Below are 72,089 nucleotides of genomic sequence, written 5' to 3' on the forward strand. Positions count from 1 at the left end.
TAGGGTTTCATTTATCTTGTTGGTAGCTCATCCCTTAAAAAGTTATTAGTAATTAAGTTATTAGGCTTTTTTTATATCAACAAAGATTTGTTATCAACATGAATTGACGGAATTTATTTAAAAAGTGGGCTTATTAACACATGAATACTACTGTCTAATATATGTGTACATATATATTTAAGAATTACAATAGGAGAAAAGCACAAGTTTCATTTGTGGGACATATTTCATTATACTTTTTGAATTAGCTGAGGGCCGATTCAAAATGGCCAGGGGCATTTGTCCCCCGGACCGTAGTTTGGACAACCCTGGTTTAAAGTGTTAATTAAGAGTAAAGGGCACATACCTGCTCTGTGTATCCGAAGCTGAGGCTGTAAAACAGCGTCCAGTAGTTTCTGGAGTCTCTTGTTCTCCTCTTTTGAACGAGACAGCTCCTCCTCGTACTCTGCCATCGTTTTTTCAAACAGAGCAAATATCTCTTCACCAGCAGGAGTGAGTAGCAGCTTCTTCAACGAAAGCAGCATTTGGACTGTACTCATGTTTACTAGATCACCTTTTCCTGCAAACTCCGTTAAACACACTGTTTTTCTCCATCAAATTCACAATCTGATTAGTGTTGCCAACGTGTTTCCAGCTAGCATGCTAAACTAGCTTCTATAGTCCGAGGTAAACGCTCCAGAAAAAAGAGCACACAGTCCATTCGGAGGATTATCCAAACGCACAGATTATGGATCAGTAGTGCTGGAGCTCACACAATGTCTCAGGAACACACAGAGAGAGAGAACCGTTGCGACCTAGTGACGAGAAGCCACCTAGGTTCTTCTTCTTTTCTTTAATGGCGAATCGCTTCCACTTGAAGCATATATCGCCACCTACTGTTGATTTATTAAATGTTCATATTAAATCCTTGTCCTCAGACCAGTGTTTTTGAGGAACTTGAAGATCAGCTTATTTACTTCATTTCTTGATTTACTTTTGTATATTGACTTGAAATCCATGTCCTTGGTGTTATGTTGTTCCAGTGCAGTTTTCAGAATGAGTCTTTGTCTGTTATATTCCGGGCAGCTAACAAATACATGATATATTGTCTCTGGTTGTTGGCAACCATCACAATTGCCATTTGGATGTTTTCCAATCAGATGCATTGTTGAGTTTAATCCAGAGTGACCCAATTGTATCCTGCTGTTAATGCTCTGTTCTCTTCTACTACTCCCCCAAGTGCTTTCCGTTCCTACTTCCCTTTGTATCTGGTATAAATATCTTCCTTTAGTGTTACTGTCCCATAATCTTTGCCATTGTTGCTTGATAACAACTTTTGTAACAGATTTGACTTCTGTTCTACTGATGGGTACCATTATATCAATCTGGTTTGCTGTCAAACCACATGATGCCAGTTGATCCACTACCTCATTCCCTCTAATACCCACATGCGCTGGAACCCACACAAATTGAACAACAATTCCCAAATGAACTAACCTAAACATGATGTGTAAAATGTCATGTAAAATATCCTGACGACATTCTGAAGAGAATCTGTTTATACTCTCCAGAGCTGCGCTGAAGTCAGAGCAAATGACCACTTGCATAGGCTGTATTTCCTCTACCCACGGAAGTGCTAGTGAGATAGCCATCATCTCTACTGTGTATACTGCGATGTGATCACTCGTTCGCTTTCCCACTTTGACCTTTAATTCAGGAACATAAAATGCACAACAAGTTTGACCATTTTCTGGATTTTTGGATCCATCAGTAAATATTTGTATAAACTGCACATATTGTTCATGTAGAACAGTGTTCACATAAGCCTGCACATTGATTTTATTTTTCATTGAATGTAACCGTTTCAATAAGGATAAATCTACTATAGGTTGAGGTAGCAACCATGGTGGAACAGCTGATAACAACACCGCCGGACTAATATTCCATTCTTTAACTTTGAAATCCTTACATAATTCCGAAAACACAATTGTGTTACTTTCCCAACTTGTTTTTACAGTTTGTTTAGTAGGGTGAGTATCTTTATGGCCCCGTAGATTTGCCCAGTAATTAACAATGAACTGTTTTCTCCTCAAAGAAATTGGTATTTCTCCGACCTCTGAAGTGCCGACACTGGTGTAGATCTGACTGCCCCACAGCATATCCTTAGTGCTTGTGCCTGGACTCTATCTAATTTTTGTAGAGAAGAGTATGCAGCTGAACCATACACTATTAGTCCGTATTCTATGACTGATCTAATTAAGGCTGTGTATACATTCCTCAAAGCAGCTTTATCAGCCCCCCACTTACAGTAGTGCCTGCCAAGCACCTCATAACATTTAAAACCTTTTTACATGTATCTACTACTTTATCAATGTGAGTACTCCATGTGACTCTCTCATCCAACCATATTCCCAGAAACTTAAATGTCTTCACTTTCTTTAGTTCTTGTCCATAAAGTTTCCTTTTTTTGATTTAACATTTATTGAACTAATTGATATTTCAGGCTGAGAGGACAATGGCCTGTTAAATATGGCCTAACCTCCTCACCTATCCTTTTCCTCGTAAAAAACCGACAATCTAAACCCCCATGTCAGAGACCAGCTTTCAATTTCCGTAATGGCTTCCTGAATCTTACCTACAATATCATTTACATTTCTGCCCCTTTTGACTATCCGATCTGCATATCTGCCCAATTTAAATTGCGTATGTAGGAGATGGTCCGCCATATTGGACAACTACATACGGCAAATCAAATAGGACACTTGACACAGTGGCATTTGGTAAAGCAGAAAAAGAAAAGTAAAAAAACCAGACAATATTAATCTGAACGAGAGAGATGAGCTATTGTTATTACAACGTGACTTCACTATTATTTAACAACTCCTTTTATTGGGTTAAGTACATTCTCAGAATAAATGAGAAATGGATTGAACTTCTGTTAGACATACTTCATACTGAAGAAATATTTACTGTGAATGTATGCAAAAAGGTATGGCATTAATAATGTATATCTAATTATATAAACTGTGAATGTCTTTCATTTTATTAATTAAATACAATTACATAAAAACATTTCCATAAAAAAAAGTTGATTCAAGAACAAATCTCTGTTATTAGATTAATACTTTTCTTATATGACTATTATTGCTAATTTGAAAGGTCTTTACCAGCTTTGGAATGATATATATCAATGCACATCGGGAAACCGTTTAAGTTTAAAACTTGTGAATGCGCAATGCATATTGGGCAGCCGTCTAGACGTCAAGTGTCCTATTTGGGTTGCCCTACACTGAAAAAAACGGGGAGTACGATTTTTTTTTTTTTATTATCAAGTATCATCAAATGCAATTCTTATTCAATAAAACTCTTTTACACTAAGGCGGCTACTACAAAACATGAAACAGTAGACACTTTTAAACATCACATTTTTTTTTCTGTTGTCTGATACATGCCATGATTAATCTACAGTTTACAATGATTTTAACAATACTGCACATACAGTACATCAGTTAAACTTAACAAAGCAGGTCGAAGAATTATCAGTATTATTAACCCTTATGATGTGTTTTGGTATCAGTTTCAAGTAAAAATTATATAATAACTACTCTAGTTTTTTTTATCGCTTCATGATATCCTCCACAACAGCTACATGTATATAAACACTACAAAACTGATTTTGACAATTTTAGCCAAGTCTGAAGGTCTCTAAAAAAAAAGTGTATAATTTGGTGTTCGGGTCTGTGAAGACCCAGCAGAATTGTTGTGGGTGACTCGGGGTCAAATTTGGCCCAATCAAGATTCATCTTTGACTTTAGACACCTCACCCCCACCCCCTTCATCCACTGTAACACTACCTTTTTCCCAACATGCACCTTGTCTCCCATCCCTCTGGTCCCCCTCCCCCACGAGAACTCCACCTTTCACAAAGAATATGTACACTAACACTTGAACCTAAACACACACGTGGGCAATATGTGGTATAATGTGTTGTGGAACCATACAATTAAATTACAACAGGATTGTACAGTTATGAATGCATAATAAGTTAGTTATGATGTAGTTAAAACAATATTGGATGATAGTCATTATTTTTCAGTGTTTGAACTGAAATAAATCATGGGTCAAAATTGACCCGCGAACACCATGAACGGTAACAGCTTTCGAATACAACACAAGGGTTAAGTAAAAAATATTCATACCACACTGTAAGAATACTCTATTACAAGTGAAAGTCTGGTAATGAAAATGTTAGTAAAACTATAATTAGCTAAATTCTGTTTGATTATTACATGCAAAGAGTACCCTCCCTGTAGTAAAAAATCCAATATTAACAAACAAAAATGTAATAGCTCAAGGATTTCTAAAAATATTTACATTTTTTGGTAAATTAAAAAACAGAACCTTATACTGTACTTTATACACTCTATATATTTTATTATCTTTTCTTTTAAATGCCATTTTCTTAATGTCTTTCGTTTTTTGTAAAGCACTTTGAATTACCTTGTGTTGAAAAGTGCTATATAAATAAACTTGCCTTGCCTTGCCTTGCCTATATAAGATAGTGAAGCACAAAGTACAATATTTCCCTTTGATTTGTAGTGGAGTATAGAGTGCAACGGAAATGAAATTCTCAAGTACCTCAAAATTCCACCACTGCTTCTGCAAACATGTGGACTTTCAAGATAAATCTTGAGGAAATTAAGTTCAAGATGGATTTTTGAAAACGACAGAAGCGTATTTCAACTTTGATGTGTTACTTAAGTTCATTGCATGGATAATGCCCGTGAGCAGAAGGCAGGCGTTCACCAAACATTTACACTCATCAAGCACCTCCGATCCCTCAATGGATATGGACACGTTGGGAGGTGTGGCATCTTCTTTTGCTGAACTTCATGGGGGACATGGATCTTCACGACACTCAGCATAATCCTTTTTCTACGATATCTTTGCCTCCATTCTGTTAAAACATGTAAATCAGTGTTAACATACAATACTGTAAACTTTTCTGTGAATTTACTAAGACTGATTGGGTTGAGCTAGCTATTTAATTTAGTATTTAAGTAGCCATTGATTTTACATGTTCTTTTTAAGCAAAGGGGATGGGGTAAGCTTCAAAAGGTTCAAAGGGCTTTATTATCATATGCACATTAGCTACTGTGTGGATATGGGAATTTATATTAACTAACAAGTAAGCTCAGTTTATTAAATGTTTGCTTTGTTCCAAACAGGAAGTAAACCTGATTAAATAATTGGGTTCTAGGCTCAAACTACCAATTCTCCTGAAAAACCCATTTTGAATCAGAATATTAAACATTGAAATTGAGTAAGTTTGAAAATATAAATAAATATTATACAGTAAAATGTATGTAAAAAAATGTACTTCATCTAAATGTTAACTTAAAAACTGGAGACTGAAGAGGTTTTTCACATAATGTCAAGATGAACTTAGAGATATCCATGTACAAACAGAACAGCAGACACATTTTAACACAAATCAAGCAGAACATTTACCTGGTACTCTTTAATCAGCTCCTCTGCAGACGGCTTCCACTTCAACGTGGTGCTGTTGAACAGACATGTCAATTATTGTAGCGAACACATATAACTGTAACTACAGAAAGATATTGGAGACAAAGATTATGCCTAAACTACAATTTAACGCACTACACCATATCCTACATTTTCCCCAATCCGCTTTAGTAAAGCAACACCTGGTTATTACACCTCCTTCCTGTATATATACATTAGTATTCATTTTAGTAAGCACTGGATAATGTTCAAAATGTTTTCACTCGTAGAAAATCATCATCCTCTTTACTCTTGGTGGCGCTGTGGGGTTGGATTTGAAGATTACTGTATTGTAATTCTCTGCTCCATTCCACTAGGGGTCTTATTGATTGTTACTGTTCCCCTTACTTTCTTTATTGCTTCTGATCTGCGTATAAAACATTGTTTGTAATCTTGACTCTCTGCAACTCTCTGGCCTCTCTCTGTACTTCACAACCTTCCAAACGCAGCACTGTGATCTCCTCCGCAGTTACAACATTTAAGCTTTTCATACATTTCACATTTTCCATACTCATGTTGTCCTCCGCATCTCGCACACCTTAGCTGTCCTTTACACTGCTGCACTATGTGCCCCAATCGTTGACATGCGTTAGCACCTGAGAGGTTTGGGGATGTAATCCCGAACAATGAAGTTCAAATATCCCATTTGTAATGCATTAGGTAAGGTTCTCTCAAACTGAATGAAAACTGATAATGTTTCTTTGAGTGTGCCATCCGGTTTGCTTTTAAGCCTTGTGGCTTCCACTACTTTGCCTCCTTTTATTTCATTTTTAACATCTTCCATTGATATGTTCAATGGTACTCCTCTCAGTTTTGCCATTGCTCCTGGGACATGCGCCTTAATTTTCTCCCCATTCAGTGAGTTCATTCCGAGAATCTTTTCCTGCTGCTGTTTGTTACCTATGTATCAATACCCGCTTGTTGTTCATGAACTTAGCAAATTACATTTTTCCAATCTCTTTTTCAATTGCTTTGGTAAGTTTAATCGGGTGGTAATAATATATAATATTATAATATTGGGAGGGATGAATCCCTCCATGGTCACACATGCAGAGCACACAGCACACACAGTGCAATTTGTTCTCTGCGTTTAACCCATCCTAGTACCAGGAGTCTAGTACTAGGAGCAGTGGGCAGCTATTGCACATTGCCCGGGGAGCAATGGGAGTGAAGGGTGTTGTCCGGTGCCTTGCTCAAGGGCACCACGGCAGGGCAGGAGGTGAACTGGGACGTCTCCAAGTAGCAGTCCACACTCCATTTTTAGGTCTGGTCGGGGACTTGAACCGGCAACCCTACGGCTCACAGTCCAATCTCCTACTGACTGAGCCACTGCCCACCATCCTGATTGAATTATATTGTAAATTTCCACTCGTGTTCTAGTTCTTTATTCAAAGTTGCTTGGCTGTAATTTTGACTGACTTTTGATTTTTTGTTTTGGCTAGCCTTGTCTGGTTCACCCGACTAATCCGACCAATCGGATTGGATATCATCCATTCCATATCGGTTCTTTGGCTACCATCTGAGCTGGTTGACATGATGATACATTCAAGGTACAGTGTATGCAAATCCGCCAAAATAACAGTCCAATGCTACCCTTTCTGTATGTTTCCGAGTTTTCCGATTCTCTCTGAGCTATCTGCAACGCGTCTCCGACTTCACTTCCTTCTTCCGGTCTGCAATCCACGTCCCACCAGCCCGACTCGCTCAATCCAGCCCGGACGTTGCATTACCGCCTACTACTGGATAAATAATAAAAACCACCCTTTAAAAAAATGTATTCTAAAGTTAGTAAAATTAGAACTAACGGACAGAGGTGGGAAGTAGTGGAGTACCAATACTTTGTTACTGTAATGTACATCTTTCTCGTATGAGTTGGAGGACTTGTTGGTACTTCACTTCGTACTCCACTACTTATTGTTCTGAGGACATTTTACTTTTACTTCTTACATTTTTAACACAAATAACTGTACTTTCTTACATTATCAAAACGGTTTGTTACTTTAGTTTTAATCTGTATTTGGTGGCATGATCATTATTATTTAAAGTCATCAGCATTAACAGTTTCTAATATTAGGAAAAACAATAATATGCAACCAACCTTGATGAGAGGGGTGCGGTTGAAGAAGAAACAAAACATGTAGGCCATAATGCCGTTACAGATCACACAGGAAATCGGCACAAGGAACCTGCGAGAAGAGACAAGTTAACATGAGACTCATAAATAAGAGACTTAGAGAAAACAAGTTTTGTAACAAGGCATGTAGGAATGTATTTGGATTTGTCTTGCCAATAAACACGGTAAACATAAAAGGTAAAGTTATTTTATTTAAATGCAATGAGGTACATTTTTAGTATAATATGAAAAGTGTTCAAGTTTATTGAAATGATAAAACACAATGGAATATTTTCTTTTTAAAGACAGAAACTTAAGAAACTATTAAGGTGAAGCTTTATCTATGTGAAGACAATAAAGGACTGTTTATTTACCAGATCATCCCCTCAAAGAGGTTGTGAATGATGAGGTGAGACTGAGTCACCACGATCAGCAGAGTCACATGAGTAAAACGAAACTGTGGAGACAAAACATCATTAGGAAAATATGTTTACAATAATTTGCCTGACAATCAACCCAATTATATTCATGACTAAGGGTCCTTGTTCCAAATATGTATTGATATATTTGATGGTGGTACAACACCTAAGGGATTACTGTCAGCTGTGACTACACTGAGATGGGATTTAGCTGAAAAGGATATTAGCTTGATTCAATTCAAAATGTGTTTGAAGGCAGAGTATCCTATTTAACATTAAGAGCTGTGTTGTTGTAAACCTCATGGGCTCCATATTTAATATATATTCATTCATGCATTCCACTGACACACGACTAAGGTTTTCCAGTATCGGCAGTGTTTTAGGGCCATTGTAGATTTTTGAATCAAATTCAATAGAAAGGGAGGAGGGTAATATTCCAAGAAAATAAGCAAGATTAAATCGTAAATGTTTTATATTCTTTGAGATTTGTAAGGTTAATTTACCAGAAAAATCAAACTTTAACAAGGACAAAAGTATATTAAAATCCGACATTTGGGGGGGAATAATAAAAATAATTATGTTGTAAGTATTTATTTTTCTTTTTTTTAATACTCCACTTGCAAGGTTGGATGAACCTCTATCAAATACTTCTTTATCACAGTTTCTTTCTTGTTAATTTACAAATGTATTATGAGTTATTTCCGAGACTAATACACCCTTCCACTTGCTTTTAACCAACATAGGCCCTCAGACACTGTAATATCCTTCTCCATGTGAACATAGAGCCTGTATTATGATTATCACAGGAATGATGTGTCTTGTATGCTGAGTTGATCTTATCCGCTTCACAAATGTTGTCTTATATGATTGCTTTGCCTTTGATTTAACAGGCACTGATTCTTCTGCTTGAATATTTCTGGCTGTGAAAAACTTGAGCTGTGTTTATAAGTGTTTAAATCTGCAATGTAACTTCCAGTTGTCTCATTAATAAAAGTCAGACTTGCAGTGTGGTATAAAAGGTGAAATAAATAAATAACATGCAAAGTGTTAAATGTGTGCAGAGGGCGACACCATCTGGTCACAACTTTAATTATTTTAGCATGTTTATGTGCAAATAAATAACTCTCACTGGTTCAGAGCCCTTTTCCGTAAGTGAGTCTCTTTTCTTTTCTGACTTTTTTTAAATGGGTATTTCACTTTATGTTAAATACATAACAATAACAGTGCAGAACATCTCATACACTTCACTATGAATCCAGAACAATACAACTGCAGGAGTATGGATAAGACGAGATGTTTGCATGCATTTTGAGCAGATTTGGGCAGAATCCAGCATAGTGGATCCAGAATACAAACTCTTTTGGCTCCTTCCTGTCTTTCTAGTGGACTTTATGCTGGCTATTTTCTAGCTCTATTCAGGTTTTTGGAGTTTTTTTCTAGGTCTATCGTTGATAGTTTTCAGAACTTGAAGGCTCTATATGGACTATCTACTTCTGGTTCTTTTCTGGATCCATCCATTATCTCTTGTCTCTGTCCAGTGAATTACACTCTTGTTACTGGAGCAGCAAAAGCATACAACAGATACTTTCAGCATTATCGGAGCACGAAGTGGAAGCTTGGATGAAACACAACAGACTTCAAAACAATGAACACCCGCAACTTAGAAGAAATAAAGTTGGGTTTTACGCGTTCTAATATTGCAATCCAAACCCATGATGTAATGACAGTAATTAAGAATAATTTAGTCATTGAATGCTCATTTCAGTAGATTTAATCAAACAAAACATAAACATATTGGACATGGCCTCAAGACTGTAACCTCTTCACATTCTGTTGAAATAGTAAATTAGTAAATTACTAGCCATATCTTACACACTTTTTCCCTCTTTTTCCGGCCCCATAAAATCGTGGTTCTATCAGGCCAGGCCAGGGCTGAACTAGTGACGTCAACACTCTCGACTGCTGATTGGTCAGAGAGAATCGTCACAAGATCGCGCGCGAGATCATCCCTAGCGTCGCATATATATCTAGAAGCAAGCTTGCAGCATTTTTATAAACAGCATTTTGTAAACGGAGGAGCTACAAAAATGGCAACGTCGAAGAAAAGCACACCGTGGTCGACCGAGGAGGTGACGACGTTCCTTAATCTCATTGGGGATGATAAAATCCAGCGGGAGCTCGACGGAACAACGCGAAATGTGAAAGTGTTCCAGGATGTCTCTGCACAGATGTCCGAACGCGGATTTTCGAGGACTTTCCTGCAGTGTAGGGAAAAACTCAAAAAGATGAAGAGTGAATATCGCCAAGTAAAGGACAACAATAACACGAGTGGTGCGGGTAGGAAACAATGGAAGTGGTTCGACTTGTTGGACCAGATTTACGGCCATAGACCGGACAACGTTGGGAGGGAGGGAGGCCCAGCTAACCTGGTCGGGACCAGGTTAGGTTGCAGGCTAAGAGCTCAACTCAGTGAAAACACCGCCTGCTGACCAATCAGAGCTCAGTGTGCGGAGTTTAAAGCGATCAAGTCATATTACAGGAGAAAGGAAATACAGAAAAACTGCCGTCGCAGGAAAGACGGCCGGCAAAAATCACCGACTGTGTGAACGTGAACATTAATAGAATATCACCTCCCATCTTCAGAGCAATCTGACTATTATAACATTAGCGTTAAGAAAGCTTACTTAAATATCGGCCACAACATAAGTAACCGGATCAGAGTACATTAAGTACAGTCCGCGGCATATCACTTCATAATGTATCATATATCTCCTGATCTGAGTCAGCTGAGCCGTATCTGGCCGTGCAACACTCACAGTGTCACATACTGTATGCAGAAGTATTATTTTAAGCAACACATTAAGTTGACGAAACACTCGAGACAAATGTAATTGAAGTCAGATCGTGTTTTAGACGGGGCAGTGATATCATAAACCTGTTAATGTACGCATTCAAACACTTTTTCTTTTTCCAGCTGTATTCACCTTGCAGGTGCAGCTCTGAGGCTTTGATCCTGGATAAAGTGTTTAAGTCATGGATGTTTAAAGTTTAACTTCTTCATTTTTGACTAGTATTAAAGTTCACTTTTCATTCAGGAAGTATGACGCTGCGCTGTCAGTGCGCTTCTCCATGTTTGTGATTGGTCGAATGCTCCAAATACCACCCCTTTCATGTGAACGCGCACCTAACTAGATAGGACACGGCTGGCTTGAGCGATCCACTTGATAACCAGCGTCGTAGGACAGTTTAGCGAGAGCGCGTATGTTTTGGATTAGGCCAACCGGCTAACTCAAACATATCCAGGTTAGGTTGAACCAGGTTCGTAGCATAGGCCCCTGGAGTCTGCAACGGCTTTACTGGAGTCCCTGCAAGGTACGCTCACTTCTAACAAAGAAGTCTATTTTATCCTTACATTAATGTTCGACAACCCATGCTTTTATGGAGCCCCGAAGAGCTACATAGCTAGCTAAGGCAGATAGCCTTAGCTAGAGCTATTGTTTGCTAACACCATATGTGCCATTGTTTACGTTCAGTTTTTCTTTTCTATAGTTGTTGTTGCTATTTAGTATTGTGCTGCAGTAGTTTGTGGAATTAACAAGTCATTTTGCTGTTCTAGATGATTACATTGGGACTCGTGAGGAGGAACCTTCCCGAACAACGGTTGATGGCAGTGTTCCGTCCACATCGTCATCGAATCCAGAACGGACCCCAGCCGAAGAATCAACACCAACTCAACCACCAACACCGAGTGCCATCACGACACCGCAGCGTGTGGTTCTCGGTAAGAAATAGAAATGGCAAAACGACTGGAATTGTGTTTTGGTTTTTTTAAACCTAGGATCATCCATCGTCAGTAATTAAAATAAGCTATACCACTGTGTGGAAATGCTCCGTTACAAGTAAAGTTTTAGCTAGTAAGCAGCTAGTACAGTTGTGTGTGACATCCTATCATATACATATATTTATATTTATTATCAACAGGCTGGACATAATGTAATTCACTTTCACAATCATTGTAAACATCTAGGGCCAGAACTTTCTTTAGTTCACCTTACTGTTGTTCTGTTTATACATGTTATTCTTATATCCTTGTGTGACCTGTACCTGTCCAGTGTTTTTTCCTTATTGCTAATTATTATCTTATTGTCACCCAGGCAAGAGGAAACGAGGAGGAGAGGATCGGGCCCAGCAGGAACGGCACTTGGACTGGGCCAAAGCGTCTGCTGAGCGGAGATGGGAGTTGGATGTGGCCTTGAGAAGGGAAGAGGCCGTCTTGAGAAGGGAGGAGGCCGCTCAAGCAGAGACCTTCAACCTAGCCTTCCTGCGCACTCTTGGCGAGGTGCTAGGGTGACTGGGCAGCCGACGTGGCCCGTCTCCTCCGTGATACTTCAAATAACCTTAATAGTTATTGTACATATTATATATTTTTTTATCTAGTTAATTTTTAAATGCAACATTTGTACTTCCTTTATTTATTTTCTTTAAAATGTTCATTATTTATTTTTACAATGCCATGTATATTTATGCTGGCTGCAATACAGTTTTACATTTTTTATTTGTATTGTTTAATGGCATGCCTTTTTGATACAACATCTTTTTTTGTATTTTTATACTGCCATCAATAAAGTACTTCTTTGACTTATCTTATCTCTTGTTGATAATGAATTGCACCCAACAGAAAAAAAATCAGATTCACATAAGATATAAACATACATGAATTTATAAAGCAATAACAAACACCATCAGTTAGGAAAAAGCCCCTTAGTTTTAAAGCAAGAAATTGAGTTTGCTAGCTTGAGGTCCTACTCTATTAAGAATACATGTAGAAATTGCTCAAATGTAATACCCTTGTTCTACTAGACTCAAACACATTCCTTATATATTTCAAAGACGAGAGAACAAAAGAAACCCATTCAAGCAAGCTTTTAACATGTCTAGAAGAAAGATTGAGGTTATATTTTAATATATTATTTTATGTTGTGGATACTTTAGCCTCCATCCATGTTTACAATTGTCCACACTATTTAACACTTGCATTTATGAATATAGTTTTGCTGTGTTTTACACTTTAGTATTTATGTTTATAGTTAGCTTTGATATTCGCTTAATTTATTAGAAAGATTTTCTTTTCATGATCTGACATTTCCTCAAATGTTCTTATTATGGGGCAGTACTTACTGGTGCTTGAAATTCAAATATTTACTAAATATTCAAGTCAGATAACATTTGTTTAAAACATTTGACAAACACATGTATATGAAAAAAAAGGATTTATTTATGTTCAATACAATGAATACAATGCATATTTAGGTATTCAGTTAGTGCATCAAACCCTCTCTGATGTCTCATCATAGAGCACAGCATGTCAGCACCATGGATTTCACAAGAAACAAGTAAACGATCGCTTCCACATCCTCCATTGTTGTGTGTGTTTTGTGAGTTGTGTCGCATTGAAGATGACGCCACTGCAGTTTTACCCAGTGTCGCTCCGCCCAAAAAACCCGCCAAAAAGCCGATCGCCCCGCCTACACTGCGTTGCTACCCCAGGTCCTAAACTGTAATGGAAATGCGCCACAGCCTCGAACGGCCAGCAAGGCAGCCCGAGGCCTGAGCGAGGACGCTTAGGGGCGCTTAAACGGGGCTACCCCGCTGCAGTGGAAATGCGCCATAAGACTAGCTGGTCCATTGTAAAGGTCAGTCCACCTTAAATGATCAGCAGGTGAAAGGCAGGACACGGCAACTTGGTCCTGAGGAGAAGTAACGATTATTAAACAAGAAAGTTGTCGAGTCAAGGGGTCAAAGAAATGAACATTTGTGATTATTAGCGAATCGGTTGCAGGTGGGTTAAATCAGGCTTAGGGAGTAACGTATTACATGTAACGGCATTAGGTCATCAGGATACAAAATAGAAAAATGTGTTCCCTTACAGTTGCAGAAGCAAAAACAGTCAGATAACAGGTAAATGTATGTAAAACAGGGCTCATTAAAAAGGTAGGGTAGGTAAGAATGGAGAAACCAGCTCGAGTACGCTAGAATTTGAAAGTATGCAGCCGAGAAAAATCTGCCCCTTCCTTCAGACTTCCTTACAGAGCCCCTCCTCCAACATACACAAACGCGCACATGACCAATGAGGGCCTGAGATAAGTTTGTGCACGAGATGGAAGGCTGACAGGCAGGTAGACCATCCAGTTATTTTAGCCAGGCCGGCTAAAATAACTGGTCATGCTTTTTACAGCGCCACATATTAAAAAATGTTATGTGTTTATTGTCAAAGTATGTAATGTATTCATTGCTATCGGGCTGTTAAGAGCATTCCATGGAATATAGCAAAAAGGGTTTCTGAAGTGAATGACCTACTCCACCTTTAACAGGATGGCAATGATACAAAACATTTAGAAATAAAGAACAATACATCAAATCATCCTATATCTCTAAATGGAAACTTGGAGCCCTCAATCCACAATAAAATGGTTCATCAACAGTCAGTGGTTAACGTATATATATCAGAATATCAGTATGACAAAAACATTAACCATATTGTCCACTTATGTTGATAAAGATGGAGTTCATTGAAGTCTTATATGAATGTTGTGCAAAAATGTTAATCCAGTCAGGCAGATTTTTCTAATTTATGAACTGTTATAAGATTAATTCATTGTCCTCTCGATCAGCTTCTGTTTCCATGAAGCTTTCAAATTTCCCCTCCTCGACTCCCGGAAATGGATTTCAGCGCGCCATGTTGAAGGTATTGTGTGTGTGTGTGTGTGTGTGTGTGTGTGTCAACATCTGTAGCCTGTTATTGTCTCAATATACCGCACTGTGAATTAATTCAAATCAAATATATAAGTCGTCATGAACACAGTTCTGTCCATGAGACAGAGTGCTGTGCCTCCTGTCCTCATTAACGGACTTCTCTTTAAAATGACCGCTCAGAGGAGAGGATTTCTCATTTCTCTAACCGCCTGCTGCTTCCCCTCCTCGACTCCTCCGCTTAAATCTCCTGTGGGCGGGACTAAGACACGAGGATAGGAGTCGAGGAGGGGAATTAGAGAAATGAGAAACCTTCCATGTGTTCAGCTGAGCTGCTGATTGGAGGCTCTGCCTCTCAGTTATCCTCAGTTTGAATTTCATTAAGCTGTGAGGACTGACAACAAACACGCTTGTGTCTTTTTAAATTACAATGCCATTTAAATCTTTTATCACAAACATTGCAGCTGAATATTTCCTCTCCTGTGTGGATTCTCATGTGTTCCTTTAAATTTCCACTCCGTGAAAAAGCTTTCTTACAGACAGAGCATCTGTATGGTTTCTCTCCTGTGTGAATTCTCATGTGTTCCTTAAATTGTCCACTCCGTGAAAAAGCTTTCATACAGACAGAGCATCTATATGGTTTCTCTCCTGTGTGGATTCTCATGTGCTCCTTAAATTGTCCACTCCGTGAAAAATATTTCATACAGACAGAGCATCTGTATGGTTTCTCTCCTGTGTGGCTTCTCGTGTGTTCTTTAAATTGTCCACTCCGTAAAAAAGTTTTTGGACAGACAGAGCATCTGTATCGTTTCTCTTCTGTGTGGATTCTCATGTGTCTCTTTAAATGTCCACTCAATGAAAAAGCTTCCTTACAGACTGAGCAGCTGTGTGCTTTCTCTTCTGTGTGGACTCTCATGTGTCTCTTTAAATCTATATTCTTTGAAAAAGATTTCTCACAAACTGAGCAACTAAAGGGTTTCTCTCCTGTGTGCGTGCTCATGTGTCTCTTTAAATGTCCACTCCGTGAAAAAGCTTTGTTACAGGCTGAGCAGCTGTGTGCTTTCTCTCCTGTGTGGACTTTCATGTGTCTCTTTAAATGTCCACTCTGTGAAAAAGCTTTCTTACAGACTGAGCAGCTGTGTGCTTTCTCTCCTGTGTGGACTCTCATGTGTCTCTTTAAATGTGCACTCTGTGGAAAAGCTTTCTTACAGACTGAGCAGCTGAATGGTTTCTTTTCAGCACTAAACCTTGGATCACTGACAGATTCATGCCTATTTTTCAGTGAGTTTGAGCCTGATGCAGGTTCTCTGGTCTCCTTCCAATCAGCACTGTCTTCAGTGTCAGGTTCATAAGAGTCTTCAGTGTCAGGTTCAGAAGAGTCTCCAGTGTCGTCCTCAGTCTTTGGTTGTAAACTGCTCTCTGGATCTGAGTTCCTGGCTGGTTCTGGTCCTCGACAGTCATCTCCATCAGCTTCTGTTTCCATGTGTTCAGTTTGTCTTTGATGAGGCTGTGAGGACTGAGGTTTCTCTTCGTCATCTTCACTCTTCACAGGGTCAGGAGTGAAAGTGGACTTGGTGATATCAGCCTCCTCCAGCTCCTGAAGCTGCTCTCCCTCCTGACTGATCCTGCATTCCTCCTGTTCCAGCTTAATGTGTGGGGGAGGCTCTGGGTCCTCCTGGTCCAGACTGGTGCTCCACTCCTGCTGATCAGGGAGAACCTCTTCTTTAACCACCACCAGCTGCTGGATGTCTGCAGGAAACAGGAAACACACAGTCAGAAAAAACGGTTAAGTGTTAGCATTTAAAAATTGGAGACATTTTGCGGCCCTAATTAATGCCTTTGTTTTTATACTTTAATATTATCTTTCTTAGTCCCACCTAGTGTATTTTTGTTGGCTCAATTCACCTTATGTAGCCCAGCCCCTTTCCACATCCAGTTAAAAATGAAAAAGTGCAATACGAGTCGATATACCAGTTATTGGAATGATATATTAGATAATAGATAAATAATTACTAAGTAGCAGATGAATGTTGTGAAATTGTTTCAGCAGTTCAGGTGTTTAACAGTCTTATTGCCTGTGGGACGAAACTGTCTCTGAATCTGGTGGTTTTTGTCAGGATGCTGTGGCAACGCCTGCCAGATGGCAGCAGACTGAACAGTTTGTGGCTGGGGTGATGGGGGTCTTTTATGATGTCTGTGAACACCTCTGCCAGCTGAACTGCACACACCCTGAGAACATGGCCAGGGATGCCATCAGGCCCAGGAGCCTTGTGTTGGTTAACCCTTTTAAAGGATTTGCACACATCTGCCCTGTTTAAAACAAAAAGGTTTATAATCATAACCTCTGCAGCGCATCAATCTGCTGCTGTGCGCGCCACATTCGAAATGAGCGAAATGCAACGTCTGGGAGGCTTTTGGTGTCATCCTAGATGGAGAAAATAACCAACATCCCACGCTTTTTGAGACAAATATGCAACTGCGTGTGTTAATAATGGCACGTTTTCACTGCTCATATATAGGCTATGCGGGTTCGGGTCGGGTTGCGGATCTTGTGCCGATGGGTCGGGTCGGGTTGCGGAACTAATTGGCAATATGTGCGGGTAGAGGGGCGGGTTCGGTATTGCACGTCGCGGGAGCGGGTCTTGAAAATCAGACCCATGCAGGACTCTGCCCCCTGCTGCTCCTTTGTAGTCTGTCATTGTTCTTAGTCCCGCCCACATGTTCCGGGTGTTACAGCCTTTGAAGTCAGATTCCACCTTGTCTTTGTACTGTCTCTTTGCAATGCTGATTGCTCTCCGGAGATCATGCTTAGATTTAGTGTACTCCTCCAAATCTCCAGCTCTGTGCGCGATAGTGCGCGCTTCCAGCTTGGTACGAACCTCGCCGTTTATCCAGGGCTTTTGATTTGGGAATATCCGTACAGAAACCTTTGGTACCACGTCATCGATGCATTTCCCAATGTAGCAGATTACTGTGTGTGTGTGTGTGTTGATGTTGTTGTCCTCAAACACACTCCACTCCGTATAATCGAAGCAGTGCTGCAGAGTCCGACTCCTCACCCCATCGCTGTAAACTCCTTGTTTCCGGTCTGTGCCGTTTAAGTTTCTGCTTGTAAGCAGGCAGCAGCAGCAGAGAGATGTGGTCTGATTTGCCGAAGGGAGGGCGGGGGAGAGCCTTATATATAGAATAAACATGGTCCAGTATGTTTCCCCCGCGCGTCGGGCAGCTGATATGTTGGTAGTATTTCGGCAGGACCTTCTTCATGTTAGCGGTGTTAAAATTCCCGGCCACAACAAACGCCACCTCTGGCTGTGAAGTCTCGGTCTTGTTGATAATCCCAAACAGCTGATCGAGTGCTGTGTTGTTGTCGGCTTGCACCGGAATATACACTGCTGTAATCACAACTAGTGCTGCGTACCTGGACTCACATTCAGGTTCAGGTCCGGACTTATAAGTCCGGACCTGAACCCACAGCTTGTGTCAAGTTGTGTGAGTAACTAAAGTGAACTTATTGTGAGCTAATTATCAATTGCAAATAAACTCATAATCAACTCAAACTCGTCAGGTTTATTGTGCTCCCTTCCAACTTGCGTCTACATTTCTCTACAAAGTACAAATGTAAAAAAAATAAAACTTTTTGCCACTTAGTCTACAAATGACTTATGACAGCAACTTCAGTGAGCTACTACACATTTCAAACATTTATTTCATTTACCAAACTAAAGTAACCAAACAGTCCCTGAGCTGACTGAGCCTAAATCCCTAAAACGTTGCTAAAAGGTAGAGTGTAGAGTAGACTATACGCATTACACTGTTACACACCTACTATAAAGTATACACTGTAGTGACTGTACAGTCAGAGTGTACTGTACTGTCTGTACACCATTTCTTTTCTACAACTCTACATGTGTACATTATACAGTACATACATAGTGATGTACATACATACTGTTAGAAATTAAAGTCAATGTTGATATGGCGTAATTTTGAATTAAATACACTATTTAATTTGAATCAGTTTTATTCTGAAAAAAACAGAAGTTCCCACTATTAACTTAATACTTTTATTCTGAAAATTCGTCACTTCCGGTTAGCATTAGCATGTGGCGAAATGCTACGTTTTCAAACCGTGAATCGAAGGTGAAATGACATGTGATGTTGTACACTGAGCACACTGGGATTAGCACTCATTTATTGACGCTGAATAACCTTCATCAGGGAATGTTTAAATAACCACAGACACCAACCTGGGCTGACGGGAGATGGGGAGCGCGCCTCCTTTTGCAATTTCATTTGTACACCACCGCATCTTTTGTGTAATTAAATGCTGTTAACTTTTATAAGCTTCCCTTGACTCTTTTCAGTCTCTCCTGCCTTCAGGGAGGTTTTAGATGGTTTAGAACAAGAAGGAGAATATACGTAAGTGCTAGTTTTATTGCGAGTCCAAGTACCGGTTCCCGACGTTCCGGTTTTAACCGGACTTGAACCGAAACTTTTTATAAGTCCTGTACCGAGTTAACAGTCCGGTCCTGGCAAAAAATAGTGAATCCGTCAGGAACAATGGCGGAGTCCGGGATAGCAGGGTTGAGCCGAGTCTCGGTGAGAATTAACACGTTACAGTTCTTAATGTCCCGTTGAAAAGCAATCCGACTTCTGAGTTCATCTAGCTTATTTTCAAAGGATTGAACATTAGCCAGAAGAATACTCGGAAGAGGGGGACGATTTTCTCGTTTCCTCAGTCTGACCAGCAACCTGGCGCGGGTCCCCCGCTTGGTCTTCCTCCTGCGTCTCTCAGGTGGGATAGCAAAAGGTAGCCATGGCTAGGCCTGTCGCGATAATTGATAAATTGACTTATCGTACGATAAATAAAAATTGACTCGATAACTTTTCTGAGCTCGACAAATTGCCGTTTACATAAGGATGTGACCAGCATTTTAGCTAGGAGCGCCGTGGCTGCCAGGAGCGCCGTGGCTGCCAGGCGCGCCGTGGCTGCCAGGCGCGCAGTGGCTGCCAGGTTACAAAACCTAACTACACATCTCGATTCTCCGGTGTGGCAGTATTTTGGATTCAAGCCAAATCAACGAGGCGAACCAACGGACTTGATTGAGCCGGGCGATGGGTCACATTTGTTTAAAAAAAACTTAGCGACAAAAGCAGGCAATACCACATATTTTAAACTACACCTAAAACACGACCACCCCATTCCGTTTTCCCAGCTGGTAGCAAACACGGCAGCTGGAGATGGATAGCCCCCACCTTCCCGACAGTTTACAATCAAAGATGCATTTGCCCGACAATGCAAACATGTTGGTGTTCCTTGCTCGAAAACTTTGAAAAACAGATTTGGATATGGCCTGTTGAGGCATCTGGGTCTTTGACAGTGGACTGTACACTTGACTGTTGTTTTAAGGAGGTTTTTTTGAGATAATGTGTGCTCATATTTATATATATATATATCTATCTATCTATCTCCTCATCATAATTATTCTATATATATATATAATTTACACAGTGCGCCTGTAAACCGGAGGAGAACGCTGGCATTTCTCCTCCTACTTGAAAGACTACGGAGGGATAGGGTCTGCAAAATTAGTTTATTTTGGGGATGGGCCGGATGGTCCACTTCCTGCCCGGCGCCTCTGCAACGCCTCACGTTGACCATTTGAAATATGTCCGCAATCCTAAGAGCAATGTTTACAGCGTTTCGTGAATCTCGGAAAAACTGTATGCAAGTAGTTTGGAGTAATTAGTGATGTGTAAATCGTAAAAAATTGTAAATTGTCCGCCAGCTTACGAGCTCCCCGTTTGAGCGATCAACTGTGAGGGCATAATTCTCCTTTACTCCTAAGATATCTAACCTTTTTGCCTGTTGACGTTTATGACCAAGCCTGAGTCCGTTATCTCTCTTAAAAGGTCGATGGGAGGACACCATTGCTGCACGTTTGAAGTTTGCAAAAGAGCACCTGGATGTTCCACAGCACTACTGGCAAAATATTCTGTGGACAGATGAAACCAAAGTTGAGTTGTTTGGAAGGAAAACACAACGCTATGTGTGGAGAATCCAAAGGGTTCACATACCTTTTCTTGCAACTGTATATAACGCGTTAACGCAAAAAAAATTAACGCCACTATTTTAACGCGATTAACGCATGTGTATTTTTTGTCCTCGGCCGCCCCGTAGTTTCAGAGCGCATCGAGTTTAAAATACCATCTACAAGCTGATGCTGACAGCCCCGCTCCTGCCGCCCGCTTGCAGCAGACCACACTTCCACGCTCACCGGCAGGCACCGACTGGCCATCGGCAGGACCGGGAGGGTGTGTGTATGTGTGGCCCGAGCGAGCGAGAGAGAGACCTTACGTGCATTGTTGTTAGCATCTGGTGCTAGCTAGCTGCGCTAACGGATATAAGGAGCTGTTTAAATGAAAACAGAGGAGCGCTCTATCCACACAACTGCGCCGAGCACTTGACTTTATGCAGGAAGCCAGACAGCGGGACATTGTACGAGAAGTCAGCACACTCATGATTGCAGGGTCCAGACAGCTCCCGTTCGAGCATATGCCTTGAGTTGCGCACACACACACACACACACACACACACACACACACACTTTGTATTGTATGAGAGAGGTTCCAGGTTGAATTGAGGCGAATATTTGTAATGTTCAGAGGTTGTTGTTTAATATTCATGAGAATATTTGTCATTGTTCAAATGATAATAAACATTAGCATAAAGCATATTTGTCCACTCATATGTTGATAAGAGTATTAAAAACCTGAAAAATATTCCTCTAAGGTACATTTAGAACAGATCAAAAATGTGCGATTAATCGCGATTAACTATGGACAATCATGCGACTAATCGCGATTAAATATTTTAATCGACTGACAGCCCTAATATATATATATTATATCTGCATTATTTGATCCCACTTTATGCTTTGCTCTTGCTGCTTGTTTTACACTGATTTTATATCTTATTTCTTACTGATGTAAAGCACTTTGAACTACAATCCCCTGTATGAAAGGTGCGATACAAATAAAGTTATTATTATTCAGGGCCTTAACACAGAAAATACCTCCCCAAAACACCTCGTTGGAGATACGTCATTGTCCATTGTTTACTTCCTGGATATCGTGATGTAGGAATGGCCAGTAGCCGCGCCCAGAGCTATGACGTGATACGGTCATGCGGTACCCGGAACCAAATGGACCAATCCATGGAGCAGTTATGTTACGTCCGCGGAGCCGTTACGTTAAACCCTCGCCGATTGGTCCAAATTGACCAATCCATGGACTTCCTCACACACACACTCAATGCAGGCAGCTCTGCTGATTTCTCCTCCCTGGCTGCAGGCTGATAACATACAGTTGGGATCGCGGCAAAATTCTCTGCAGACCCATTCTCACAGCGTTTATCAACCTTTTTCTTACTCAATATCAAGCCACACTTATTGTTTTTACTTCGGCTGGGAATTTGTGTGTGCTCAGGATGAGTTTGGCTGTGTTTCGCTGTCGCTAAACAAGGAAACCACACCTCCACGGAGCTCAGCGCGATTCACAACGTCCCGACCAATCAGAGCACACTGTGCTCACAGGGAGGGTGGGGGCTGGGGCTATTGGAGCTGCAACGAGCCGTTAACCCTCTGGAGTCGGTGGACGCGCCGGCGCGCCCAGGTGCGCATAACTTTACGTAATTAATCATATATTTTCGATTATAAGGAGTAGAAATATGATTCAGATAACCGCGGAATCGCTGGAAGGGTAGCTTTCCTTTACACTGTGTGGGATTGGTGGATTTGTGTCTCCGTCAAGGAAATCTCGGCCGGCAGCCATCATTGTCTGAAATGACCAATGGACATCGAGAAATCACCAAGGGCCTACCCACAAAGTAAAAAAAACATAATCCACTTGTCTCCCATCAGTTTACGTCTGTGAGGAGAGAGAGAGAGAGACAGAGAAAATGGCTAAAAAAAACTTTACAGTTGCCAACTTCGCCAGAGATTTTTTTCGCTAGCAGCAGTGAAGATAGAGCCTCAGAACCTGAAGTCTTCGACTCTTCTGAAGAAGAAGAATACAAAGACAACAACAAGGATCCATTTGGACATAGGTAGGTGTAAATATTACACAGGGTTCTTACACCTTTTCCAAAGTCAAATTCAAGCACTTTTCAAGCATTTTCAAGGTGCATTTTCCAGCTTTTCAAGCATCTTACAGCTGTTTTACATATTACATATTTATATACACATACTCAAATGATTATTTCCCTACCTCACATTAAATCAGATGTTCTTTATGCTATAAACAACCAAATGTGTGTTTCGTGATAGCCTTCTAAACGAGAATGAAACCTTAAAGAAAAGAAAACTAAGTTTAATATTTCAAAATGAGTGATCTGTACGTAGACTAGGCCTCCCATATAACCTATCTGAGCCAATATAAAACAATCAGCCAAATAACTTTTCAATAACTTTTTGATTACTATTTTTGAGGTACTTTTAGGTTGGCAGTAAACATAAGTCAGAGGTAAATGGTGTACTTTTACTCCACTACATGTATTTAATACCTTTAGTTACTTCACAGATGTGGATGAATGATGTGAAATATAACCAAGTGTTAAATCAGACTTTAGTTCCACCTGGAGTAAATCCACAAGCTACCCTGCAGTCTACAAAGTCATTCAAACTAGCTGCACCTTTACCAGCTTTGAGAACACTTTCATGACCAATCCTTATAAATCATATCATATATATTATTCTGAAATGGACCAATCTGCACAACGACTACTTTTACTGTCGCTACTTTCACTATATTTTGATTATCATACTTTTCTACTTTTACTTGAGGAACATTTTGAATGCAGGACTTTTACTGTGACAGAGTATTCCTACACTCTGGTACTTCTACTTTAACTAAGTACAAGATCTGAGTACTTGTACTTTTACTCAAGTACAATATCTGAGTACGTATTCCACCTCTGATAGCGTATTAGCCTGAATTGTAGCCACAAAATCACGCAGAGCTGCATAAAAATAGGCTCACAATGGTAACGTGGAAAATAATATTTACAAATGTGTACAATGATTTGTAGGTAATTTTGACTACTCAAGACATCTGACTTATACATCTTCAAAGGAAGACTGTGTTCATTCTACAATTACATGGGATTAAAGCAAAATGTAGTTTTACTTGTATAATACTTCAACTTTATATATAAGACAGTTTGTTTTCATCTGTTTTCAATTAAACAAAGTGTTTGCTTTCAGAATATTAAACTTGTTTCGGCAAATTCAGATGATAAATACAACTTTGAAGCTTGTAACGGCATAATTACAAGCGGAGAACGGACTAATGTAACATCACAGCAAGCATAACAACAGCCGGTGTTTCTTGTGAGTGTTTCCCCGGTACACAAACACACTCGCGAGCTTCCCCCAGACCAGTAATACAAACAAAAATGTGTCTTCGAGTCAATGTGACTGATTTCGATAGAGCAAGTCGCATTTGGTTTAGGCACGAAACATACTACCAGTAGAAATACATTGCTTTCAAAATCGCTCTGTGTCGAATCAATAGATTATATTTCGGAACTATAACACGAAATGCCGTGAGTGCTTCATCCTCTGAACACCACACGATGGCGACTGTAACGCTCCTCTGAAATGATTGTCCCTCAACCGAGTTTGCTATTCAGCTCGCTAACGTTAGCTTAAACAAACATAACATGCAACGTTAGCCTAATCTAAAATGCTCTACTACGGCGTACCTTTCATGTGGCTCGTCAGCGCAGACTCTCCCATCGTTATTTTTGCAAACTTTGCAGGAGGCTACTCGTGGGCTTGACCCTCGTGGGTCATGGCTTGTATTTATCTTCTGCTAGCCAACGCTCGTTGAAACTGCAACCTCCTGGCACACAGTCATCTATCACTCATCAGAATGCCCAGGTCACACGCAACACAAACACTTGCAGGTCGCGCGCACAGCGCGGGAATGCCGCAGCGGAGCTGTTCAACCTTTTTTGAATTTTTGAATTTGTATTTGTACACATCACATGAACCTTGGTATGTAATATGAAGTCATTATTCAGTCCTAATGCATCTCAGTCCCTGCTGTAGTGAAAGTAGAGTGATAAACACCTATTTTACTCAAAATTCAAATTGTATTATTTTCATTTTAGACATGAATAACACATTTATATACAGTGTAATTCAAATATTTCACTGCTTTTGTGATCCTAGGACTTTGGTAACCGAATCTAAAACACCAAAACAATTTGATCACATGAGTAAATTTGTGTTTTCACAAGAGTTTTGAAGATCTTCCGAAAATCGGATGTCAAATTTTAAGCTTTTGAGCTACTTATCTTATCAAACAGTGCTCTAAGGTGAGTAATATGCATATATAGCAATACCAGAGATTGTCCTGAACATTTTGATATGTAACACATGGGGTGCCATGTCAGAAGAAATACATTTAAAAAGGTGATTTAAGAAAACATCTAAAAATCGAGAAAATACCCTTAGACTCCAGAGGGTTAAAGGCAGAGTGAAATTCAGTGAATACACGTAGTTTACAGAGATGCTGTATGAGAAACCAATGTGAGTTTGGAAAATTGCACAATATAAATCTATTCTAGTAGACCTCAACAATGTTATTATGGTCAGTGGAAATGGCCATGACATGGGACCTTTAATGAATGGGAGGCTACAGCTATCTTGATAAACCAGTTTATGACTGGTCAACTCTCGGTCCCGAAATGGTTTATGGTTGTGGGAACCAGAGGTCGCGTTAACCGAATATTTTCCGTCAATGACGGATTTTTTCTAACAATGACGGAAAAATCTGAAAGCAGTCCGTCATTTTGACAGATTAGAACACAACTCGGAACAGCGCCAAAATGTCCACCAGCGGTCCACATTATATTACATCCTTAGTGGCCAGGTAGACTGAGGGCGATCTACTGTGCTCTACTGTAGTCTGTAACTATTATTTAGTAATTCACACCCCTGTCCAGTTGGTGACGAGTGTGTGCATATTAAGTAGCTATTGTCTAGTCTTGTTTTGACTTTGTTGATTACCTCGTTGTTGAACCGGCTTTAGCAATCGCAAAATGTCACGGCAGCTGAGTGTCCGAAGCTTTTTTAATAAGCCCAGTGATTGTGATGATGTTTCTGTGGATAAACGAGGTGAAAAAAGAGGGATTGATGCGGTGGAGGGTGAAGGACAAGCCAGTAAGACTACAACTGACAACGTTCAGCCAGCAGCAGAGGGACAAGCAAGTGGCAAAGAGTTGAAGCGGGAGTACCGGGTTCAGTGGAAGCAAGAGTTTAAGTGGCTAAGGAGGGAAGATGGCAAAATGTTCTGCGACATCTGTAGAAAAGCTAAGACGAGTAACGGATTTGTCCGAGGGTGCACGACGATGCAGAAATCAGCGCTGAATGATCACAAACGCAGCCATAGCCACATCGAGGCATCAAGGGTAATCAACCAGAGTGTGGCAATGATAAAACATGGAGAAATCGCAGGTTGCCTGTAATGAGGCATTAAAAACACAATTGAAGGTTGTGTTGCATATGGCAAACACAAACACCCCGAGCCACCTATATCCCAAACTAATACAGCTATTACAATCTGCTGGATGCCCAGACCTCAACAGTGCGCACACGTACACCCACCATGAGACAGTCAATCAGATGGCGGAGGCGATAGCAATGACCATAACCAGCACTATCGATGACCGCATTGCCAACAGTAAATACGTCGGGGTAATAGTAGATGAGACGGCTAATATCACGGTTGAGAAAATGCTGATCACATACCTGGCACTTCAGCATAAAGGGGAGCCTGAAACCGTGTTTATTGGCAATTATGTAATACCCTCTGGCACTGCAGAATGCATCACAACAAAAATAAAAGATGTGCTATCGGGCCGTGGTGTAGCTATGGCTCGGGTCGTCGGTCTGGGAAGTGATGGAGCGAATGTGATGGTGGGTCGAAAGGCCGGAGTTGCCCAAAAGATGCGGCTAAATGACTGTCCCGACCTCGTAAACATTCACTGTGGTGCGCACAGAACGGCACTGGCTGCGCGCGATGTCTCCTCCATCCAGCCCGTCGTAAACATGACCATTGCCAGCCTCGAGGACTTGATGAATGGGCCAGGTGAGGCGGAGACCACATTTAACGAGGCTTTACAAGACAGCAAGTTCTGTGGCATCATGCTCACCCAGGCAGACACTCAGACCTTTTTACGTGTGCGCACAGACTACATCGCGGAGGTTACTAAATCCATCAAAAAAAGATTTCCTTCGGAGCATGTAGGCATCATTGCTGATCTCGACACCGTGATCAATGCATCTCGCTATCCGGGTGCTGACAGCGTGTTAAAGAGCTACGGACTGGAGGCCTTGGAGCGCCTCTGTGACCACTACGGGTCACAAAGGGATGCAGCTGCGCCACTGGTGCAGAAGGAGCGCATGCTGCGGGATTTCCTCCCAGTTAAGCGCGTGCTTGCAGGATCGGGAAATCCCTTGTTCAGTGAGTCTTGCCGACTTCTGATCACTTCCCTGGGAGAAATGTTTCCCGACTTCAAAACGTTGGCTGAAGTGGCGCTGGTAATTCCAGTCTCCAGTGTAGCAGCAGAGCGCGGGTTCAGCCTTCAGAACAACATCAAAACGGCCATGAGAAGTCGTCTGTCCGAGGCAAAGACCCAACGGTTAATGACAATCGCCTATGCAGCAATCTCCCTTGATGCATTTTACTACGCACCAGCGAGCACCAGTTTAAATCCCTGCGGCCCAGGAGGAAGGTCTGAGTTCAGGCTAGGCTACAGCAGGTCAATTGAGTTGTTCTTGTAAATGTTTTGTTCATATATTAATTGTAATTGTCTCATTTAAAAAGAATTGCATTGTTCATATTTGCCTGTTTAGGCACAATGGTTGCTGTGTTTTGGTGGCCTCTGCTGTGCCGTCAGTGCAGGAAAAAATAAATCATTCATGTTCGTGTTGACATGAAAAGTGACCGCACGCATCTTTTTTTTCACACAATACACACGTTACCAAATAAGGAGTGAGAGTGACGCATAGCCAAAACCTGAAGCTGCGATACTCTGGTGGCTACAATTAGCAGCTCATATTATTAAATGAATAAATAAAAAAATAAAATGACTGGTAATAATGGACTATGACGGACATTTTACGATCCTGTCCGTCCAAATGATGGACAACGAAAAAGTCTAGCGCAACCACTGGTGGGAACACTGGCTTCGAGGCCATTAAGGGTCAGACGCAAGTGATTCAGGGTGCACAGCTGTTTAGTCTATCTCCCCAAATATGTTGTTCACTCTCTGAACTAGTTAAAAGGGCTATCGAGAGAGAGGCGCTGCAGAATTGATTGTGGCATCTCAAGCGTGTGGTCAAATCGTGGCCCGTGACATGCCTTGTGAATTCTCCGGGCCAATACTTGTAATAAACCACCAGTGTTTGACATCAAAGCTTAAACTCTCCTTGTGTCTCTCCGAGTCCTGACTCTCCATTGCTACAGAAGTTTCATCAACATCAACTATTCCTTCGCAAATTAACATCACATTGGAAATGGGCTGAACTTGTCCTGGATTTAATTTTTCCGATTTTTTTTTCCCTAGGAGGAGTTACAATGCGTGAAAAATGAAAATGTTTCCAAAAGGCCAACTTTCTCGGGGGCGGGGCTAATGGAAGCCAATTACAAACATGTCCGCAATTCCATGAGGAATGTCTGTGCCAACATTTATGAAGTTCGGAGAAACTATATATGACTACCACACAATAGGGGGCGCTACGGAGCTATTTTAACAAAAAATTAAGATTTCGTTTTCTTACATTCTCGAAAATGTCGTGGGCTGTGACGTGTGTCCCAAGTTTTACGTACGAAGCTCATTTCACCCGGATAAGTGTGCAACATTTCAGGTCAAACAGACAAACGGTACGACTATGTAAATGTTTCCAAGATTATTTACACATAGGTGGTGCTAGCAAGCATGTTGGACAATTTTAACCCATTGACTCCAGAATGTCAAATGTTTCACCGGTCCTGGCGTCCGTGCAAAATTATACAACTTTTGAAGTGCCCTAAAGCCCTCAAAAACAGGCAGCAGAATAAGAATAATTCCACCAATAACAATAGGTTCCTCGCACTTCGTGCTAGGACGCCATTGGGTCTGGGTGCCGTGTTGGCGGGACATTGCGGGCTCGCTGCTCCGCCCTTTGAGGCTCGAGGAGCGGACAGTGTGAGCTGGGTTACTGGTGTCGTTTCCTGGTTGCTGCGAGACACCGCGGAACTCAGCCTGAGCACACACAAAGTCACAGCCCGAGGAAAGATAAGACCGAGTGAGTGTTTCGCCGCGATCCCAACTCGTCTAATACCAACGTTCAGGGAGCTCTACGCAAGTCGATGGGACTCCCTGATTAGAGATGTCCCGATCCCCGGATCGGATCGGTCCCCGATACTGGGTTTTAAGGTGGATCGGGATCGGCAGATCCAATTAAATGTCATGACCGATCCATATTTAATATTTCCCATGATTCGATTGTTACGTTGTATGTCGTTGTTGTTCTATTGCATCAGCCGCCATTATCGAGTTGGAAAAGTGGAACGGACACATATCGTTAGCTAGTTAAAATGTCTGCAGTTTGGCATCATTTTAAAATAACTACAAGTGAGTCGCCGACTGCGACATGCAAAGTCTGTGGTGTGGAAGTCTCACGAGGTGGTACTAACAGGGTCTACTACAACACCACAAACCTAATAAAACATCTTAAAAAGCACCACCCCGAGGAACACGCCGCCTACTGTAAAGCGACAGCGTCTGCGACTGATGGACTCCATCAACAAACACTGCGGGACAGCTTGAAACGAAAGGATTTACTTCCTCGAGACTCCGAGAGATTTCGCAAGATTACTGAGCTGATTGTGGAGTGCATAGCAGAGGACGACCAGTCAATTTCACTTGTGGAAAACTCCGGTTTTTGTCGTCGAATAAATTATTTGGAGCCGCGCTATGGGATGCCATCCCGCCATTACATTGCTGAAAAAGGCATCCCAGCCCTGCACACCAAGGTGCATGAACAAGTGCAGCGGCACCTAAAGTAGGCTACCTCAATCGCCCTCACCACAGACCTGTGGAGTTCAGGTGTAGCCCCGATGTCGTACTCAGTGTGACCGCCCACTGGATAGACTCCAGTTTTACTTTGCACAACGTGGTGCTACATGCAAGTGAGCTGCGTGGCTCTCACACTTCAATGCTATCCGGAATGCTATAGAAGAGATGCTCGCCAAGTGGGACATCGATAATGACAAGGTGCATGTTGTTATGAGGGACAACGCCGCCAACATGAAGAAGGCAAGTCTTCTTGCTATTGACCACTGATGTTTAGCTACGCATTACCCACGTCAGTAAAGTTCATGCTAATTCCGTCAACAGCATCTTTTAATGAATGGTCATGGGGTAAACTTCCATTTGATGATTTTGACATGATATACTGGATGTATATTAAATGTTCCCTATTCCCAATTATAATTACGTGTGCCCTGGATTTATTTAAAATGATGTCTAGATAACGTGTCTTTTAGACGGCAACCACGTCAATAGGCTAGCAGAAAAGTTAGCCTAGCTTGTTGTCAGCTGACTCACGTCAGCTTAGCCACTAGCACTAGTTGTTATTGCGACAGAAAAGAATTAAAACGAAACATTAATATCCTGTTTTATGTCTTATCTAAGACTACAGGCTTTCAATACGTTTGTTAGACTTGGAAGTAGCCTACCATATTAATGACAAAACAGCTAGTTTTGAGAGGCTACCTATCAGCAGTAAAAATATTCAGTGCAACTTTTGAGATGTTAAAATCTCAAAAGTCTCATCAGATCATAATGGTTTGGAGGTATCATGCAGATGGTGGACCATAGTGTATAAATTACTCACAAATGTTATGGACATTTCCAGAGGTTTGTTTAATAAGTTAAGGAAAGTCCAGAAATGTATGTAAGTCAATGAGAGGTAAAGACGTTACCTCTCATTGACTTACATACACTGCTATCAGTTTTGCAACCAGCAGATGGCTGCACTCCATTTGATACTATTGTGACATCGACTGCTTATTTTCCTCACTGACAAGTATCAATAGGCTATTGATATTCATCTATCTATCTCTCGCCATCATCCTCTCTCCCAATCTCTCGACTGTAGGCATTTGCAGACATGGGGGTGCAGAGCCTGGGCTGTTTCGCACACACACACACACACACTCCAACTCGTGGTCATCCAAGGCCTTCTTGCCCAGCGAAGCATCATCTATGCTGTCGCCAACGCACGGAAGCTTGTGGGTCATTTTAAGCATTCCCCAAAGGCCTACTCCATCCTCGAAGACATCCAGGTGGTTATCATTTTAATATTATTAGTAGTAGTAGTAGTAGTAGTAGTAGTACTATGTTATATTTTTAGTAATTGCACTTTCCCCCCTCCCTGTCATGTCATTGTAAAGCAATCCATCATTAGGCTACACTAGTGTTGAAAGGATGTTAGCCAACGAATAATTAACCTAAATATAGAAGCATTTTGAGTGGCCTACTAGAAAAGCGATACACACAGCTGATTTATTTTAATTATTATCATTATTATTACTTTACAGAAAGACCTGCACATGCCAACACAACGACTCCAGCAGGACGTGTCAGTCAGATGGAATAGTACTCAGTACATGATGCTGGTAGGCTAGATGGATGGAAGGAATGAATGCAAAGAATGAATAGATTTTTTTTTTTTTTACATGTGAATCAGCCGAAATACATTTAGATGTGAGTTCTACTTGTATTTTACACATGAATGTTAAACTAACATTTATTTACTTATTTTGCAGAGCCTTCTTCAGCAAAAGAGGCCGCTCAGTGTCTATGCAGCGGACCACGACCTTCCATGCATGCCCTCTGCCAAACAATGGGTGCTTATGGAGAAGGCAGTTGTGGTCTTGAGTCTATTTGAAGAGCTGACCAGGGCAGTGAGTGCTGCGACTGCAAGTGCCGCGGATGTGATCCCTGCAATAACTGTCCTCAAGCGTCATCTTTCCCGTGAAGAGAGCACAGATGCTGGAATCAAGACTATGAAGAGAACACTTCTTGAGGCTGTCACTGAGCGCTTCGACTACGCTGAGACTGAACCAATCTACTCCGTTGCTACATTGGTTGACCCAAGATACAAAGAAAGGCAAGTCCTGTTTGATTCAAAACTTCTTTTGCGATATATAATTGCTCAGGCCTAATCAATTCACCACTTGATTATTAATTATCAAATGTTCCAAATGTTGTTCTATGACATTGACAACAATAACTTCGATATGCTAAGGAAACGACAAAATATGTTAGGAAACAAATAATCCTTTTTAACTAAATGAAATTCTATCCATTTTCAGATTCTTCCCAAGTCCAGACCACAGGAGCTTGCCAAGGAGGGCTCTCATTAGAGAGGTGGAGATCATGGAGAGAAAGAGGAAGGCTGGCAGTGAGGTGTCTGCAGAAGAGCCACCAAGAAAGTCGCCACCAAGAAAGTCACCATGTCGAGGCGGTGTAGGCTGTGCAGCTACAAACAGCAGCTTTGTCAGTCTATATGACGAGATCTTGGAGGGGAATGTGGTGGAGTCGAGGCCTGTGAGTACGTCAGCAGTCGTCACTCAGGTGGAGGCCTACCTGGTTGAACAAACCATCCCAAGGTCAGAGAATCGTCTACACTACTGGCGAGCACATGCTACACAGCGACCCGCACTGGCTGATACAGCCATGAAGTTTCTTTGTGCACCTTGTACATCTTGTAAAAACCTGCACTACACTTTGAAGAAGTCAGTGCAGTAGATTAAGATGGAGGAAATAAGGAGCTCTATTTGTAAAAATGTTTATGTTTAAGTTTAGTGATTACATGTCTCTGAGATCCCTTAATTACCACACTGTGAAAAATAATAAGTTCAGTTTACTTGAAAAAAAGGATGGAAACTCGTTGTCTCAAATAAGTACCAAAACGTTGTGTACGTTATGTTATGTTTACTTTATGTGTACAATTAATGCAAAGATTTTTAAGTTATGGTTACTTACTTCCAAGAAGTAAAGTTTAGTGAAGCTTACTTTTTACTGCTGTTAAATGAGTAACCTTTTGAGTTGTATGTTGGATAGTAAAGTTTACCTGCAGAATATTCATACTATAGTTTCTAAACTACTGGCAACTTGAATAACGAAAGTCCTATTTAACAGAATAAAGGGAACTGAAAAAAAAATGCTCTTATTTGTGATAGTGAGAGAATAAAAGCTATTGAGCACACCTTGGGTGCCTGTCTATTTCCTAATGTATACGAAATTAATGCTGTTTGCCAACACAAAAAGTGATATCGGAAAACCGGTATCGGGAAATATCGGAATCGGATCGGAACCTATATGAAAATATCAGAATCGGATCGGAAGCTAAAAAATGAGATCGGGACATCCCTATCCCTGATAGTTGAAAATCGACACTAAAAGGTCCCCCCACTGTGTTTGATAGTGGCGCCCAGTGTTGGGCAAGTTACTTCCAAAATGTAATACAATATACTTATTACTGTATTTACTAACTTACATTACAATATTACTGTCTCTGAAATGTAATGAGTTACACTACTTTTGAGTTACTTTACCAAAATAATCACAAAAAAATGGCTAGGTATTTTAAATGCTAAAATGTAGTTTAGTGCAGCTCATTATACATTGAGTGAAGGGCAAATGTGGTATAGCATAACAACTGTTTTAGGCCATTAAGGCTACTAACAACTTTTATTACACAGCTTAGTTGAGTACTCTATGCTGATTGATCGATGTGACACGTTGTTAATCTAGTAGTACAGACCACTGTCAAGGACTATAATGAAGGTTGCTAAGGAGGATCAAAAAAAGAGAAAGGAAAAGAGGTTAAAAGACGGAGCGCTGTACGTCAGATAAATCACCAGAAAAAGGCAGAGAGGAAGTAAACAATAACAGGAACAAGGAATGGGCTCTGTAGTTTTGTTTAGTATGGCCGTGTAATAAGCGGGATAATGCGTAGGCGGTCATTATAGGGAAAAGAACACCCGACAGGCGGATCAGGGAACGACACGAAGCGGAGGGATCTTGATGAGCCTGAATGGCAGGCCAGGTTCCAGAACAAAATTACTCGGGGTGCAGCTGAGATTACAGGGGGTGCAGCAGTAGTAGGTTTACGTGAGCAATAGCGGCCGGCAACAACAATGAAAATAGCATTGATGTTATGGTCCCCAATGAACAGATTATGGCATGTATGTTGTTTTGAAACCAAGCAAGTGAGAACATTTCAAGTTAAAGTGCAATCCTGAAATATTTCATCCATTCCAAACCGGACTATGGCACAACAGCTTCAAAACTGTACTGGTTAAAACAAATGAGAACATATTGTAAATCAAGGCAAATATTATTTGAACCAGCTCATGGTTTGAAATGGCAAACATTGAAAGGCAAAAGTATTATCAAAACCATGTACATCATCACCTTGGTCCCATCATATACTCTGGGAAGAGATTATTTACTGTGCTTGAAAACTGGTATCACATCATCATGTGAGGTTGACTGGAGAACATTTCAGCTGCAACATCAGCTTGTTGATAAACTTGGGATATATGAAATATTTTTTGTAGCCTTTCGGGTGTGAAGGCATCTGTGCTATTGTATGCATTATTTTTGACCCAACATTTCTACAGATATGGCAGAATATGGCACTATTTTTACATGAATATTCTAGCCAGTGTCTATTTTAATACCACGAGCTGCAAAATGACCGCCTTTTGGGCGAGAAGACTGCAGCTCCGGGGGCGAGGGCAGAAAGTCAGGCGGGAGTAAGCTAGTGTCCAAGACGGCGGGTAACGTAACGTCCCCATCTGAACTGTTGCTATTGTCTGCAGTAGATGCAGTGTTGCTGGCGTTTGGTGAAGGTTGCTTTAACTATTTTTGTATAAATGAGTTATCCACAGGATGTGTGTCCACAAATGTGGAAGCAACTTTGGAAATTATGCACGCGCAGCGGAGCAGGTCACGCGCACCTGACACAATTTGTTGTTTGTGTTTTTCGCTCCATTCTCTTTTTTGAATAGAGGGTGCATAACATTCAGGTGCAATGCATGCCTATGCACCCCCGTAGAACGGGCCGGCTGAACGGTAAACACCAGGCTACTAATCTACCGCACATTTTTTCTCTGGTGTTGATATGTCTCGCGGTGTTGGTAAATTCTTAAAAAACAAAACACCATTTAATTTCGGGTTAAAATGTGTTGTAACTTGTAACTGCGTTACATACTGAGCATTGTAACGGGTAGTAAACAATTTTTTATTTACACATGTTATTAGTAATGCGTAATATTCCTTCGTTACAGCAAAAAGTAATACATTACTGTAACTCTGTTACTTTTGTAACGCGTTACACCCAACACTGGTAGAGCCAAGGGATTCTGGTGTGTGAGGAGTTCCACTGATTGGTCCATTTGGACATGGCAACGTCACCATACTCGGGAAGAAAAAAATGGAAAAAGATAAATCTCCAACGACGCGTTCTGGGAAAGCATAGACAGGTATTTTCTGTGTTAGAGTTTTAGGGTGCGTTCACACCTGCCTTGTATAGTCTGGTAGAATCGAACCCTGGTGCGTTTAGCCGCTTGGTGCGGTTCATTTGGGTCGGTGTGAACGCAGTCCGAGACCTCTTAAGTGAACTAAACAACCGGACTCTGGTCCGCTAAAATAGGTGGTCTCGGATCGCTTGCTTGCGAACTCTGGAGCGGTTCATTGCTGGTGTGAACACAGTCCGCACCAAAACATAGAAAGCGCAGTATTTACGTGTCACAAGAACGCGGATATCTTCAAAAATCTTTAGCGAAAGAGTCTTTTAAGACATCCGCGGTTGTTTAGTTAAAGAGTAAAGCAGAATTAAGTGTTGAACAGTGTCGTGTAAAGTAAAAATTCTCCGTCAGCTACATAAAAGTAAAAACACCTGTCGTCGGTGAAACGCCCCTCCTCTGCAGATTGTCTCATGGATAATGCTGCACATTATCCCGATTATTACATGTCCACATTCTCAACATAGTAACAACATGACTCCCAATATTACTGAGTTACTAAAGCGTGCGCACGAGTTACTAAAGCGTGGCCTCGTTTTGTGTGTGTGTGGGCATTTGTTTATGATAGTATCGTTCGTTCCGGTGCACTCCGGCAGGACTAGCACATCGAGATTAAACGAATTTCTTTCACTTGGGAATACACATATAAATATGGAGAACCAGATTTGTGTAAATTACTGTTCATGGTCATTTGAAAACAAATGCCGGGGGTGTCGGACACACACAAACACACCGAACACGCACACACAGAGCGGAGCTGAGCACACACACACGCACACACACATCATGCGCCCTGGTGACAGGACATCTCCTTCATAAAACGAGGGGGAATACTCTGGTAGTTCGATGTGTGTAGAGTGTGTGTGTGGTTAAACGTAGCAGCCTCGATCTCTATTCAGCGGTCCTAATGAAGGGCAACGCAGTGAAGTAAACAGTAAAAGGCACCGCTCTTTGCAGCTGGTGCTGCTCTTCTCAGATTCTGCTGAATTACACGTTACTGCCTCCAGTGCCCTGTACGACGAAGCCAGTTCAACAGACCCTGGATATGTTTGATTTACCCGGCTTAACTAACCCTAACAAACGCGATGTCGCTAAGCGGTCCTACGAAGCTGGTTATTAACTCAGCAAATCAACCAGGGTTTCTCTGTCCGGTTGAGAGTGCGTTCACGTGAAAGGGACGGGGTTACCAACATTTGACCAATCACAAACATGGAGACGCGTGCTGACAGCGCAGCATCATACTTGAATGCATAGTGTAAATAGCAAATCCTGCTTCGTAGTACAGGCCACTGGTGCCACAGAGATTTCATAAAGTGAAGGATGTTTTCCTTCTATAAAACAGCTGTGGGCAGCAGATTCTGTGAGTCACGGACAGGAATCCCTCAATTTAAATAAAACGAGGCCATGCTTTATTAACTCGTGCCCACGCTTCATTAACTCGTGCGAACGAGAAAGTAAAACGTGGCCACGTTTTATTTATTTTTCTCTCAATTAACCCTCCAGGGCTCCGTACAAACCGAACCTTCTGAAAAATAAAACAATGTAACAAACTGTGGTCTGGTGCGCCCCAGAGAGCGGACTATTAGGTGTGAATGCACCCTCGCTACGGGGTGTACTTTGAGGGTTTGTGACTTTGCAGACCATTTACATGCATAAAAAGCTATATAACACACAAGGGGATGGTTAATAACCAGAAAAGCATGTCATGGGACCTTTAAGAAAAAAACAGCCTACATCACAGCTCTATATAGGGTTTCATTTATCTTGTTGGCAGCTCATCCCTTAAAAACAGAAGTCTCAGAGTGTATATATACATATACATATATATACACACACATATATATATATATATATATTATAATAACATGACATATGAAGGGTATATTTCAAGCTTGTTATGTAAATAAGTTATTAGGCTTCTTTTTATCTACTAAGATTTGTTAGAAAATGTAATCAAAATGTTATCAACATGAATTGACACATGAATACTACTGTGTAATATATTTGTACATACATATTTAAGAATTACAATATGAGGAAAGCACAAGTTTAATTTGTGGGCCGATTCAAAATGGCCAGGGTCATTTGGCCCCCGGGCCGTAGTTTGGCCTGGTTTAAAGTGTTAATTAAGAATAAAGGTAACAGACCTGCTCTGTGTATCCGAAGCTGAGGCTGTAAAACAGCGTCCAGTAGTTTCTGGAGTCTCTTGTTCTCCTCTTTTGAACGAGACAGCTCCTCCTCGTACTCTGCCATCGTTTTTTCAAACAGAGCAAATATCTCTTCACCAGGAGGAGTGAGTAGCAGCTTCTTCAACGAAAGCAGCATTTGGTCTTTACTCATATTTACTAGATCACCTTTTCCTGCAAACTCCGTTGAACACACTGTTTCTTTCTCTCAATCAAACTCTCAATCTGACTAGTGTTACCAACGTGTTTCCAGCTAGCATGCTAAGCTAGCTTAGCTAGTTTAGCTAGCTCCGAGGTAAACGCTCTCGAAAAAAGAGCACACAGTCCATTCGGAGTATTATCCAAACGCACAGATGATGGATCAGTAGTGCTGGAGCTCACACAATGTCTCAGGACAACAGAAGACAGAGAACCGTAGCGACCTAGCGACGAAACGCCACCCGGGTTCTTCTTCTTCTTCTTCTCTCGGTTTTTCTTCTTCATTGGTGTCTTTTGGCGGTTGGGAAACCAACTTGTAGGTGCATTACCGCCACCAACTGGACTGGAATGTGTACAAGAGACTGCAGAAAACAATAAACAAAAGAAAGAAAAGAACCAAAACTCTGGATTATTTTTTATTTAAAATGGACTATTCTGACGCAACCCCAGAGAAGTGAGAAGTATTATGATATTCCTGCTCCTCTTGCTCCCAGGAAAGAAACTTAAAATAAGGAGACCAATGGAGTCTCTTGTATAAGGTTCAAATGGATACTTTGGTGGTAATAGAACAAGCAGAAGGTGAAGAAGAGACAATAGCCGGTATTGTCTTGGTGTGGCAGCTGCGGAGGAAGAAGAGGGTCAGCTGTGCCAACCCAGTCTCACGGCATTTCGTGTAAACAAACACGATTTTTAATCTATTGATTCGTGTTCACCAACACGATTTGCCCCTTTTTTTCGTGTTGCACAGCACGATTTTAAAAGCAATGTATTTCTACTGCCTGCAGCACGTCTTTTTCTCCGGTCGGGTCGAGGAAGACCGGAAGCTGTGTGGTTCATAAAAACATGTTCTTACTCAATATCAAGCCACAGTTATTGCTTTTATTTGAAATCGTATAATTTTCGGGACTTTTGTTGCCGTCTGTGAGTAAATAAATGGGGCTCAGAGCCTCAGGATACTGAAATCTGTATTTTTTTAAATCTTTTTTTCCTTCTAATTTGTTATTTCTTTTCAAAATAAACACACTGTTATTTACTCACCAATAACTCACTCAATTATCCTTGCTTTTATTTATTGGTTGAATTCCATAATCTCGGGCTTTTTTGGCGTCCGTCAGGAACTGAATTTCAAAATTAAAAATAACCGGAAACAGACTAGGGCATTTCGAGCGATTACCCAAGATCCTCAGCTATGGTTTTAAGCTCGCTTATTGGATGTTTTAGCCGCAATGCATGCTGGGATTTGATGTTTATATGATATGAAATCCGGAAAACATTTTAAAAGAATAAAATAATACTTAATTCCGAGTGTTCTTGCTTTTCTCTTTGAAAGTCATCACATAACGGCATTGTAATACACGGTTCGGCTGCATTGTATATTACAGATCTGCCGTAGTTCTTTATTTATAGAGCCCCTGATGAGAAGACCTTTGGAAAAACTGAGAAAAATGCCGCCGAAACTGAATACTTGACGTGGATCATAAATATATTCAACAATTAAACAACATCTTCAATTTCTCTTCACACAATACGTCTCCTTGCAGTATCAACACTAATTCGGCTTGACTTTACATTTGATCTAATTCACAGCTGACATAAAAGGACTGTAGTTTTTAAAGATATTACTGATTTTCTTTGAATGTAAGAATGTAAATACTGAGTCTGAAATAGTATAGCAATATGCTGTAAAATTATGTGAAAGCATGAATAAAACGTGTCCTACTAACTAATAATACAAAGTTATTATGGCTGTGTGTACCTTGTGTGCACCGCCTAGTGGTTTAAAGCACGTTATTGAATTATTGTTTTTATGGTTTATAATATAACACATAAAAACAATAATGTTACTCTTAATAATTTTTTCATCAAATATTATTTGAATACAAATATGAAGAGTACATACTTTCCATAGGGGGAAAGTAGAAGGTCTGTGATAGAAATATAGAATATAAAAAATCAAGAAGATACTATAAGTGATCTCTACAATAAAACAGTTTAGTGCAGGATGTATAAAGATATTAATAGGAGGAGGTGCAAAACAGAAAAACGAATATTAACCTTTATTTTAAACATTAAATAACAGATTAAGGTCTTCTTTTAAATAAGAAAAAAACTTTGGGGGTATACTATCTACAGATAAATATTAAGCCTGACAAAGTACTTAACGTCTAATATATTGCTTTCCTGCAATGTTAACTATGTTGAAGCACTTATTTTAACTGATATTATACATATGAATATACTCTTATGTATGTAGATAGAATAGAAATGTGCAGAATATGAATATGTTTAATGGTGGAGGTACACACATATTGATAGATGTCTATAATGCACTGTGAGGAACCTGTGACCCAAGTTTTTCCTTCATTGCATAACTACACCGTAGTTGTGTATATGATATGTCGATAAAACTTGAAAGGGATGTGCAAAATAGCCATAATATACAGTCTTTAATGAACTATTAGTAGAGAATAACGAGTAATGAATATACTTTATTACTCGTTTCCATTCATGTCAATTGCAGATACATGTTTAGTCTTCTCAAGCACCAACTATCAAATATCTCTCCTGATTGTTGGCACTTGACAATCACCTTACCTGAATTTTACTCAGGTCACGTGTAACTAAAGTCTGATTTAAGGGTTGTTTATATTTCACATAATTAATCAGAATCTGCAAAGTAACTCAAATAAATGCAGTAGAGTAAAAATACCAGGTTAACCTCTGAATTGTCGTGGAGTAGAATTACAAAGTAACAATGAGCTGTCATGTGGGTATATATTAATTCTGCACATTATGGACACAAGCGATTTTCACCCATTTATTAATTATATGTTTTACATTTGATAACACCAATGTGTTTAATACTGGCAACTTCTAATTGTGGGGAAAACGAAAACGTTCAGTAGAGACGTCCCATAGAACATTTTGCCGAAACACAATAGCCAGCATGTGTAGTTCTGGGGGGGCTTTCGATTCCAGTTTGGATAGTCTGGCGTGGTTTCGTTCCATTCACACAGCTGTTTTGACGCTCTGCGTAACCTTACGGGGACTGTAGTCCTAACGATTAGCTGGGGATTATGGGTAGTGTAGTGTCTTCGGCCACTCCTAAACTCAGAAATGTTGACAATCGCAATGATGCTTCGAAATGTCCCTATAGGCCTACGTCTGTTTCCGGTTAGTAAATAACAGTGTGTTATTTTGAAAAGAATAACGAATTAGAAGGAAAAAAATATTTAAAAATACAGATTTCCGTATTCTGAGGCTCTGAGCCCCATTTATTGTCTGAGCCCCATTTATTTTCCTCACAGACGGCAACAAAAGTCCGAAATTATACAATTTAAAATAAAAGCAATAATTGTGGCTTGATATTGAGTAAGAACATGTTTTTATGAACCACACAGCTTCCGGTCTCCCACGACCCGACCGGAGAAAAAAGACGTGCTGCAGGCAGTAGCAAATACATTGCTTTTAAAATCGTGCTGTGCAACACGAAAAAAAGGGGCAATCGGTTGGTGAACACGAATCAATAGATTAAAAATCGTGTTGGTGAACACGAAATGCCGTGAGACTGGGTTGGCTGTGCTCCCCGCCGCCTTATATCCTCTCTCGTGCTGTGGAGGAGGGGGCCGGCCGCCCTCAGTCTTCAATGTCCGACATCGCATAAAACAGAGGAATTTCGACATTTTAATTCATTTCTTACATCCACACGCCTTTTCTCCTCCTTATCTCTTTCATATCTTTTTATTTAATACTTTATAACGGCTTCAATAGCCACTTTAATAATACTGGACGGTCCGTCGCCCCGGAAGTCGTCATCAAGGATTTTCCAGAATAAAAGCTTGGCATTAAGATCGTTGCGAGAACTTCCGTTTTTTTTCAGAATAAAATAGCTTTTAAGCTGACGGTACGTCCAAACCAAGTCATGCCATAAAACATTGATTTTAATTTCTAACAATCCCTCCTTACAGAGTACAGACCCTTTAGGGCAGGGGTGGGGAACCTTTTTCCTCTCAAGGGCCATTTACATTTCTTCAACATCCTCCGAGGGCCGTACAAATGATTGACCTCTGCTTAAAAATACTAAAATCACAGCCCATTCATTTGGCCTTTCTTTCATGCTGTGCAAAGAAAAAGCAACCTCTTAATCCAGATATCTTACCATGACTCGCGTATGCATGCACGTGCACGGTTGTGGCATGACCACCAAAACAGAAAGATATGGACACAAGATGTGTGCAATTTAGTTTCCTATCCATGTGAATATGATTTAAAGAGCCTGTGACACGAGTTTCCCCCATCATCCAAACCCATCAATTTGAGTAAATATTGTCCCCTTGAAAACCGTTACTGAACTGATTTTGGATATTTGTACTTTGATAACCATTAATCTGCCCTACAATGTTGACAATTTTGTGGATCTTCTCGGGGATTCTTCAAGTCCCGCCAAATGATGTGTGACGTCATTGCGGGCACAGCGCTCCAGCTGCACAGTTCAGGATCCCAGCTTCTGCATGTAAACGCACGATGGCGCACACAGCAGCAAGCTCAGACAGCGATGACAGTTTAATTTTGAACGTATCTGAGAGCTCATATGAGGCTGAAGGATCGGTTTATGTTGTATCTGTTAGAAGTTTAGGAATGAGGTGCGTCAATATGGGCGATCATATGGTCATGTAGCCAGTGGTGGAATGGGACTAAAAATCATCCCAGGACTCTCGACCGGCCCACTTCGGTACCGCTAGTAAATTGTCAACGGGGGGAGTGGGGGATGTCAGGGGCGGCGGGTGCTGTAGATAGTAAATGTAAATATGTAAATATTTGTGTCACTGCATCCTGGTAAAATACAAATATAATGTATAATGTCTGTGTCTTTGACATTAGCGCTACTAGCCACCTGTGCACTGTACTACGAAGCCAGTTCAACATACTGGTTTGTTTGAGTAACAAACAAACTAACAACAACAAACTAACAAACGAGATCTCGCTAAGCGGTCCTACGACGATGGTTATCAACTCGGTAAATCAAGCCAGGGTTTCTCTCTCCAGCTGAGAGCGCGTTCACGTCTAACGGCCGCGTTCACGTCTAACGGCCCGTCCACACAGCGGCGTGCGTTGACGCTTCACCATTCACTTTGAATGGGGTGACGTCACTTTTAGCCGAAATGCATCGTGGGAAGCGACGCGGAGCGTAGCTGGCGTGGCTCGCTGCAAAAGTTGAGCAATGTTCAACTTTTGACGCCTCGGCAGAAGCGTCAGCCAATCGAATCATATGCCAGTACAAGCTCTAGCCAATCAAAACCGCTGCTTGTGTGTCAGGGGCGAGAGATTCATGTGATTGGTTGTTGGTCGGAGTTTCAGACACCCCCGCCGGCAAGCGTCAGCGCACGCGCTGTGTGGACGGGCCGTAAGACACGAGTGGATCTGACTTTAATTACATTTGTCTCGAGTGTTTCGTTAACATAATGTGTTGCTAAAATCAATACTTCTGCATACAGTATGTACACTGTAAGTGTTACACGGCCAGATACGGCTCGAGAAGCTGACTCAGATAAGAAAATATATTATGATAGTATATGATCGATGATCTGATTGATGATGTAATATGAATGATAAGTGCGACACGTCGGCGTCTTCTCTGCATACGGCAGTTTAAACTGTATTTCCTTTATCCTGTAATATGACTTGAGAGATTTTAAACTCCGCACACTGAGTTGATCTCTTTTCTATAGACGCCGGAGGCGGGCAGCGTCAGGTAAAAAAGTTATTTAGCCTTCTCAAACCTGAGCCTCACGTGCCGCCTATGGGGGATGTGCTAGTGACTTATCCGACCGGCCAGTCCGCCACTGCACCCAGCCCACGTAAACTGTCAACGGGGGGAGCCTCGCTGCGGGGAAACGGTGGACCTAGTGTCCCGATCGGCAGTGGGAATAATAATAATAATCCGTGCATTTTATCCATTAATTTCCCCAACATTGTGGTAAAAAAACCACACGTTTAATCCATGTTGGTGTATGTGACAACCCTGTGGTTGTCCACCAGTTGGTGCTGCTGTAACCTGTTTGTTGTAATCAGCAGTGATGGGACCCACCTGTGGCGCTGATTCCAGGATATAAGAGGGCTGCAGAACAGGCTCTCGGTCTCTCTCAGCTGCCCTGCTCGGTGCAGCAGGACACCGCTCCTTTGTTCTGTTTTATTGTTGTTTGTAACCACTGTGTTGCATAAAATAAATGATTGTACAACTACAAAAAAGCATCGGTTTGTTTTCTCATCAGGAAATGCAGACCGGCACAAACAAACGATTTGTAATCATCATCCTCACGATCATTTAATGTATTATATGTTCGCCGAATTGACATGAAGCACTAATAAATGTAGTTTCATCCACTTGAGTTTACAACTACAAAAATAATCGATTTGTTTTTATATCACATCCGACGGAGGAAATTTCAGTAGCTCTCACTACCGATTTTTAATCCTAATGTAATCATCATCTTCACCGAATTGCATGAAAGCACTGACAAATATGAATATACTGTAGTCACTTCATTAAAACGTTATTAACGTGCCTAATCTCAGTAATTCACCATTTTTACGCATGACAACAAACTTTGTCCGTGTTTGGCTCTCTCGCCGCACAGTGAAGCGTTCCCGCATTGACGTCACTTCCAGCTTCCCCCAAACTTCAAAATGAGTCGAAGGAATTTCCCCGCGATGTTCGAAATTATTGATATTTAACGGAACGGTATCGCTTTTTCTTTTTGAATCTGACGGTTCGAGATTACTAGTAGCCCAATATTTCATTGCACAATTGGCCTGACGTCCGCGGAGAGTTAAAATAACAGCAATGCTGCGGTACAAGTTCGGTAAACGCGCTGGACTCACCAATACTGAGCCATGTCTCAGTCACGAAGAGGAAATCCAAGCCCTTGGAAGTGAAGAAATCCTTTAGGACAAAAGTCTTGTTTGTTAGCGATCTTGCATTGACCAGGCCAAACCTGGCAGGGGCCGGCAGATTGGCGGCGTTAGAGGACCGGGGAGCCCGACCAGTGTGCGAAATACGGGGGGATCCGGGGGAGCTCGACCCCCCCGATTAACACCTGAGCCTCCCTGAAAGCCTCAACAGCTAAATTTAGGGGGGGTCTGAAATTTGTGTATTTGTCACTTGCAATGGTCACTAAAATGTTTTTACGCTTACTATGTCCAGTATTCATAATTCAAAACATTTATTCACAAATATCTTCTATTTTGGCTGTCAAAAGCAGAGCCAGCCGCCGTGACGCGGGTACGCTGTGTGACGCGGACACAAATTATGCAAATTAGCCACGCGTGGCAAAGAGGAGAGAAAGACGTTACATTATAGAGGACTACAATGTCTAAGAGAAAGCTAAACCAAAGTGTTTCACTCGCGCACTTTGGGTTCACATCCAAAAAAGTGACACCACGAGATGACCAAGAGATGATGCTGATGATGCAGCAGCTAGCACAGCACTCGCTACCAGAACCGTTAGCGAGTCGGGGGCTCCTGTCCCGCCCAGTCACTCCCCAGAAGAGGTGAAGTTGAGGCAGAGCGCTCAGAAGACGCAGCAGTTGCGGAGGTAGCTGCTACTGCTAGTGACATTCCGCCGGCTGGTTGGACAACGAAGCAGGTGGGCGAATGGAAAGACCGCAACCCCTGGCTTGACATTAAGGCTGGAAAGTTAGGATGCTTAGTGTGTAGGAAAGCAAAAACGTTGCTGCTAAAGGGACCGGGTTTACACCTCGCGGAAGAATGGATCAATGGTGATGTTACTAGCCCTGATGCAAAACAGCTACGAAAGAAGATCTACAAACACAGGGACAGCCAGGCCCATGCGAGGTCAGTGGAAATAGTACAGATGAAAGACAAAGAAACCCTCCCAAACGGTTTAATTGATGTACAGTCCGATTTACTTAAGAAAACAACAGTCTCGTTTAGAACAGCTTACACCGTAGCAAAGGAAAGGCTATCTTATAAAAAGCTCAACCCCCTCATGACAATGCAGGAGCTGAATGAAGCCGAAGTTGGGAATATCCACAAATCTGACCATGCATGCGCAGAAATAATAAGTCACATTGCAAAGGAAATGCGCCGCAAGTTCGTCTCTAATGTGAAAGAAATTGATTCAAAGGTATCAATCACAATTGATGAAAGTACCGTTCACGGTCGTCCCTATCTAATCATTTACGTAAGATGTGATGTCAGTGGTAAGGGGGATGTAGATAATGTGTTCCTGGATATAGTGGAACTTACAGATGGGGTCGATGCTGAATCAATTTATAACTCAATGATGGGGAGTCTATATAAAACTGGAATGGATGATGACTTTTTGAAGACGCACCTAATAAGCATAGCCACCGATGGGGCTGCAGTGCTCACGGGAAAAGCCAGTGGGCTTGTCGTCAGGCTCAAAAACAAGTTTCCGAACGTGCAGTCTGTACACTGCCTGGCGCACAGACTAGAACTGTCAGTCAAAGATGCTCTTAAAGAAGTGGGTGGCACTAATCAGTTTGAGATATTTATTTCACATTTATACTCACTCTAAAATCAGTCAACCAGGAATTCCAGATTGCTGAAAGAAGCAGCGGCCGAGCTCAACATGGAAATACTGAAAATAGGTCAAATGTTCACAGCTTTAAAACAGTAAAAGCTGTATGGAAAGATTTCCCCGCACTAGCACTCCATTTTAAAACGTCCAATGAGAACGCATCACGTAATGATCTTGAGAGGCAAAAATACAAGGGACTTTTCAAGCACCTAACCAACTCAGGATTCGTGGAAGATTTGACTGTCATGAAAGACATCCTGCGTGAACTCCAGAGTCTGCCTCTCAAGCTGCAGAGAAGAGAAATGACACTTGTGGACTCAAGTGTCCACATCAAACAAACCATAAATGTGTTGACCGCCATGAAGACGACCGGGGGGAGATCAACGAAGAAGGCTGAACAGGGCGGGAAAATAAACAAGCCTCGTTTTTATGAATCGGTGGTTGCTACTCTAACCAAGCGCTTACCGGAGTCAAGCTTGGTCCAGACGCTTTTGGCCTGGAGAGCAGGAAGACTTGACTTTGTTTGGCGAACAAGAAGTGCACCGTCTGGCTAAATCGATCGGAGAACCAGCCGGGGAGGCCGTGGAGCAGTTTAGAGACTGGAAATTGCAGGGCACTCCACCGGGCAAAACACTGGAACGGCTATGCATAGCAAGTCGCACTTACCTCCCCACGTCTGCTGAGTGCAAAAGAGGCTTTTCCGCCGTGAATAACACCGACAACCAGAGCCGCAACAGGTTGCGCAAGGAGAGCCTGTCTTTGCTTCTGTTTGTGGACCTAAACGGACCCCCTTTGGACAAATTCGACCCAGTGCCGTTTGTGAAAAGCTGGATTAAAGCAGGACATCGTCTCTCTTCTTCTTGGAAACCAGGACGGCAACGAGAAGAAGTCGAGCCAAGGCATCTTTGGTCTATTCTCACTTAAAGGTGGGGTAGGTAAGTTTGAGAAACCGGCTCGAGATCGTTAGAATTTGAAAATACACAACCGGAGAAAATATGCCACTTCCTTATAGAGCCCCTCCTCCAACACACACGAATGCGCACATGACCAATGAGGGCACGAGATAAGTTTGTGCCCCGATGGAAGGCTGACAGGCAGGTAGGCCATCCAATCCGTTTAGCCGGCCTGGCTAAATGGATTGGTTGTACTTTTTACAGTATTACGGCTTCTACAGATGACATGTTCTTATGGATTTTTGTCAAAGCACTTAAGATATTCATTGCTATCGGGATGTTAAGAGCATTCCATGGATACAACAAAAGTGTATCTCGAGCCGGTTTCTCAAACTTACCTACCCCACCTTTAAGGTAAAAGACTATTTTTTCAATCTTTGCTGTGCATAAGATGAGCGTGTGCGTATGTCCTGTGTGAATTCCAGGGTTAAGAATAGCATAATTAGCCTTGGCGTTCAAGTTAGTGTGTGTGTGTGTGTGTGTGTGTGTGTGTGTGGTGTGTGTGTGTGTGTGTGTGTGTGTGTGTGTGTGTGTGTGTGTGTGTGTGTGTGTGTGTGTGTGTGTGTGTGTGTGTGTGTGTGTGTAGGCCCGCCCCTCCCTACACGCAGATCACGCAGACTGTGTGTGTGTGTGTGTGTGTGTGTGTGTGTGTGTGTTGTGTGGTGTGTGTGTGTGTGTGTGTGTGTGTGGTGTGTGGTGTGTGTGTGTGTGTGTGTGTGTTTGTGTGTGTGTGTGTTGTGTGTGTGTGTGTGTGTGTGTGTGTGTGTGTGTGTGTGTGTGAGACCAGCTCTGCTCCCATTTCCTCGCATAGAATCGAAAACAGATGGCTCTTTAACGGTCGCGTATTCATTCATATGAACGTTAGAATATATAATTATTTGACAGCGCCCGGTTGAGAAACGCTGCTACTACTGATTGTATTGCATCCATGACATATTGCATAGGCCTACTGCATATTGAGAAATCTTCGACCGGTATATTGCGCAATAAACGGGAGATGGGGACCCCCCCCGATTATTGACGGGTATTTCGCACACTGGTTGGGGTCCTTTTTATTTTACTGTTATTTTGGAATCGTTTTTCATGACAGTCAAATGAATATGTCCTATGCCATATTCACATTCATTTGTAACACACACGTAGGGGTAAAAGACAAACATCTTTGACAAATGTAATGCAATGAATAAGCTTAATTGTCACAGAACCACACATAACGTCATATCTAATATTTAAACAAATCATTTCCTTGTCCCTAAAGCCTTGACTACGCTATACATGTTCACGTTCTGCTGCCACAATAAGTCGGTTTCTCCAGTGTAATGGTAATGAAATGCTTAGTAAGTATTGGTAATAATATTAATAAAAACAACAACGTTTGGGTTCGCTCGTTTAATCAGGGTTGCCAACTCTCTCGCATCTGGCGTTTGACACGCTTTCACTCTCACGCTCTCACGCTGCCAGAACTATTCTCACGTCAAAAACAAGAATACCGAAGACTAGAAACGGTTTTGAAAACAGGTAGTGATGTCTTCTCAATAGAACATCTTTGATAATGTCTTCTGGCCAATCAGAATCAAGATAACGGTGTGGTGTTGTTGCAAGAAGTCCAGACGGAGAATACTTTTGCTGTAGTACATCTCTATATAGCCTACATCGATACAACATTACTTGTTGATAGAAATCAACACGTAATGAAATAAGACCCCACGGTTTGATGATTGATAGGTGTGTGGGCTGTCTTTCATTTTGACACACAGAACAATGGGGGCTATCCACCCTTATCCACAATGTAAAGTAATTCACACAGCCTCTTCCCTCTTCTCTCTGTGAGGAGCAGCAGGTTCAGCTTTCGGAACAAATGCCCCTTTCACACCAACGCGTTTTCACCTCCGGCTCGGAGCTGGAGCCTGAAAAGTGTCGGTTTTTCCTGTTCACACCGCAGCGGTGCCGCCTCTTAGCTCCGGAATCTGGTTCACTTCCAGCTCCAAAACATTGTCGGTCTAGAGGCAAGAGCTTCGGAGCTAAGAGGTGGCATTGCTTACGTCTCTCTTACGTCGAGGCGTGCAGGAAACTAAACCCACCTCCCCTGAACATGGGTCGACGACTGTCATGCCTGCCTACAAGCAGTAGTGCTTATAAACACACTTTATAAAGTCAGGCAACACTAACCAGGCTTCGTGTGATTCTGTTTATTTGTACCTTACTTTGACCATCCGTTCACTGTTATTGATCATTGTGGAGAGAGGCAGACGTTTTGTTTTGTATTATAGCAGCTATCGGATGGAATCAATACATGGGCTGCACAGGTTGTCGTGTCCGACTATCACAAGTAGAATCATAATAAAAATACGCCGGTAAAATGTGCCTGTAGAAAACGGTTTATGCCACAATAGGATAGCAATAGCAAGTAGTCAGTTTAGCTTCGGTTGCTATGCTAACATCACCCATTTTATACCAGAGAAACTTTCATAACAGCGTTGTGATGCCAAACAGCGTCAATTCAGAGTGGGTTGCCAGCCGGGACGCGCCGTATTTGAGCCAAAAAAAAGGGGCTTTGTTTGTCCCGGACTCCCGTGTAAAGGGAAAAATAAAATATATTTTTCTGTTTGCGCGGAATGCAGTGTGTCTGGCTGCGTGCCTGTGTGTTTGTGTGCTGTATCAGAAGGCCGCAAGGTGAACCTCGAAAAGTCCTCTAGAAAAGAAATCCCGCTCCACAGAAGTGGAACTACACAATCTTTAGTTCATAAAAAGAACGAGTCATGCTTATCCACCAAAAAAAAGTTCGTAGCTAAAATTCCTGCCAATTCTTCTAGGCACGTATTTATTGGCTGAACTAGTCTCTTCAACGCGTAATAATATCTTGGTCCAAAGTAGTGCCCACGGTTCGTCACGTGATCGTGCTACACCAATTGGGTAGCTGCATATTGTCAACAGAAGTGAAAGATGGCGACCGCCATGGTTTCATCGAGTAGCGGGGACGAGGAAAACGCACCAGAAAGTCTCAAAAAATCAAAATTATCAACACACAAACATTGTTAATGCATATTACGTCTGTGAAGCACGAAAAGGTTGATTATTTTGCCAATACAAGATGGAATACGTACAGGACAAGCTTACAACGGTGGCTCGGCTTGAAGGGAGACTCTCGGAACGTGGTGGCTGAAAACCACAAGCTTAACAACCACTGTTGATGTTGTTGAAGACCTGCAGTGTGATCATGAGGAATGTGACACACGGGTGTTTTTACATGCCCAAACATGCTGCACAGCCTTGATTGGAATTCACACGTTCTCTGGGTGTGACTCCACAAGCGCTTTCTATGGCAAAGGTAAAAGAAAGTCATTTTCTGTTGCATGTGAGAAAGATGACTACCTTAAGGCTTTTAGAAGTTTAGGTACTAACTTTGACTTGGAGCAATCAACATTTGCACTTCTTTGCCGGTATGTATGTCACCTATATGATCAGCCAGCAGCCGAAGATGTAAATGATGCTAGGTACAAAGCTTTCTGTATGGCATCATCGGCCTTGCCAGAATTAAGCATTCCCCCTACTCCTGATGCCCTCCATCAGCACTGCAAAAGGGCAAATTACCAGGCAGCAATAATGAGGTCATGTCTCAAAAGAGAAATTAATGCTCCATCACCTGCTGGATATGGTTGGGAAATAGAGGATGGGAACTTACACGTCACCTGGATGACAAGAAATCCTGCCCCTGACAGTGTGTTGCATGTGATACACTGCAGCTGCAAGAGTCTGCCTGTGAGAAAGGCAGATGTTTCATGCTTCTCTGCAGGACTCTGTTGCACAGACTTATGTCGTTGCTCAAATTGTGCAAATAAAAAAGAAACAGAGGAAGAGAACGATGACTGCCCTGACACTGACAGTGAGGAATAGGAATAAAAGAGCCTTCTTTCCACCTTTCTTAAGCTCTTTTCTGTTCTTTTGGTTTTAGCGCCTGGCCGACGCGCTCACACATCACTCAGAGATACGTTTGTTTTTTGGTACATCTATTTCCAAGTTATCGTATCTTACCAGACGAGGTTGAAACAGTGTTCGTCCTTTAAATAAACAAATAGTCTCTTCTCTGCAGTGCAATGCAGCGGTCAAAAAACCGTGTGGCTTCACAACCAAACTAGAACACAGAGTATAATCAGCAGGACTCTTTTAACCAGCTGAGGCAATCACAGCACCAATCAGCCGCCTCCGCCCAGCCGTGGCTGCGGATACGATCACCTGACACAATCAATATACTCCATTACATGTCCTTATTCTGTTTTGTACTGTTTTCTACGTCATACCTTTTATATTTGTAATACATCTCGTTTTTATGGTTCATCAGTGTTGTTTTCATTTGTGGAGGGATGAATGAGTAAATAAATGAATCAATGGACATATAAGTAAGGCAAGGCAAGTTTATTTATATAGCACTTTTCAACACAAGGCAATTCAAAGTGCTTTACAAAAAATGAAAGACATTAAGAAAATGGCATTTAAAATCAGTCATTAAAAAGAAAAGCTAATAAAATAAACATTAAAAGAAAAAATACATGGATAAAAGTTACAGTGCAGTCAATTAAACATTAAAAGAAAAAAGTACATGGATCAAAGTTACAGTGCAGTCTAAGATATGAATAGTTCAATTAAAAGCAGCGACAAAAAGAAAAGTATTCAGCCTGGAAGTACTGCATTTTATTGATCTATTACTTACTTAATTACTTAACGTAACAAGTTAACCTTCTTCTTGGACGCAGCTATGTATGAAATCAAGTCATTTTAAGAGTGCATTTAACGTGTACAGGGTAACAACAGACAGACAAAAAGTCCTCAGTCTAATGGAATAATCGACAAACTCAGCCAATGAACCTAGCGATGCGAACATGGTAGTCCAGGAATGATAGTTTGATACATTTGAGTTTGATATACTTTATTAATCCCCGTGGGGAAATTGTTTGTAGCTGGAGTTGGCTGATAAACGCTGCTAGTCAATGTTGATTCGATGGTCAACACTGTTCCCAGATAGTAAAACCTCTCACAAATACCGCGTATACAACGCAAATACCTCGGACTTAGTGATGTATTAAGACATGTGACAAAACATGACATAAAACAAGCATACAGCGAGTAGCATGAAGCTGCAGCGTCGGAGACAACAGTTACAGGACCGCACTTGTAGAACCGCACACACAGGTCCCGCGTCACGGCGGCACGTGACGGAGCACGTTCACATGCATGTGAACGTCAACGCAGACAATGTGAGTAATGTGAAGTGCTTTTACAGTTTTATTTGTTTAACATTAATAACAATTCCGGTGTCTTGAAATGAAGTGTGATTAGCTAACATTAACTATGATAGTGTTAAGGCAATACAAACAAACATCTGTTTGCTTATGATAGCTTCTAACCGTATTCAAGTCTCTAAAAACAACTATTCGTTTAGCTATAGCTTTCGGCAAAAGCATTAGCTTCGTTAGCATATTTGATCATTTGTTTAATGAAACTAGCGTGATTTTGGCAAGCCCAACTAGGTGTCATAGTTGAGTAATTGAATCACTAATTACAGTAAGAGTGTGAGTAATGTGAATCATGTTTTTTTTTTTAAAGTTAACAACTATTCTGTTGTATTGAACAGCCATACAAGCAACAAGTGCTAAATGTAATCTGTTAGCCTATGATGACTCGCTGCAAAACCAACTGTTAACCATTTTGTTTATTTGTTTAATGAAACTGTATGTTATGTTATTTGACAGAGGCTTTTATCCAAAGTGACTCACAAAAAACATAAAATAACCTAATTAACATTAGAATTTCAATACAAATAGTTACATAGTCAAGTTACATTACTTATTACAATTTAACAGGGTAATTACTCATCTGTAACCTAAAAAGTAAACTTCCCAACCCTAATGATTAATTATAGTCAGCTAATTAATTAAACTTCAACGGATGACAAAAGCATGTCAATATGTCCACTACATTAAATCAGCAGTAGCCTAAGTTCTGTCTTCAGTGTAAATGCTTCTTTAATAGTCATTGTATTACAATTTGAATTCATTGTAAATAATCTACTGTGCTGACTGCCTGTTTACCGTTTATCAGACAGTGTCATCATTTTGACATGTTTTGTAATATTGCATGAGGTGTTTTAGTCAGTTATTGTTGAGATTATTAATGCATATCAATTGTGCACCAATGCCTTAGCCTATGCAATACTTTAGATGACGTCTTGTTCTTATTGTTTCAAAGGCATGGCCAAAGGTTTGCCTTCTGGACTCTGGAGGCCAGAAGCTTGCTGGAGGGAACCCTTCAGCCAATATTCAGAGTGCCACGACAGGTTATCTCCCTCGAGAGGGAACAGCAGACCCCGCCTCAGCCCCAGTGAAGAAACAGCAGACCCCGCAATAAAAATAAATAAAAATGATTCTGAACTGAAATGCCTCTCGGTCAAACTGCTTGTTTATCTTTTGCAGGCTGGTGCATGAACACACTAACAGTTGTTTTTCAGTAATCTAGCACCTCTTCGAAGACACCTTTGATTATAATAATAATAATGAAAGAAATTATGATACTGTTATGTAGAAAGGAACAGTGTTGACTTTGTTGATTACCTCGTTGTTGAACCGGCTTTAGCAATCGCAAAATGTCACGGCAGCTGAGTGTCCGAAGCTTTTTTAATAAGCCCAGTGATTGTGATGATGTTTCTGTGGATAAACGAGGTGAAAAAAGAGGGATTGATGCGGTGGAGGGTGAAGGACAAGCCAGTAAGACTACAACTGACAACGTTCAGCCAGCAGCAGAGGGACAAGCAAGTGGCAAAGAGTTGAAGCGGGAGTACCGGGTTCAGTGGAAGCAAGAGTTTAAGTGGCTAAGGAGGGAAGATGGCAAAATGTTCTGCGACATCTGTAGAAAAGCTAAGACGAGTAACGGATTTGTCCGAGGGTGCACGACGATGCAGAAATCAGCGCTGAATGATCACAAACGCAGCCATAGCCACATCGAGGCATCAAGGGTAATCAACCAGAGTGTGGCAATGATAAAACATGGAGAAATCGCAGGTTGCCTGTAATGAGGCAAAAAACACAATTGAAGGTTGTGTTGCATATGGCAAACACAAACACCCCGAGCCACCTATATCCCAAACTAATACAGCTATTACAATCTGCTGGATGCCCAGACCTCAACAGTGCGCACACGTACACCCACCATGAGACAGTCAATCAGATGGCGGAGGCGATAGCAATGACCATAACCAGCACTATCGATGACCGCATTGCCAACAGTAAATACGTCGGGGTAATAGTAGATGAGACGGCTAATATCACGGTTGAGAAAATGCTGATCACATACCTGGCACTTCAGCATAAAGGGGAGCCTGAAACCGTGTTTATTGGCAATTATGTAATACCCTCTGGCACTGCAGAATGCATCACAACAAAAATAAAAGATGTGCTATCGGGCCGTGGTGTAGCTATGGCTCGGGTCGTCGGTCTGGGAAGTGATGGAGCGAATGTGATGGTGGGTCGAAAGGCCGGAGTTGCCCAAAAGATGCGGCTAAATGACTGTCCCGACCTCGTAAACATTCACTGTGGTGCGCACAGAACGGCACTGGCTGCGCGCGATGTCTCCTCCATCCAGCCCGTCGTAAACATGACCATTGCCAGCCTCGAGGACTTGATGAATGGGCCAGGTGAGGCGGAGACCACATTTAACGAGGCTTTACAAGACAGCAAGTTCTGTGGCATCATGCTCACCCAGGCAGACACTCAGACCTTTTTACGTGTGCGCACAGACTACATCGCGGAGGTTACTAAATCCATCAAAAAAAGATTTCCTTCGGAGCATGTAGGCATCATTGCTGATCTCGACACCGTGATCAATGCATCTCGCTATATGGGTGCTGACAGCGTGTTAAAGAGCTACGGACTGGAGGCCTTGGAGCGCCTCTGTGACCACTACGGGTCACAAAGGGATGCAGCTGCGCCACTGGTGCAGAAGGAGCGCATGCTGCGGGATTTCCTCCCAGTTAAGCGCGTGCTTGCAGGATCGGGAAATCCCTCGTTCAGTGAGTCTTGCCGACTTCTGATCACTTCCCTGGGAGAAATGTTTCCCGACTTCAAAACGTTGGCTGAAGTGGCGCTGGTAATTCCAGTCTCCAGTGTAGCAGCAGAGCGCGGGTTCAGCCTTCAGAACAACATCAAAACGGCCATGAGAAGTCGTCTGTCCGAGGCAAAGACCCAACGGTTAATGACAATCGCCTATGCAGCAATCTCCCTTGATGCATTTTACTACGCACCAGCGAGCACCAGTTTAAATCCCTGCGGCCCAGGAGGAAGGTCTGAGTTCAGGCTAGGCTACAGCAGGTCAATTGAGTTGTTCTTGTAAATGTTTTGTTCATATATCAATTGTAATTGTCTCATTTAAAAAGAATTGCATTGTTCATATTTGCCTGTTTAGGCACAATGGTTGCTGTGTTTTGGTGGCCTCTGCTGTGCCGTCAGTGCAGGAAAAAATAAATCATTCATGTTCGTGTTGACATGAAAAGTGACCGCACGCATCTTTTTTTTCACACAATACACACGTTACCAAATAAGGAGTGAGAGTGACGCATAGCCAAAACCTGAAGCTGCGATACTCTGGTGGCTACAATTAGCAGCTCATATATTAAATGAATAAATAAAAAATAAAATGACTGGTAATAATGGACTATGACGGACATTTTACGATCCTGTCCGTCCAAATGATGGACAACGAAAAAGTCTAGCGCAACCACTGGTGGGAACACTGGCTTCGAGGCCATTAAGGGTCAGACGCAAGTGATTCAGGGTGCACAGCTGTTTAGTCTATCTCCCCAAATATGTTGTTCACTCTCTGAACTAGTTAAAAGGGCTATCGAGAGAGAGGCGCTGCAGAATTGATTGTGGCATCTCAAGCGTGTGGTCAAATCGTGGCCCGTGACATGCCTTGTGAATTCTCCGGGCCAATACTTGTAATAAACCACCAGTGTTTGACATCAAAGCTTAAACTCTCCTTGTGTCTCTCCGAGTCCTGACTCTCCATTGCTACAGAAGTTTCATCAACATCAACTATTCCTTCGCAAATTAACATCACATTGGAAATGGGCTGAACTTGTCCTGGATTTAATTTTTCCGATTTTTTTTCCCTAGGAGGAGTTACAATGCGTGAAAAATGAAAATGTTTCCAAAAGGCCAACTTTCTCGGGGGCGGGGCTAATGGAAGCCAATTACAAACATGTCCGCAATTCCATGAGGAATGTCTGTGCCAACATTTATGAAGTTCGGAGAAACTATATATGACTACCACACAATAGGGGGCGCTACGGAGCTATTTTAACAAAAAATTAAGATTTCGTTTTCTTACATTCTCGAAAATGTCGTGGGCTGTGACGTGTGTCCCAAGTTTTACGTACGAAGCTCATTTCACCCGGATAAGTGTGCAACATTTCAGGTCAAACAGACAAACGGTACGACTATGTAAATGTTTCCAAGATTATTTACACATAGGTGGTGCTAGCAAGCATGTTGGACAATTTTAAACCATTGACTCCAGAATGTCAATGTTTCACCGGTCCTGGCGTCCCGTGCAAAATTATACAACTTTTGAAGTGCCCTAAAGCCCTCAAAAACAGGCAGCAGAATAGAATAATTCCACCAATAACAATAGGTTCCTCGCACTTCGTGCTAGGACGCCATTGGGTCCTGGGTTGCCGTGGTTGGCGGGACATTGCGGGCTCCGCTGCTCGCCCTTTGAGGCTCGAGGAGCGGACAGTGTGAGCTGGGTTACTGGTGTCGTTTCCTGGTTGCTGCGAGACACCGCGGAACTCAGCCTGAGCACACACAAAGTCACAGCCCGAGGAAAGATAAGACCGATTGAGTGTTTCGCCGCGATCCCAACTCGTCTAATACCAACGTTCCGGGAGCTCTACGCAAGTCGATGGGACTCCCTGATTAGAGATGTCCCAGATCCCCGGATCGGATCGGTCCCCGATACTGGGTTTTAAGGTGGATCGGGATCGGCAAGATCCAATTAAATGTCATGACCGATCCATATTTAATATTTCCCATGATTCGATTGTTACGTTGTATGTCGTTGTGTTCTATTGCATCAGCCGCCATTATCGAGTTGGAAAAGTGGAACGGACACATATCGTAGCTAGTTAAAATGTCTGCAGTTTGGCATCATTTAAAATAACTACAAGTGAGTCGCCGACTGCGACATGCAAAGTCTGTGGTGTGGAAGTCTCACGAGGTGGTACTAACAGGGTCTACTACAAACACCACAAACCTAATAAACATCTTAAAAAGCACCACCCCGAGGAACACGCCGCCTACTGTAAAGCGACAGCGTCTGCGACTGATGGACTCCATCAACAAACACTGCGGACAGCTTGAAACGAAAGGATTTACTTCCTCGAGACTCCGAGAGATTTCGCAAGATTACTGAGCTGATTGTGGAGTGCATAGCAGAGGACGACCAGTCAATTTCTCTTGTGGAAAACTCCGGTTTTTGTCGTCGAATAAATTATTTGGAGCCGCGCTATGGGATGCCATCCCGCCATTACATTGCTGAAAAAGGCATCCCAGCCCTGCACACCAAGGTGCATGAAACAAGTGCAGCGGCACCTAAAGTAGGCTACCTCAATCGCCCTCACCACAGACCTGTGGAGTTCAGGTGTAGCCCCGATGTCGTACTCAGTGTGACCGCCACTGGATAGACTCCAGTTTTACTTTGCACAACGTGGTGCTACATGCAAGTGAGCTGCGTGGCTCTCACACTTCAATGCTATCCGGAATGCTATAGAAGAGATGCTCGCCAAGTGGGACATCGATAATGACAAGGTGCATGTTGTTATGAGGGACAACGCCGCCCAACATGAAGAAGGCAAGTCTTCTTGCTATTGACCACTGATGTTTAGCTACGCATTACCCCACGTCAGTAAAGTTCATGCTAATTCCGTCAACAGCATCTTTTATGAATGGTCATGGGGTAAACTTCCATTTGATGATTTTGACATGATATACTGGATGTATATTAAATGTTCCCTATTCCCAATTATAATTACGTGTGCCCTGGATTTATTTAAAATGATGTCTAGATAACGTGTCTTTTAGACGGCAACCACGTCAATAGGCTAGCAGAAAAGTTAGCCTAGCTTGTTGTCAGCTGACTCACGTCAGCTTAGCCACTAGCACTAGTTGTTATTGCGACAGAAAAGAATTAAACGAAACATTAATATCCTGTTTTATGTCTTATCTAAGACTACAGGCTTTCAATACGTTTGTTAGACTTGGAAGTAGCCTACCATATTAATGACAAAACAGCTAGTTTTGAGAGGCTACCTATCAGCAGTTAAAATATTCAGTGCAACTTTTGAGATGTTAAAATCTCAAAAGTCTCATCAGATCATAATGGTTTGGAGGTATCATGCAGATGGTGGACCATAGTGTATAAATTACTCACAAATGTTATGGACATTTCCAGAGGTTTGTTTAATAAGTTAAGGAAAGTCCAGAAATGTATGTAAGTCAATGAGAGGTAAAGACGTTACCTCTCATTGACTTACATACACTGCTATCAGTTTTGCAACCAGCAGATGGCTGCACTCCATTTGATACTATTGTGACATCGACTGCTTATTTTCCTCACTGACAAGTATCAATAGGCTATTGATATTCATCTATCTATCTCTCGCCATCATCCTCTCTCCCAATCTCTCGACTGTAGGCATTTGCAGACATGGGGGTGCAGAGCCTGGGCTGTTTCGCACACACACACACACACACTCCAACTCGTGGTCATCCAAGGCCTTCTTGCCCAGCGAAGCATCATCTATGCTGTCGCCAACGCACGGAAGCTTGTGGGTCATTTTAAGCATTCCCCAAAGGCCTACTCCATCCTCGAAGACATCCAGGTGGTTATCATTTTAATATTATTAGTAGTAGTAGTAGTAGTAGTAGTAGTAGTAGTACTATGTTATATTTTTAGTAATTGCACTTTCCCCCCTCCCTGTCATGTCATTGTAAAGCAATCCATCATTAGGCTACACTAGTGTTGAAAGGATGTTAGCCAACGAATAATTAACCTAAATATAGAAGCATTTTGAGTGGCCTACTAGAAAAGCGATACACACAGCTGATTTATTTTAATTATTATCATTATTATTACTTACAGAAAGACCTGCACATGCCAACACAACGACTCCAGCAGGACGTGTCAGTCAGATGGAATAGTACTCAGTACATGATGCTGGTAGGCTAGATGGATGGAAGGAATGAATGCAAAGAATGAATAGATTTTTTTTTTTTTTTACATGTGAATCAGCCGAAATACATTTAGATGTGAGTTCTACTTGTATTTTACACATGAATGTTAAACTAACATTTATTTACTTATTTTGCAGAGCCTTCTTCAGCAAAAGAGGCCGCTCAGTGTCTATGCAGCGGACCACGACCTTCCATGCATGCCCTCTGCCAAACAATGGGTGCTTATGGAGAAGGCAGTTGTGGTCTTGAGTCTATTTGAAGAGCTGACCAGGGCAGTGAGTGCTGCGACTGCAAGTGCCGCGGATGTGATCCCTGCAATAACTGTCCTCAAGCGTCATCTTTCCCGTGAAGAGAGCACAGATGCTGGAATCAAGACTATGAAGAGAACACTTCTTGAGGCTGTCACTGAGCGCTTCGACTACGCTGAGACTGAACCAATCTACTCCGTTGCTACATTGGTTGACACCAAGATACAAAGAAAGGCAAAGTCCTGTTTGATTCAAAACTTCTTTTGCGATATATAATTGCTCAGGCCTAATCAATTCACCACTTGATTATTAATTATCAAATGTTCCAAATGTTGTTCTATGACATTGACAACAATAACTTCGATATGCTAAGGAAACGACAAAATATGTTAGGAAACAAATAATCCTTTTCAACTAAATGAAATTCTATCCATTTTCAGATTCTTCCCAAGTCCAGACCACCAGGAGCTTGCCAAGGAGGCTCTCATTAGAGAGGTGGAGATCATGGAGAGAAAGAGGAAGGCTGGCAGTGAGGTGTCTGCAGAAGAGCCACCAAGAAAGTCGCCACCAAGAAAGTCACCATGTCGAGGCGGTGTAGGCTGTGCAGCTACAAACAGCAGCTTTGTCAGTCTATATGACGAGATCTTGGAGGGGAATGTGGTGGAGTCGAGGCCTGTGAGTACGTCAGCAGTCGTCACTCAGGTGGAGGCCTACCTGGTTGAACAAACCATCCCAAGGTCAGAGAATCGTCTACACTACTGGCGAGCACATGCTACACAGCGACCCGCACTGGCTGATACAGCCATGAAGTTTCTTTGTGCACCTTGTACATCTTGTAAAAACCTGCACTACACTTTGAAGAAGTCAGTGCAGTAGATTAAGATGGAGGAAATAAGGAGCTCTATTGTAAAAATGTTTATGTTTAAGTTTAGTGATTACATGTCTCTGAGATCCCTTAATTACCCACACTGTGAAAAATAATAAGTTCAGTTTACTTGAAAAAAAGGATGGAAACTCGTTGTCTCAAATAAGTAACCAAAACGTTGTGTATGTTATGTTATGTTTACTTTATGTGTACAATTAATGCAAAGATTTTTAAGTTATGGTTACTTACTTCCAAGAAGTAAAGTTTAGTGAAGCTTACTTTTTACTGCTGTTAAATGAGTAACCTTTTGAGTTGTATGTTGGATAGTAAAGTTTACCTGCAGAATATTCATACTATAGTTTCTAACTACTGGCAACTTGAATAACGAAAGTCCTATTTAACAGAATAAAGGGAACTGAAAAAAAATGCTCTTATTTGTGATAGTGAGAGAATAAAAGCTATTGAGCACACCTTGGGTGCCTGTCTATTTCCTAATGTATACGAAATTAAATGCTGTTTGCCAACACAAAAAGTGATATCGGAAAACCGGTATCGGGAAATATCGGAATCGGATCGGAACCTATATGAAAATATCAGAATCGGATCGGAAGCTAAAAAATGAGATCGGGACATCCCTATCCCTGATAGTTGAAAATCGACACTAAAAGGTCCCCCCACTGTGTTTGATAGTGGCGCCCAGTGTTGGGCAAGTTACTTCCAAAATGTAATACAATATTACTTATTACTGTATTTACTAACTTACATTACAATATTACTGTCTCTGAAATGTAATGAGTTACACTACTTTTGAGTTACTTTACCAAAATAATCACAAAAAAATGGCTAGGTATTTTAAATGCTAAAATGTAGTTTAGTGCAGCTCATTATACATTGAGTGAAGGGCAATGTGGTATAGCATAACAACTGTTTAGGCCATTAAGGCTACTAACAACTTTTATTACACAGCTTAGTTGAGTACTCTATGCTGATTGATCGATGTGACACGTTGTTAATCTAGTAGTACAGACCACTGTCAAGGACTATAATGAAGGTTGCTAAGGAGGATCAAAAAAGAGAAAGGAAAAGAGGTTAAAAGACGGAGCGCTGTACGTCAGATAAATCACCAGAAAAAGGCAGAGAGGAAGTAAACAATAACAGGAACAAGGAATGGGCTCTGTAGTTTGTTTAGTATGGCCGTGTAATAAGCGGGATAATGCGAGGCGGTCATTATAGGGAAAAGAACACCCGACAGGCGGATCAGGGAACGACACGAAGCGGAGGGATCTTGATGAGCCTGAATGGCAGGCCAGGTTCCAGAACAAAATTACTCGGGGTGCAGCTGAGATTACAGGGGGTGCAGCAGTAGTAGGTTTACGTGAGCAATAGCGGCCGGCAACAACAATGAAAAATAGCATTGATGTTATGGTCCCCAATGAACAGATTATGGCATGTATGTTGTTTTGAAACCAAGCAAGTGAGAACATTTCAAGTTAAAAGTGCAATCCTGAAATATTTCATCCATTCCAAACCGGACTATGGCACAACAGCTTCAAAACTGTACTGGTAAAACAAATGAGAACATATTGTAAATCAAGGCAAATATTATTTGAACCAGCTCATGGTTTGAAATGGCAAACATTGAAAGGCAAAAGTATTATCAAAACCATGTACATCATCACCTTGGTCCCATCATATACTCTGGGAAGAGATTATTTACTGTGCTTGAAAACTGGTATCACATCATCATGTGAGGTTGACTGGAGAACATTTCAGCTGCAACATCAGCTTGTTGATAAACTTGGGATATATGAAATATTTTTTGTAGCCTTTCGTGGTGAAGGCATCTGTGCTATTGTATGCATTATTTTTGACCCAACATTTCTACAGATATGGCAGAATATGGCACTATTTTTACATGAATATTCTAGCCAGTGTCTATTTTAATACCACGAGCTGCAAAATGACCGCCTTTTGGGCGAGAAGACTGCAGCTCCGGGGGCGAGGGCAGAAAGTCAGGCGGGAGTAAGCTAGTGTCCAAGACGGCGGGTAACGTAACGTCCCCATCTGAACTGTTGCTATTGTCTGCAGTAGATGCAGTGTTGCTGGCGTTTGGTGAAGGTTGCTTTAACTATTTTTGTATAAATGATTATCCACAGATGTGTGTCACAAATGTGGAAGCACTTTGGAAATTATGCACGTGCAGCGGAGCAGGTCACGCGCACCTGACACAATTTGTTGTTTGTGTTTTTCGCTCCATTCTCTTTTTTGAATAGAGGGTGCATAACATTCAGGTGCAATGCATGCCTATGCACCCCCGTAGAACCGGGCCGGCTGAACGGTAAACACCAGGCTTACTAATCTACCCGCACATTTTTTCTCTGGTGTTGATATGTCTCGCGGTGTTGGTAAATTCTTAAAAAACAAAACACCATTTAATTTCGGGTTAAAATGTGTTGTAACTTGTAACTGCGTTACATACTGAGCATTGTAACGGGTAGTAAACAATTTTTTATTTACACATGTTATTAGTAATGCGTAATATTCCTTCGTTACAGCAAAAAGTAATACATTACTGTAACTCTGTACTTTTGTAACGCGTTACCACCCAACACTGGTAGAGCCAAGGGATTCTGGTGTGTGAGGAGTTCCACTGATTGGTCCCATTTGGGACATGGCAACGTCACCATACTCGGGAAGAAAAAAATGGAAAAAGATAAATCTCCAACGACGCGTTCTGGGAAAGCATAGACAGGTATTTTCTGTGTTAGAGTTTTAGGGTGCGTTCACACCTGCCTTGTATAGTCTGGTAGAATCGAACCCTGGTGCGTTTAGCCGCTTGGTGCGGTTCATTTGGGTCGGTGTGAACGCAGTCCGAGACCTCTTAAGTGAACTAAACAACCGGACTCTGGTCCGCTAAAATGGTGGTCTCGGATCGCTTGCTTGCGAACTCTGGAGCGGTTCATTGCTGGTGTGAACACAGTCCGCCACCAAAACATAGAAAGCGCGTATTTACGTGTCACAAGAACGCGGATATCTTCAAAAATCTTTAGCGAAAGAGTCTTTTAAGACATCCGCGGTTGTTTAGTTAAAGAGTAAAGCAGAATTAAGTGTTGAACAGTGTCGTGTAAAGTAAAAATTCTCCGTCAGCTACATAAAAGTAAAAACACCTGTCGTCGGTGAAACGCCCCTCCTCTGCAGATTGTCTCATGATAATGCTGCACATTATCCCGATTATTACATGTCCACATTCTCAACATAGTAACAACATGACTCCCAATATTACTGAGTTACTAAAGCGTGCGCACGAGTTACTAAAGCGTGGCCTCGTTTTGTGTGTGTGTGGGCATTTTGTTTATGATAGTATCGTTCGTTCCGGTGCACTCCGCAGGACTAGCACATCGAGATTAAACGAATTTCTTTCACTTGGGAATACACATATAAATATGGAGAACCAGATTTGTGTAAATTACTGTTCATGGTCATTTGAAAACAAATGCCGGGGGTGTCGGACACACACAAACACACCGAACACGCACACACAGAGCGGAGCTGAGCACACACACACGCACACACACATCATGCGCCCTGGTGACAGGACATCTCCTTCATAAAACGAGGGGGAATACTCTGGTAGTTCGATGTGTGTAGAGGTGTGTGTGGTTAAACGTAGCAGCCTCGATCTCTATTCAGCGGTCCTAATGAAGGGCAACGCAGTGAAGTAAACAGTAAAAGGCACCGCTCTTTGCAGCTGGTGCTGCTCTTCTCAGATTCTGCTGAATTACACGTTACTGCCTCCAGTGCCCTGTACGACGAAGCCAGTTCAACAGACCCTGGATATGTTTGATTTACCCGGCTTAACTAACCCTAACAAACGCGATGTCGCTAAGCGGTCCTACGAAGCTGGTTATTAACTCAGCAAATCAACCAGGGTTTCTCTGTCCGGTTGAGAGTGCGTTCACGTGAAAGGGACGGGGTTACCAACATTTGACCAATCACAAACATGGAGACGCGTGCTGACAGCGCAGCATCATACTTGAATGCATAGTGTAAATAGCAAATCCTGCTTCGTAGTACAGGCCACTGGTGCCACAGAGATTTCATAAAGTGAAGGATGTTTTCCTTCTATAAAACAGCTGTGGGCAGCAGATTCTGTGAGTCACGGACAGGAATCCCTCAATTTAAATAAAACGAGGCCATGCTTTATTAACTCGTGCCCACGCTTCATTAACTCGTGCGAACGAGAAAGTAAAACGTGGCCACGTTTTATTTATTTTCTCTCAATTAACCCTCCAGGGCTCCGTACAAACCGAACCTTCTGAAAAATAAAACAATGTAAACAAACTGTGGTCTGGTGCGCCCCAGAGAGCGGACTATTAGGTGTGAATGCACCCTCGCTACGGGGTGTACTTTGAGGGTTTGTGACTTTGCAGACCATTTACATGCATAAAAAGCTATATAACACACAAGGGGATGGTTAATAACCAGAAAAGCATGTCATGGGACCTTTAAGAAAAAAACAGCCTACATCACAGCTCTATATAGGGTTTCATTTATCTTGTTGGCAGCTCATCCCTTAAAAACAGAAGTCTCAGAGTGTATATATACATATACATATATATATATACACACATATATATATATATATATTATAATAACATGACATATGAAGGGTATATTTCAAGCTTGTTATGTAAATAAGTTATTAGGCTTCTTTTTATCTACTAAGATTTGTTAGAAAATGTAATCAAAATGTTATCAACATGAATTGACACATGAATACTACTGTGTAATATATTTGTACATACATATTTAAGAATTACAATATGAGGAAAGCACAAGTTTAATTTGTGGGCCGATTCAAAATGGCCAGGGTCATTTGGCCCCCGGGCCGTAGTTTGGCCTGGTTTAAAGTGTTAATTAAGAATAAAGGTAACATACCTGCTCTGTGTATCCGAAGCTGAGGCTGTAAAACAGCGTCCAGTAGTTTCTGGAGTCTCTTGTTCTCCTCTTTTGAACGAGACAGCTCCTCCTCGTACTCTGCCATCGTTTTTTCAAACAGAGCAAATATCTCTTCACCAGGAGGAGTGAGTAGCAGCTTCTTCAACGAAAGCAGCATTTGGTCTTTACTCATATTTACTAGATCACCTTTTCCTGCAAACTCCGTTGAACACACTGTTTCTTTCTCTCAATCAAACTCTCAATCTGACTAGTGTTACCAACGTGTTTCCAGCTAGCATGCTAAGCTAGCTTAGCTAGTTTAGCTAGCTCCGAGGTAAACGCTCTCGAAAAAAGAGCACACAGTCCATTCGGAGTATTATCCAAACGCACAGATGATGGATCAGTAGTGCTGGAGCTCACACAATGTCTCAGGAACACAGAAAGACAGAGAACCGTAGCGACCTAGCGACGAAACGCCACCCGGGTTCTTCTTCTTCTTCTTCTCTCGGTTTTTCTTCTTCATTGGTGTCTTTTGGCGGTTGGGAAACCAACTTGTAGGTGCATTACCGCCACCAACTGGAATGGATGTGTACAAGAGACTGCAGAAAACAATAAACAAAAGAAAGAAAAGAACCAAAACTCTGGATTATTTTTTATTTAAAAATGGACTATTCTGACGCCAACCCCAGAGAAGTGAGAAGTATTATGATATTCCTGCTCCTCTTGCTCCCAGGAAAGAAACTTAAAATAAGGAGACCAATGGAGTCTCTTGTATAAGGTTCAAATGGATACTTTGGTGGTAATAGAACAAGCAGAAGGTGAAGAAGAGACAATAGCCGGTATTGTCTTGGTGTGGCAGCTGCGGGAGGAAGAAGAGGGTCAGCTGTGCCAACCCAGTCTCACGGCATTTCGTGTAAACAAACACGATTTTTAATCTATTGATTCGTGTTCACCAACACGATTTGCCCCTTTTTTTCGTGTTGCACAGCACGATTTTAAAAGCAATGTATTTCTACTGCCTGCAGCACGTCTTTTTCTCCGGTCGGGTCGAGGAAGACCGGAAGCTGTGTGGTTCATAAAAACATGTTCTTACTCAATATCAAGCCACAGTTATTGCTTTTATTTGAAATCGTATAATTTCGGACTTTTGTTGCCGTCTGTGAGTAAAATAAATGGGGCTCAGAGCCTCAGGATACTGAAATCTGTATTTTTTAAATCTTTTTTTCCTTCTAATTTGTTATTCTTTTCAAAATAACACACTGTTATTTACTCACCAATAACTCACTCAATTATCCTTGCTTTTATTTATTGGTTGAATTCCATAATCTCGGGCTTTTTTGGCGTCCGTCAGGAACTGAATTTCAAAAATAAAAATAACCGGAAACAGACTAGGCATTTCGAGCGATTACCCAAGATCCTCAGCTATGGTTTTAAGCTCGCTTATTGGATGTTTTAGCCGCAATGCCATGCTGGGATTTGATTGTTTATATGATATGAAATCCGGAAAACATTTTAAAAGAATAAAATACTACTTAATTCCGAGTGTTCTTGCTTTTCTCTTTGAAAGTCATCACATAACGGCATTGTAATACACGGTTCGGCTGCATTGTATATTACAGATCTGCCGTAGTTCTTTATTTATAGAGCCCTGATGAGAAGACCTTTGGAAAAACTGAGAAAATGCCGCCGAAACTGAATACTTGACGTGGATCATAAATATATTCAACAATTAAACAACATCTTCAATTTCTCTTCACACAATACGTCTCCTTGCAGTATCAACACTAATTCGGCTGACTTTTACATTTGATCTAATTCACAGCTGACATAAAAGGACTGTAGTTTTTAAAGATATTACTGATTTTCTTTGAATGTAAGAATGTAAATACTGAGTCTGAAATAGTATAGCAATATGCTGTAAAATTATGTGAAAGCATGAATAAAACGTGTCCTACTAACTAATAATACAAAGTTATTATGGCTGTGTGTACCTTGTGTGCACCGCCTAGTGGTTAAAGCACGTTATTGAATTATTGTTTTTATGTGTTATAATATAACACATAAAAACAATAATGTACTCTTAATAATTTTTTCATCAAATATTATTTGAATACAAATATGAAGAGTACATACTTTCATAGGGGGAAAGTAGAAGGTCTGTGATAGAAATATAGAATATAAAAAATCAAGAAGATACTATAAGTGATCTCTACAATAAAACAGTTTAGTGCAGGATGTATAAAGATATTAATAGGAGGAGGTGCAAAACAGAAAAACGAATTAACCTTTATTTAAACATTAAATAACAGATTAAGGTCTTCTTTTAAATAAGAAAAAAACTTTGGGGGTATCTATCTACAGATAAATATTAAGCCTGACAAAGTACTTAACGTCTAATATATTGCTTTCCTGCAATGTTAACTATGTTGAAGCACTTATTTTAACTGATATTATACATATGAATTATACTCTTATGTATGTAGATAGAATAAGAAATGTGCAGAATATGAATATGTTTAATGGTGGAGGTACACACATATTGATAGATGTCTATAATGCACTGTTGAGGAACCTGTGACCCAAGTGTTTCATTCATTGCATAACTACACCGTAGTTGTGTATATGATATGTCAATAAACCTTTGAAAATCTTGAAAGGGATGTGCAAAATAGCCATAATATACAGTCTTTAATGAACTATTAGTAGAGAATAACGAGTAATGAATATACTTTATTACTCGTTTCCATTCATGTCAATTGCAGATACATGTTTAGTCTTCTCAAGCACCAACTATCAAATATCTCTCCTGATTGTTGGCACTTGACAATCACCTTACCTGAATTTTACTCAGGTCACGTGTAACTAAAGTCTGATTTAAGGGTTGTTTATATTTCACATAATTAATCAGAATCTGCAAAGTAACTCAAATAAATGCAGTAGAGTAAAATACCAGGTTAACCCTCTGAATTGTCGTGGAGTAGAATTACAAAGTAACAATGAGCTGTCATGTGGGTATATATTAATTCTGCACATTATGGACACAAGCGATTTTCACCCATTTATTAATATATGTTTTACATTTGATAACACCAATGTGTTTAATACTGGCAACTTCTAATTGTGGGGAAAACGAAAACGTTCAGTAGAGACGTCCCATAGAACATTTTGCGAAACACAATAGCCAGCATGTGTAGTTCTGGGGGGGCTTTCGATTCCAGTTTTGGATAGTCTGGCGTGGTTTCGTTCCATTTCACACAGCTGTTTGACGCTCTGCGTAACCTTACGGGGACTGTAGTCCTAAACGATAGCTGGGGATTATGGGTAGTGTAGTGTCTTCGGCCATCCTAAACTCAGAAATGTTGACAATCGCAATGATGCTCGAAATGTCCCTTATAGGCCTACGTCTGTTTCCGGTTAGTAAATAACAGTGTGTTATTTTGAAAAGAATAACGAATTAGAAGGAAAAAAATATTTAAAATACAGATTTCCGTATTCTGAGGCTCTGAGCCCCATTTAATTGTCTTGAGCCCCATTTATTTTCCTCACAGACGGCAACAAAAGTCCGAAATTATACAATTTAAATAAAGCAATAATTGTGGCTTGATATTGGTAAGAACATGTTTTATGAACCACACAGCTTCCGGTCTCCCACGACCGACCGGAGAAGAAAAGACGTGCTGCAGGCAGTAGAAATACATTGCCTTTAAAATCGTGCTGTGCAACACGAAAAAAAGGGGCAAATCGTGTTGGTGAACACGAATCAATAGATTAAAAATCGTGTTGGTGAACACGAAATGCCGTGAGACTGGGTTGGCTGTGCTCACCCGCCGCCTTATATCCTCTCTCGTGCTGTGGAGGAGGGGGCCGGCCGCCTCAGTCTTCAATGTCCGACATCGCATAAAACAGAGAATTTCGACATTTTACATTCATTTCTTACATCCACACGCCTTTTCTCCTCCTTATCTCTTTCATATCTTTTTATTTAATACTTTATAACGGCTTCAATAGCCACTTTAATAATACTGGACGGTCGCCCCGGAAGTCGTCATCAAGGATTTTCAGAATAAAAGCTTGGCATTAAGATCGTGCGAGAACTTCCGTTTTTTTTCAGAATAAAATAGCTTTTAAGCTGACGGTACGTCCAAACCAAGTCATGCCATAAAACATTGATTTTAATTTCTAACAATCCCTCCTTACAGAGTACAGACCCTTTAGGGCAGGGGTGGGGAACCTTTTTCCTCTCAAGGGCCATTTACATTTCTTCAACATCCTCCGAGGGCCGTACAAATGATTGACCTCTGCTTAAAAATACTAAAATCACAGCCCATTCATTTGGCCTTTCTTTCATGCTGTGCAAAGAAAAAGCAACCTCTTAATCCAGATATCTTACCATGACTCGCGTATGCATGCACGTGCACGGTTGTGGCATGACCACCAAAACAGAAAGATATGGACACAAGATGTGTGCAATTTAGTTTCCTATCCATGTGAATATGATTTAAAGAGCCTGTGACACGAGTTTCCCCCCATCATCCAAACCCATCAATTTGAGTAAATATTGTCCCCTTGAAAACCGTTACTGAACTGATTTTGGATATTTGTACTTTGATAACCATTAATCTGCCCTACAATGTTGACAATTTTGTGGATCTTCTCGGGGATTCTTCAAGTCCCGCCAAATGATGTGTGACGTCATTGCGGGCACAGCGCTCCAGCTGCACAGTTCAGGATCCCAGCTTCTGCATGTAAACGCACGATGGCGCACACAGCAGCAAGCTCAGACAGCGATGACAGTTTAATTTTGAACGTATCTGAGAGCTCATATGAGGCTGAAGGATCGGTTTATGTTGTATCTGTTAGAAGTTTAGGAATGAGGTGCGTCAATATGGGCGATCATATGGTCATGTAGCCAGTGGTGGAATGGGACTAAAAATCATCCCAGGCCTCTCGACCGGCCCACTTCGGTACCGCTAGTAAATTGTCAACGGGGGGAGTGGGGGATGTCAGGGGCGGCGGGTGCTGTAGATAGTAAATGTAAATATGTAAATATTTGTGTCACTGCATCCTGGTAAAATACAATATAATGTATAATGTCTGTGTCTTTGACATTAGCGCTACTAGCCACCTGTGCACTGTACTACGAAGCCAGTTCAACATACTGGTTTGTTGAGTAACAAACAAACTAACAACAACAAACTAACAAACGAGATCTCGCTAAGCGGTCCTACGACGATGGTTATCAACTCGGTAAATCAAGCCAGGGTTTCTCTCTCCAGCTGAGAGCGCGTTCACGTCTAACGGCGCGTTCACGTCTAACGGCCCGTCCACACAGCGGCGTGCGTTGACGCTTCACCATTCACTTTGAATGGGGTGACGTCACTTTTAGCCGAAATGCATCGTGGGAAGCGACGCGGAGCGTAGCTGGCGTGGCTCGCTGCAAAAGTTGAGCAATGTTCAACTTTTGACGCCTCGGCAGAAGCGTCAGCCAATCGAATCATATGCCAGTACAAGCTCTAGCCAATCAAACCGCTGCTTGTGTGTCAGGGGCGAGAGATTCATGTGATTGGTTGTTGGTCGAGTTTCAGACACCCCCGCCGGCAAGCGTCAGCGCACGCCGCTGTGTGGACGGGCCGTAAGACACGAGTGGATCTGACTTTAATTACATTTGTCTCGAGTGTTTCGTTAACATAATGTGTTGCTTAAAATAATACTTCTGCATACAGTCTGTGACACTGTAAGTGTTACACGGCCAGATACGGCTCGAGAAGCTGACTCAGATAAGAAAATATATTATGATAGTATATGATCGATGATCTGATTGATGATGTAATATGAATGATAAGTGCGACACGTCGGCGTCTTCTCTGCATACGGCAGTTTAAACTGTATTTCCTTTATCCTGTAATATGACTTGAGAGATTTAAACTCCGCACACTGAGTTGATCTCTTTTCTATAGACGCCGGAGGCGGGCAGCGTCAGGTAAAAAAAGTTATTTAGCCTTCTCAAACCTGAGCCTCACGTGCCGCCTATGGGGGATGTGCTAGTGACTTATCCGACCGGCCAGTCCGCCACTGCACCCAGCCCACGTAAACTGTCAACGGGGGGGAGCCTCGCTGCGGGGAAACGGTGGACCTAGTGTCCCGATCGGAGTGGGAATAATAATAATAATCCGTGCATTTTATCCATTAATTTCCCCCAACATTGTGGTAAAAAAACCACACGTTTAATCCATGTTGGTGTATGTGACAACCCTGTGGTTGTCCACCAGTTGGTGCTGCTGTAACCTGTTTGTTGTAATCAGCAGTGATGGGACCCACCTGTGGCGCTGATTCCAGGATATAAGAGGGCTGCAGAACAGGCTCTCGGTCTCTCTC

General features: G+C 41.6%; 2 protein-coding genes across 2 annotated transcripts in view; both read right to left on the bottom strand.

Annotated features, from left to right (window-relative positions):
* The window catches only part of LOC139434894 (zinc finger protein 583-like), a 17,091-nt gene extending 16,274 nt beyond the window's left edge, over nt 1-817 (bottom strand). Inside the window, exon 1 of the mRNA XM_071204943.1 lies at nt 347-817. Within this exon, the coding sequence (XP_071061044.1) occupies nt 347-539 (193 nt within the window). The 5' untranslated portion in view covers nt 540-817. The remainder of the gene's footprint in view (nt 1-346) is intronic.
* Nucleotides 818-13,334: 12,517 nt separating this feature from the next.
* LOC117456284 (zinc finger protein 883-like) lies at nt 13,335-38,057 on the bottom strand. The gene is made up of 2 exons (XM_071204939.1): nt 37,632-38,057; nt 13,335-16,578 (listed from the first exon to the last, which is right to left on the bottom strand). The coding sequence occupies exons 1-2, from the start codon at nt 37,822-37,824 to the stop codon at nt 15,185-15,187; spliced, it is 1,587 nt and encodes a 528-aa protein (XP_071061040.1). The 5' UTR covers nt 37,825-38,057; the 3' UTR covers nt 13,335-15,184.
* Between the last annotated feature and the right edge of the window lie 34,032 nt (nt 38,058-72,089).

Source organism: Pseudochaenichthys georgianus, chromosome 12 (genome assembly GCF_902827115.2).
Source record: "Pseudochaenichthys georgianus chromosome 12, fPseGeo1.2, whole genome shotgun sequence".
NCBI lineage: Eukaryota > Metazoa > Chordata > Actinopteri > Perciformes > Channichthyidae > Pseudochaenichthys > Pseudochaenichthys georgianus.

Excerpts from the sequence above, each read along its gene's own strand:
- LOC117456284 (XM_071204939.1), bottom strand. The coding sequence starts at position 37,824 with ATGAGTAAAGACCAAATGCTGCTTTCGTTGAAGAAGCTGCTACTCACT. Across the intron at positions 16,579-37,631 it reads GCTTCGGATACACAGAGCAG|ACATCCAGCAGCTGGTGGTG; the intron begins GTCTGTTACCTT and ends TGTTTCCTGCAG.